This window comes from Xenopus tropicalis, chromosome 8 (assembly GCF_000004195.4).
Source record: "Xenopus tropicalis strain Nigerian chromosome 8, UCB_Xtro_10.0, whole genome shotgun sequence".
Taxonomy (NCBI): domain Eukaryota; kingdom Metazoa; phylum Chordata; class Amphibia; order Anura; family Pipidae; genus Xenopus; species Xenopus tropicalis.
The window spans coordinates 69015088-69087176 of NC_030684.2; the positions used below are offsets into that span (position 1 = coordinate 69015088).

General features: G+C 37.9%; 2 protein-coding genes across 2 annotated transcripts; both read left to right on the plus strand.

Annotated features, from left to right (window-relative positions):
• Positions 1-889: 889 nt before the first annotated feature.
• vgll1 (vestigial like family member 1) lies at positions 890-13975 on the plus strand. Its single transcript, XM_002932594.5, has 4 exons — positions 890-1049; positions 5241-5472; positions 7877-8275; positions 11910-13975. The coding sequence occupies exons 2-4, from the start codon at positions 5262-5264 to the stop codon at positions 11981-11983; spliced, it is 684 nt and encodes a 227-aa protein (XP_002932640.1). The 5' UTR covers positions 890-1049; positions 5241-5261; the 3' UTR covers positions 11984-13975.
• A 37529-nt stretch (positions 13976-51504) lies between these two features.
• tmtops (multiple tissue opsin) lies at positions 51505-66935 on the plus strand. The gene is given in 4 exon segments (NM_001317903.1): positions 51505-51862; positions 61591-61919; positions 64436-64672; positions 66711-66935. Coding segments are annotated over 4 exon segments (1149 nt in total).
• The last annotated feature ends 5154 nt before the right edge of the window (positions 66936-72089 follow it).

Sequence of the window (72089 nt, forward strand, 5' to 3'; positions counted from 1 at the left end):
CAGTAGAATATTTAGTTTGTATTACCAACCCATAACTTTTATTTAGGCATCTCTCAGGCACCAGAAATGTAGGCAGACACCGCACATATTGTCCCTTGTCTATTCTTCTATGGGGCTGTGTATCAATGATCAGAAATGAATTCCGATCTTCCTCACTCACATTGTCATTTATAGTTACTGAGAAGGGCACCTAAAGCAAAATTGCAAAAATAATGCACCAAACCTGTAATGCATAAAAAGCTTAATGTCTGCCCATGTTAACCAATCACATGTGTGTTTTAAAGCAGCTGATTGGTTGCTACAGGCTATTAGGCAAGTAACAAACAGTTTTTTACATTACCCCCAATGTGTCTCTCTGGATATTTTTGAATGTTGCACATTGTCTCAAGTTATTGTAGATATAGTACTAAATGTTTCCAAGTGTCACAATAGTATTTAAAACTTCAGAAAAATCAACATTTATTATATAATTGCCCTACATTATCATACATTGATATTTTAAAAAATGTTTAAGAGAAACAGTCAACTCAGGTTTAAATGGGGAGACATGTAGTTTTGTGAATACTATTCCCTGTCAGCGCTAGCTACACAGAATGGGATTACTGATGCCCTGTATATGCAGCACATATCTGCATAGCATTGTGGCTTACTTGACCTTTGGCAAAGCTGAACACACTGGCTCATTTTTTAATGTGCTGTATGACTTGATGTCAGTTTGTTGGGCCGCTCACAAAAGATTGCTTTAAGAAAACGTTGCTTCCCTCATTGTTTAAGGCAGCAGAAACCCAGAGGAACCCATGCTCCTTGTTCCTGGTTTTCAAGTTTGGGTGCATTTTATGCATTCTTTGTCACTGAGATGGATACGCCTTTAACAGTTGATCTCAGGGTGTAGGATCTTAGAGAAGAGCTGGCAGGTCAGGCTGAGCATTTATCTGCTGCTAGAGGAGGTGAAGGAAAGAGTAGACACTTGGCAAGCACTCCAGCACATCTCAGGATCATGCCCAGTGGGATTACATGGGAGCAAGGCAACTCTCTGCTGATCTGAAAAGGTAAAGAGATTTGTGCTGAACGGCACCAGTAATCAGACTGATCTGTGAGGCAAGGAACTTATGGCACTTGTCATATGACTAGTACATAGAATTCGATGGTATAAACAGGCATTACCTCTGTGCCACTAACTCACTGCCACGCTGCCACTGTCTCTAAGGTACAGCGATTGTATATTTACTGCTATTTTTAGCAGTGATTGTAAAGCAAATAGAAGAACGGTATTGAACCTTATATATGGGCAAGTCAATGCTATATCTATATATAAATGTGTACACATCTGTACTATAGCTATATATAAATATGGAATAGAGGTGTAATATCATTTTTACATTACCATTGTACAATGGTGAATTACCATTGTATGCACTTTAAATTATACCTCTAAACATACACTGCTTTTGGCTTGAAAGAGCATTGCCTGATGCCATAACCGGTACAGTATTTGTGAATGTAACATTCATGTTTCTAAGACAGGCACCAACCTGCAGACCTATAGTCATGGGATTTTATTGCATACACAGAGTAATAGATGTCATGAATTAATAGCATGATAGAAAACTGAATATCTAAAGCAAACAACTGTGTTTTTTCAATCCCATTACTTAAAAAAAAAAAAAAATCATAATGGCCATATAGGTGTTCATTGCACCTGCTGTTGCACAACCCCTGGATTGTAGGCTGTGTGTCTGGTGCAGGAGGAGGTCAGACAAGTAAAAGACAATTTTAAAAGACCACATTTTTTAGGGAGGTAGGAGCATATATATGTTTTTTTATGTTGAGCACCAGTGTCACTAACCAGTATGTGCAAGAGAATGAAGTGACATTCCTAAACAGTTTTATTCCTGAACAGTTTTAAATATAATTTGCAGAAAAGCTATCAAACCCAAAGGAATTTTTTTTTGTAACTCTTTCCCAAGTCTTGCATCAAACCTTGCCAGCCAGCAAACCTTGCAAGTTGGTTTTTACTTTTTTCTGCTAGGGTCTTAGAATGTGTAAATGGAAAGAATGTGTTATTGGGTCATAATGATATAGTCTACCGTTACTTTCTAAGTGATTCATCTTATCTTAACATTATACAGGCCAAAAAAAAAGCCACCAGCATTTACTGGTAACAGAAAGTAATTGAAAAAGAACCATTGCTGATTTCCTAGAATTTTACATTGTGTGGCTTTAGCAGAAAGTGTTTCACAATATCATTTGTGTGTTCATGTTTCTCACCATTAAGTGCATCAGTTTCATATAGATTTTTCAAGTGTATTAGCAGAACTGGTGGGCTTCCTTTTCCTGACAACATTTTATGCTATGTTTGTAATCCCCTTATTCTTTCTGCTGTGAAGGAGGGACCCACAGTAGTCTTGAATCATTGCAAATCAAGAAGAGATTTCCGTGTGGCGGTGTTGTTACATGAAGGCTCATGCATATCCACAAGTGCAGCTGCAGTCAGAGTGCTTTTTTCCGCATTCACTTGTGTATAAAACCACTTTAAATTTGCTTCTTGCAATTCTGTACAGTTGAGCTTGACGCTGCTCAGTCCTTATCGCCTTCTCACACTGCAGCATGTGGGAACCCTGGACCTACTGCCACCTTTATAGCAGACAGTAGCTCCAGGGTTCCCTTAGTGCCCTGTATCAATTGCCACAAAGGACCCAGATATCACTTACACGCTAACCCCCAGGAATGGCACCAGCAGACAAAACATTTGGGCACAACTGCACCCAGCTTGTGACAATGCGTACTTGTAGTTGAATTAATTTTGGCAAATTGGACCCAATTCTAGTAGGTGCAGCACAATTGTATCAAGTGCATCGCCTCATTGCAACTGTGATGACCTCAGAATTCTGAGGGGAAACGCTGCATTATTTTACTCACTTCATGTACATGTGACCTATGAAGTTTGGTATTTTGGGTTTTGGTGCCTTTTCAAATGTATAAACTAAAATTCACAGCAACTTCAGAAAGGGGTTGTAGGTCACGGGCTGGAGGGCCACATATTTAACAGAGGCATTCCTGGTATAAATGAATTTCACATTTCTTTAAGCTCAAAGCCTGAACCCCTTAATAAGAACTAAGTGCATATTTACAAAGCCCTTACAATGTGCAAAATGTAATTTTTTTATGCAGATCACCATGTTTTTTTACACATGTTTTTCCCAGAATACCAGCGTAACTTTGGGTACCAGCTGACTACTGTCAACCACAGTGTCACCACAATCAGCAAGTTAGGAAGCGATTTATAATACTTTATAACAGACAAATGAGTTTCAGAATAAAAATAGCATTGGTGCTGCTCACAAGCGCTTACAATCTAGTGACTGGCTTGCAATGCACAAAAAGGCACGCACATTATCTCCCACTTTTCATAATTAAGCAGAATTGTAATGGTGTCACTTCCAGTAAAGTACCACATACAATCGCTTAGTATCTGTTACCCTTGCAGCATATTAGTTACCTACTGGGGAAAACCTGGTGCATTTCCTATAAGAGTTACAGCTGAACAGCCTTATTAATCATTGCTGATTTTAAAAGGAAAGATTAACTTTTGATATATTACACATGGCCCTACTCCAAGCCACTTTTCATTTGTTTTCTGTACTTCCTCTTCTGTTTTCAGTTTACTATTAAATAACATTATCTAGTTATCAGAGTTATTATCCCTCCCACATAGGAACAGATTGGTTTTGGGATTAGATTTCTATTGTTATTTTTATTGAATATGTTTCTAATCACACCCTTTCTACGATTGGAACATAATAGGGGTCTATAGCGATCAGTCTTGACAGAGGCGCATTTCCATTTTAATGTAGCCCCCCCTCTCCTGCTATTCAATCCTGCCCTGTAGATATTATCCCCAATATCGATTGAGCAGACCATCACAGTGGCCCCATACACAGGCCAGGCCAATTAATGGCCAACTCAATGTGGAGCGGTTGCACTGGCAACTATGGTTGGCACAAGTATGACTAGCTTACTGTAAATCTAAACTGAAGAGCCACAGAACAAAAAACAAGCAAAACAAAAAGGGGAAGAAATATAATATCTACACTGAATGCACACTGACTCAGTATTAAGGTGAACTAGCCCTTTAAAAAAGAAAAAGGAAAAAAAATATATATAATTTTTGACATTTTGTTAAGGAGTTTCCCTAAGTTACTGAGAAATGTATTTGCTGAATTGCCCTCTAACCACTTTCTTCATTTCCTCATATTTTTTTTTTGTTTGCTACTAAAACTTTTTGCTGAGTGCAAAGGATCACAGTAAATGTGTCTTCATCTGAGAGCAGACATTATTAATATCATACTTTAAAGATCGGCTCATTTGGCAAGGCTGCCAAACAAGCAAATTTTTTCCCCAACATGCCCACCTTGAGGTGGGTAATGGCCAAATGACTGGATCACAACGACAGTAAATGCAAGCCAAACTTTAAACCTGCCTGAATGATTTAGGCCTATACATGGTCTCATAAGTTACTGACTTGGTTCGAATGGTCCTTATTGACCCACATATGGCTACCTTTACTCACTTAAAGACCCAGTTGCTAGGTATTAAGCACCTATGCCTCCTGTCTGTTGCATTTATAAAAGTACATCAGAGCAAGGCACAATGTTGTGTGTTGCAAAGCAGGTGGTAGATACAGGACTTCCACTATGCCTAGGGGCCACATGTGCTCCAGATTGCACCTTGTTAGTTGTAATTTTAGCATTAATATAGCACATTTAGACACATTTACAGAACATTTACATTGTGCTTTACAAAGATTGTTAATAATTCACAAAATGACTGACCCAGTGGTGTGGTTAACTGTAATCTTCCCCCTGAGCTATTTCCAGGCCTTTACTGGCAATTTGTGGATTCTGGTAAATGCCAGAGGGGCTGCTGTAAGATTCCATAGCCAGTTACTATTTAGTGGGCCTGTGGGGGGCTGTTTGGGCCCCTGTGTACTTGAAATGCCAGGGCCTATTTTGAATCCCAGTCCTGGCTGTATACTATGTTCAATAGTATATAAGATCCTGAGAGGAAACTAGTAGAACAAAGGAAAACAAGTTTTTCAGCATGCAGAAAAACAGGCTATTAAAGTTATGCCGGTTATTATGGGCCTACTTACCAATTCCCTTTTCATGTTGTAAAATGACATAAAAAAGAACAGTAAAAGGCTTAAACAGCACTATAACATAATTCAATCTTGTCAACAGACACTGATCACGAATTAGAAAATGGAAGACCTTCATAAAAGCTCTCTGGAATACAAAACAAAAGATACTCCGGTGAAGACAGAATTGGGCTCCCGCTGTGTAGTCTTTACTTATTATCAAGGGGACATTAATAGTGTTGTTGATGAACACTTTTCTAGAGCCCTAAGGACTATAAAGGACCCACAGGACTTAAGCACTAAAAATCGAGGGGATGACTACCTTCCAAAGAACAGTAAGTATGCGCTAAGAATGCAAAAGCCAGCTTGATTTGATTAAAGAATATTGGCAGGAAAAAGGCTTTTATGTGAAGATGGAAAGTGAGCCAAAGCAAAATAATAAATCTGTTTATGATGTTGCTGTTTCCATTATTCTGATCTGCTTTGTTTTAGAATAATTTGTTTTGCTCAGTTACACAGTATAAAATTTGATCTATCCCTGGGTTGTCCAACAGGAGATTGTAAAGCATATAAGCACTCCAAGAGATTTCCTCAGACCCCCTAATGTAGTCCTGCAGTGGATCAGGTACCTGTGGATACCTGCAAATAAGTGACTAACCTGTGGGTAGGACTTTCAGACAGTTCTGGACTGGCATTTCAAATATACAAGTGCCCAAAAGCCCCCCCCCCCCCCACCAGCCCAATAAATAGTTACTGTCTATGGCATCTTATAGTAGCCCCTCTGGCATTCACCTCACCAAAACCCACAGATTGCCAATGTGGGCCTTCTTGCAGATGCAGATTAAGGTACAGATTGTGGTTCTGCAAGTTGCGGGTCTCATATATAAGTTTTAATCTTTTTTTTTTGTCCCTGTTTTTTTTTCCACCCACATTTAATAATGTCAATGTTTGCTGAAACATCACTTTTGGTTTAATGGTTGTCAGAGGGTAGCGGATTTGGCAGCAGATCCAAGCAGATAAAAATGTTGGTTGCGGGTCCAGGTTCAGGTGTTCAGTTTAAGAGTTGCACGTCCAGGTTGGGCAAAAATTCTGACCCACTCAGGGCTCTACCATCAAGTCCAAGACCTGTTTGTCTGAATTTATTAAGGATTAACCAGCCCCAAACCTGTGAAATAGTGGATAACTTGTGGATTTTGTCATCTCTACAAAGTGATTTTATGACATAGCAGTTCCATCAGAAGGTCTTACTAGACCCCTCTGAGGGTTTTTTACAGAAATAGGAAGTCTAGAGTCTAGGAAGACTATGGAGTCTTTAAAAGAAAATGAATTCTGAAATATAAACTTTACAACAGATGATGCACTTTGTGTCACCCACGACACCCACTTTAGATACATGATACAAACAGAGTGCTGTGCATGTGCAGTGCTGTGCTTTTGACTTTCGTGGTACATGTGGTGCACATTTCTTCCATGTCTCTTTCCAAACTTGGTGTTCCTATCACCATCCTTTCCATAAATAAGCACAGAAATGATGTATTTGTGTTTTTATTTTACCCTTCCCAAAGAGAATGTCACCTAATCCAAACCCTGCTGTCCAAATTACACTAGAGACAAAATAATGATTTGTCAGCTTTAACAGAGCAGTGTTGTGACTTTTATATAAAGTGGAAGCTGTGTAGTAACATGGGCTAAACTCAAACCCCCATATGTAATTAAAGACACTAAATTTGCCCAGGAGCATTAACTCATGGCAACCAGTAAAATGTTTGCTTTTAAACAGATGATCCATAATTCTACCTGCTGATTGGTTGCTATAAGTTACTGCACCTAGGCAAACAGGGTGACTTTTATTACATAACCCCATAAACCTGGGCCTGTAACTCAGAGCAACTAATCAGCAGGTGACAGGTCCAGTGCATTTAGGATAATGAAAGCAAATCTGAAGGCTCATTTGAAAACACAGTTGCAGTCATGCATAATGGTATCCAAAGACACTCTTTGTACTTCTGTATATTTTCATGTAGGGGAACCCTTCATCAAAAGTGGAATAAATACAGAGTGAGCAGACCTTGTGAAGGGGGGCTGCTTGCACTGTAGGTAGGCCTGCAGGTGACCGGAAAGATCTGCGTTACCCACAATTTTGGCTAGGGGGTGTGGCCACAGGAAAAAAATTATGTAAAATATTAAAGTTATGCCACAGGCCCCTAAAGTTATGCCACTGACCTTGGAGTTGACAGTAAGTCCGGTACCAATAATTATGTAACCCAGACTTGGAAAAATTTTGGCAAAGTTGCTTCAGATTTATTAAAACACACATGCATGATTGTATGGGTTTTTTATACTTACAAATAAATATACCCTTAAGTATATAACAAAAAACACCATACACTCTCTGTTCTCTGTATTCTCCATAATATCCAACACATCATGAGAAACAACGTTTTGGTATGCTGTCATAATTTTGACCACAGGCACAAAAACTTCACATGAAAGAAGGATTTTCAACTCATCCCTTTAAATATGGACATATATATGTTTGTAATTAAAGGGGTGAATTAGCACCTTATTCCACTAGGGAATGGTAAGCGCAAGTTTTTTTGTGTGCAATGCAATTTACTCTACCCAAAAATGACAGTCTCAAGTCCTTTTAATTAACCATTCAGTTAAAATGCTTCATTGCACCTAAGTAACATGATCTGTGGAGAATGTTAAGCTTAAAATGAATTGTTTTCCGTGTAGTGAGTACTATGGCAACAGATGATATGAACTGGACAAAGACTTATCAAGCAACACCTCCTGTAAGGATGCCTGCATCTGTCTTAACACCAGTACCTTCTACATCAGACCACTATGCCACAGTTTTTCAAACGCATCCTCATCAGCAAGACGTTTGGTCCCTTTATCATATTGGGCCTCATAACCCCATTGCCCCTGTTTATCAGCACTCAGTGTCAGACTTCCCTATGGTCCCAGGCACTGGCCCTGATGGCAAGCCCGGCTCTCTTCTAAGTCTTCTACAGCATGAAAGATATCCAGTTCCTCTTCAGGAGTCGATGATTAAACAGGAGATTCTCACATCTACATCATCAGGGATCTCTGCTCCAGTAAACCCAAACCCAAGGATGAATCCTCAAACAGGTAAATTATGAACAATTGTGTTTTTATAATGCAATAAGTACTAAGGAGGCACCGAAACCACTATTTTGGGATTTGTCTGAACCCCAAATCCTTTGTGAAAGATTGCGCCTAATCCGAACCCTAATTTGAATATGCAAATCAGGACAAGGAAGGGTTAAATAGAACCACGCGCATGGTGAAAAGTGTTCAACTTCTCTGTTTATGGAACAGAAAGTTATGTGGTTTTAAGGATTGGGATTTAGTTCGGCCAGGATCGTGGATTCGGCAGAATCCGAATCCTGCTGAAAAGGCAGAATCTTGGCCGAATCCCCAACCAAATACTGGATTCAGTGCATCCCTAGTAAGGACAGACACAAGGACACATATAATCTCATATGTATTTAAAGTATTTCTATTCTGTTATAATTGTGTGCGGCATTAGAAAGTATTTTCCTTAAAGGAGAATGCAAGTCAAAATTTAAAAGCATACTGCCCAATAGTCCTCCTATTGTTTAGTAAAAACGCCACACTTTTGGCTCACCTAATCAAATATTTACTCAGTCACACTTACTTCACATTTCCTGAACAGACAGCCATCTCTAAAAAGGTATTCTCCCTTCCTTTCCCTCCTTGCTTCATACTGCACGTGTTTCATTGCCTCCCCCCCCTCCCCTCTGGCAGATCCGCTTCTGATTGGCTGGTGGGCATGTGTAGCTCAGAACAGGAGACAGGATCAAGTTACACACATGCTCAGAGAATAGGAAGGCTGCCGTGTGCAGTGTGCAGCACAGCAACTGTATAAGGAGAGGAATATACATATACATAATTTCTACAGATTGCTGAGGCTGCTGGGAAATATGTAAATTCAACTGCTATAAAGCTGCTGCATGCGATCATCTTACATGTTACAGAAAATCCCCTTTCTTAGTTTTTATTGCTAGTCGACCAATCACCAGTGAAAATGTTGCAACACTCCTTTTCTCTTTAGTTACAGTCACAAGTGCTTTATTAAAACTAAAAAGAGCACAAACTGACAGTTAATGCAACACACTGGGGCAAATGATTTATGCTATCACCATTCTTTCATTCAATGACCATTGGAGAAGCAGACTTTTCCTCTGGAGCCACTTCTTGGATAGCTTTGTGCCTTGGCTTTAATACTAGACTACTTGAACTAATTTCCAGCTCTTATGCTCATTTGTAATGTTTGCATGAACTGAAATATTATATAATTCATGGACTGACTACTGTGGCAGCCTGTTGGCCTGACAGCACCACCCTGTCCGACATAAAGCACTGCCCTTTTGTATTTAATATTATGTACCGTCAGCAACGCTTACTGCAGGGGCAAAGCAAATATATACACTGCTGGCTTTCATGGCTTTACTGCTGGGCACTATTTATAAACAGCAGCACATCAAAGAATTCCTACCATTCATCATAGTTTCTCCTCTCATGTAATCATGAGTATTTTGCCTTTATTAGGATTGCTCTCCAAATCGCCCAAGGAGATCATTACATGTACACAATCAAGTCTATCTGATGAAGTGCACGCGACGCCACAGAAAACATCAGTTAAACTTGATTGTGACCTGTTAAAGTACACTATTAAATGCTGATACTTTTGCTTATTACACCATCTCTTGTACCCCTTGACTGTTGTTTATGAAGGCAGATGCTATATGCTGGATTAGGCTTCTGTATCATTACAATCAGGTCATTACTGCAAGGCATCACCATTACACATATAATCCATCTGAGATTATAAACAGTTTTAGCTCTTATAAAGCTTTAGTATGAACAAATTGTTTTTAAAGCATAGTATACAAGTGTATTGCTTTTTGGTTATAATATTGGGTTTTTCTATTCACATCTGGCAGACTTGCAATCATACTGTAAAACCACAAACTCAAAATTTCTTTAAATTACATATATATATATATATATTTTTTTTTTTTGCTACAATAACCGTGGTCAAAACTCAGCTACCAAGTTGCCTAACAAGTTCTCTAACCACATTCTATCTTATCTCTATTGCCTCCAGCATGCCTTTGATAATGACCGCGGTATACTGTGGAATGTCCTTTAGTTATTCCCATTGTCTGTTCTGAGTGACATTCAGCTGCTTTGTGATACTGAACTTGCTATGTCTGGGTTTGACAACTTACCTGCTTCCAATCTGTGCATAGAAAAAAAAAATAAATTAATAAATTAATAAACAAAATTCTGGACTGGTCTACGGTGCTCATTTATCAACACAGGCCAAACTGGACCAAATTGGCACCTGGGCAGTTACCCATGGTTACTAATCAAATGTTTGCTTTCATTGTTCTTGATGCAACTGAAAACAAGATAATTATGGTTTTGTTGCTATGGGATACTGCCCAGGCACATATTTTACTTCCTACCAATACCTTGTTTTATGTACATGTAGCATCACTTTATTTTGGTTTGGCATCTTCTGAACTAATCTGTTCTTGGATGTGGTCTTTGAGGGAAGGGATGTGAAAGAAGCATGGGGCTGTATAGCAGAAATGGCATGCTTATGCATAGACTTCAATTTAACACTTACATTACATCTCCCCTATTGGACTTAGGGTAACAGACTGCTCTGCTGCAGCAATTATTCTTTATCTACCCTCAGTCAAATATAATACAAAATACAACTTAAGTATTACAGGACAGGGTCACACATACCAAGGGGGTGATTTACTAAAAAAGTGAATTTTTTTTTAACGTATAAAAAGTCATCACTGGACAAAGAAATATTTTTTGTGTTCTGTCAATCTTGACATTTTACAAAAGAATATTTTACCTTTTGCTTGTGTTTTTTTGAACCAAAAAGTATTCACCTTCTCTAATGCAGTAGACTTTTCCTGAATTCTGTAAAAATATTGATATTAAGTCAAGAGCATGTGTTTTCACACTTGAGCCATGTATGTTTATTAATATGACTTTGTATGGACAAGTGTCCCTTAAGACAGAATTTATTTTTACACATTTTTATATGTGAAACATATTCACAAATCAAAATAAATACTCAAAGTATTAGTGACAGATTTTGGGAGACATATAGGACCATGTTTATAAACCTGTGTAAAAGCAGAAGAATACTTTCCTGCCCACATAAAAGCCAGTGGAGTTTGATTCAGCAGCACAGCTATGAGTAAAAACTAGCACAAAAACCATAACAATTCTAGGACACTTGTGTGGAATATCCCCTGGAGAGGGGATACATTACTGAAAGATAATGGATGCCTAAAGGAGAAATAAAGTTATAATTACTGAGGAGTGCTAAATGTTAGGCACCCCCCCAGTGTTTATAATTGCTTACCTGATATCCTGGGCCAGTGCCCCTGTTTGCTGGAAACTACACCTGCTTGAGGTACTTCTGTAGAATCACCCCTGGGGTAACCATCTTCTAAATCTTTATTGACTCCTTGCGTCCTGGCAGAAGCAAGAAGTGTCTTCCTTAATATTTGTATTTTTGAATAAATATGCTTAATGGGATGTATTTATCAAAATGTGGACTAGAGCTTTCCGAAGGAAAGTGTGGCATTTTTAGAGACATAAATAGAGATAAATATGCCCCATTGTGTGTTTTTTTTCAGAAACTATCCATTCATTGCTTTCCTCTTATTCCACTTTCTTCTAGATCTGCATTCTCAGGACCGAAGAAAAGACTATTTTCATCCTCAAGATAGAAGGAAGGATTTATACTTTTATTAAGTGAATATTTTCAATTCAATTCTTTCTCATTCCATGGATATACTTGTAAATATTTTGTAAAGTACATTTGAAGGCCTTTTGATTAGAGATGGACTTTCTTATTGGACAAGAGTAAAATAATATGTAGTGTTGCCATTCCCATGGTGCAATTGCTTTCTTCATACTGGACACTGGAAAGCAAATGTGTAAACTGTTTGTGGGAACCTTGCCTTCTTTGCACTGGATTTAAGGAGCCCTAAAGAAGAAAATGGGTTATGTTTTTCTGTGCTCTTAGATACCTATGGCTGTGACCTTTACTTTCTTTCTTCAGAAACCATAACATTTACCTACAAGTTCTGACATGAGAGAGGCATCAGAGTGTAGAAAATGGGCTTCAATTTATTAAAATCCCAGTTTAAAGGTGTATTTAATTATTACATTGTTTGGGTGATTAGTAGTTACTTTATGTATATTTTTAAGCTTTTGTTAGTTGTCTATTAAACATATTTTAATTGCTGATAATATTAAACATGGTCCCAGTTGTGGGCCAAATGAAGTTTGTCTGATTGTTTGGCCCTAGGCCAACAATCAAAATAAATAGGAAGGGGCTGTGCTGGCCCAGACTGGCAATCTGTGGGTTCTGGCAAATGCCAGAGGGGCTGCTGTAAGATACCATAGACAGTTACTATTTAGTGGGATAGTGGGGGCTGTTTAGGCCTCTGGCTGGTAAAAATATTTTAGAAAAGTGGCAAGCCTAAATGGCAGGGCCTATTCTGAATCCCAGTCCAGACCTGGAGCTGTGTATACCTATTGACCGAGGAGTATATCCACAAACCTTATGTGGTTTGATTTTCCATGCTGCCTGATCAGCATCTTATCGAGCCATAATCACATATTTATAGGGTAGGGTATTGTTTTGGGCTCAAACTTCAGTTAGCTGCCAAAACCTGAAAAGCTGTGTGTCATTTTGGTGTGAAAATTCAGCCACTGTCTAAATATACACAATGAAAAAGAAAAGGTTCTGTTTATATTCCAAAACATATCATTTGTATACGTCACAATCTGTTTATGTTGCCCCAAGCAGCCATATTTCCACAATGTGCTACTGGAAGTCAATTCTACTATCCAGTACAATTAACCTCTGAGCCAGACTCTCCTCCTATTGCTTGGGATAAAACATGCAACACTATCCACCAGCAGTATTCTATCAATGTAGCTGAGCAACATGCATTTTAAAAAAAATGTATTTGAGAAGAAATGACACTCCGGTAATGAAGTTAAAACACTATTAATATTACTGATAAAAGTCGCCAGTTTTTAAAGCATTTTGCTTCAGAGTCATATGCAGTCAGTAGAAACTAGATGTATTTTTAATGCTAATTGCATGGTTGTTTTTCCATAGCCTTTAATCCATCTGTAAATATCCTACCTCAAGTTTGAGCATTAAAAATATTTTCTGGAGAATATTACTACTGAATTAACTGCACTTTTCATTAAGCAACACAGTATAAAAACATATTATGTATACAGGTATGGGACCTGTTATCCAGAATGCTTGGGAGTTTTCAGAATAAATAATTTAAACATTAAATAAACCCAATAGGATTGTTTTGCCTTGAATAAGGATTAATTATATCTTAGTTGGGATCAAATAAAATGTATTGTTCTGTTATTACAGAGAAAAGGGAATAGCTTTTAAAAATTAAAATTGTTTGATTAAAACTGAATTTATGGCAGCTGGCTTTTCCATAATTAATAACATTCTGGATAACAGGTTTCTGAATAACAGATCCCATACCTGTACTTGTATTCATTTTTATTTTGTTTGTAGTGGGGTAAATAAGCAATGTGGGCGTTCTATTTATTTATATACACTTATACATGTAATCAGTTTTTAAAAAATGCTAAATTTCCTTATAAATAAATCACTTACTGAAGAAAGTTTCAGTGTTACAAATTTGCTTGAATTACTGTGAATTTACATAATAAATCAGCCCAAATGTCTTCATTACACTGAATTGTGTCTTTACTTGCATTATAAAGCTGTAATTCCCATGGATATTATATAAGTGACAGAATTTAGGAAACACACCCATACAGTTTCTAAAGGGGTTGTTCATCTTTGACTTAACTTTTAGTATGATGTAGAGAGTAATATTCAGAGATAATATTATTACAATTGATCTTCTTTTTCATTATTTGATTTTTTTTTAATTATTTCACTTTTTGTTCAGCAACAATCCAGTTTGAAATTTCAGCAGGCATCTGGTTGCTAGGGTTTAAATTTCCTCAGCAATCAGGGAGTGGTTTGAAAGAGAGACTGACACAGATAAAGATGCAGCCAGCAAGTTTTTTATATTTTGTCTCACCATGTGCAGACACCATAATTTCCGAGTGTTAGCTCCTGCCTCTAGATGGTGCTAGAGTACAGAAGAAGAAGGCACATAATTCAAAAATTCTAAAAAAAAATAAAATAATGAAGACTAACTGAAAAGTTGTTTAGAATTGGTCATTCTATAACATACAAATAGTTAACTTAATGGTAAACCAACCCTTTAAAAGGTTCATTTTAGATCAAAGGGCAGCTTTATTAAAGGGCTATATGCAAATTGTATTTGTTGTCAACAAAACAATACTTACCGTATCTTGCATTTTTTTGACTCGCATCTGTGTTTTTTTTTACAAACTTAAAAAAAAACCAAACTTGAACCGGTCGAGATTCATTCAAACCAAATAGTCCATCACTCCACTGGTTGCTTCTATTTGCTTTAAGCACTAAAGCCATTGTAACACTAGCACTATTCTCAAAATCTTCTCACGTCTCCACACTTAAACAAATTTTAAGAGACAAATGATATGAATACATTCAAAAAAACTTGAGTGTTTGGACTTTACAGAAGCAATGCAGGCGTATGGGTCATGTTGGTGCCCTGATCAAATCATAAAAAACTATTTTGTCTTGTGTTTTAAAAACAGACAAAAACTACAGTTAACTTGATTTTACCCCATATCTCTAATAAACTGCTTGGCATGGTTAATATTGGCACATTCCCTTAAGAACCTGGAAGGTTCCACTAAAGGTGGCCATACAGGTTACAATTATGATCCATTGGTTGCAGGAAAGATATATTTTGTTCGAGCAAAATCTTTTAACCTGTCCGATCGACCATACATGCACCGAATATCGCATGAAACCTTGTTTCGTACGATAATATCAGTGCGTATATGGCCAACTTTATTGGTGAGGTTCAATGTCCGGTCTGCCCTGCCCACAGATAATATAGAAAGCCCCTGTTGTATCTACCTGCTAAAGTGAGACTATTGTTACAGAGCAGTATTGACTCTAACAGTGATATTGTGATGTTTACTAAATATGAGCTGATATCAGAAACAGGCTTAGTCACGAATGCACAGAAAAGAAATGAACTGTGCCAGCTTTGTTTGCTGCAGCCCCATAATATATCAAATGTAAGATATCTTTCTGCAAATACAATTATGCTAAAAAATAACTGGTTTTGTAACATATAATTTACGGCATAGTAGAGTGTACAGATGATGCTGTTATAGGTCAGGAGAGTTCACCTTCAGTGTGTTAGATATATGATCACTGGCATATCTGTAAAATAATGGAACTCAGTGCAAGGGGGTCTATAAATAATTAGAAGGTTTCCATGGCCTTTTGACATAAAATCGAAATATACAATAATTAATAGTACAGGTATAGGACCCATTATCCAGAATGCTCGGGACCAAGGGTATTCCGGATAAGGGGTCTTTCCGTAATTTGGATCTCAATACCTTAAGTCTACTAAAAAATCAATAAAACATTAATTAAACCCAATAGGATTGTTTTGCATCCAATAAGGATTAATTATATCTTAGTTGGGATCAATTACAAGGTTCTGTTTTATTTCTACATAGAAAAAGGAAATCAGTTTTAAAATTCTGAATTATTTGATTAAAATGGAGTCTATGGGAGTCGGGCATTCCGTAATTCGGAGCTTTCTGGATAACGGGTTTCCGGATAAGGGGTCCGATACCTGTACAATGCTAATATATGTAGAAGAGGCAAGGATGCTAATGGCTGTCGTTCTCTCATAATTTTAAAAGGTGTTTTTTAAAGCATGTTTTAAAAAAGTCAAGTGTCAATTTTTGTTTTCTGTATTCCACAGGTTTTTTTTGCAGCCCACTCCTGTTCTAATGCATTTGAATAGGTGCACTGCATTTTCCCACATTTTATGCCATCATTTTGGCTCATTTTCATTAAATGCACTGGTTTTAGTTTTTCCTGCATTTTTTTATATCAGTCTACAACAATTTTACAAACCTCCAGTTTATAACCTCCAAGTTTACATTTCCCCAATTTTTATGTTTTTTTTGTTTGTTGGTAGGACCTTAAGCATAGTTGCATGCACACATTTAAAAGAGTATCCCTGTTGAAACTCAGGTCCTTAAAGCATTCTCTAAACAAAAACATAAACCTAAAGTGAGAAAATGTAAAGGCTGCAAAGTAAAAAACAGCAAATCCAGAGACTGACAAGGATGGTGACAATACAATAAATCCAACAAGACAGTCCTAATCTAATTGTGGTGGTGCCAAGCTACAGGACCTCTGGTGTCCCAATTTTCATTTTCTACATGTTCATTCATCTTGCTACATGTAACAAAACAAGAAAAGTCAGAGAAGCTGAAAGAAACATGGTCAAGGGGCAAACCAGTAAATACAAAATACTTGTAGTTCTTGAGATAGAAGAAGAAGAAAAAGGCTTAGAGGGCAGAAAAAAAGCAATGAAAAAGAACAAGGATTGCATAAATTAGAACCAAGAAGACACAAAGGATAGAAGAGAGTAGAAGTAGAAAGAGAACAAAAAGGACATACAGAGCTAAAAAACGACATACAAAAAAAACCACAGGAAGAATGAAGTAATGTCTCCTTGAATGCCAAAACTGCAAAAAATGGGATTTGAGGCTTATTTGTTGTGCTAGATATTAATGAAAATATAGTTGGGTAAGTAAGAAATGTTTTAAAATATATATAATATTGCTATTATTAGGTAAGGATATCCCTCACTAAATGTAGTACCACAAAGGGGTTAACAAACTGACTGTCTGAAAAATATTGTTCTATCAACACCAAAGCATAAGGGCAAGTGTATACAGTCAATAAGAAACAGCAGACAACTAAGTATATACATAAAACGTAGCATATATTTTACTTGCATTCAAGGAATCATACAATATACAAACGGAAAACTAGATTTACTGGGTATTGCCTTAAATATAACATTATTTTACATATATGGTAATTCTGTCTGGTATTTATTTTTTTATAAAATTATTTAAAAAATTTATATTTTAATAATTGTTATAGAATTATACACACTCACAGGGGTTATAAAATAAATACGGTATTTATTGAGGACACCGTATTTATTTTATAAGCCCTGTGAGTGCGGATGTCTTTGTTGCTGCATCTAGTTCTTCACTTGTACCTGCACCCAGGCTGCTGTGACCTAACTAACGTTTCGAGCACCAACTGTGCTCTTCCTCAGGGTTTGTCCCTGAGGAAGAGCACAGTTGGTGCTCGAAACGTTGCACCTTTTTTTCTCAATAAACGTGTGATTTTTTGCAAAGTCCCTGTGTGTGCGGCTCACTGTCTGTATAATAATTTTTTTTGCCAGCACCCTGGGCGTTTGAACATCTATAGGGTGTGCTCTATTTGTTCTTGTATATATATATATATATATATATATATATATATATATATAAATTGCTCCAAAGATCATGCGCACTCCAATTTCAAATACTTGACTTTATTGTAGATAGTTACATAATTGTTACATCAACGTTTCGGTCCTGGTCTAGGACCTTGTTCACGATGTTAAACCCTAGACCAGGACCGAAACGTTGATGTAACAATTATGTAACTATCTACAATAAAGTCAAGTATTTGGAATTGGAGTGCGCATGATCTTTGGAGCTATTTATATTTGGAACAACCATTTGCAGCACCCAGAAAGATTATGTGATATGTGAGTAAAGAGGGAGTACGGACCGATTGCAAATATTATATATATATATATATATATATTATAAAAGAATTTGATTAGGTACCTTAGCTGGTATGTTGTAAAATCCAAGGGGCACATTTACTAACCCACGAATCCGAATCCGAATTGGAAAAATTCCAATTGGAAAACGAACATTTTGCGACTTTTTCGTATTTTTTGCGATTTTTTCGGCGCCTTTATGACTTTTCAGAAATTGTCGCGATTTTTTTGTTACCAATACGATTTGCGCGAAAAAACGCGAGTTTTTCGTACCCATTACGATGCGCTCGTATCTTGTAGCGACTTTTTCGTATTGAGCGCTCATAAGAGGCGGGCGAAACTTTCAGACTTAGCATGATTTTGGAAGCCTCCCATAGGACTCAATGGCACCCTGCAGCTCCAACCTGGCCCAAGAAAAGTCACCATACTGAAGCTTGAATGAATCCAAATCTTTCGTACTCGGCGCGAAGGCTACGAAAAAGTCGCGACTTTTCGCACAAGTAGTAACGCTACGAAAAAATCGCCAGATTTTGCGCAACATTCGGAATGGCAACGAAAAAGTCGCGACAATTTTCCGAAAGATCACCAAATACCGATCATTACGAAAAAAACGCAATAGGACGCATTCGGCCCGTTCGTGAGTAAGTAAATGTGCCCCCAAGTCTTAGCTTCATAGCAATTGCTGAGTTTTTGAGAAAAGGGGTTGTTGTAGTATTACTCATGGAAAATATCTCTTTGGAGGCATCTATAGAAGAGTATTTTTCCATGTCATTTCCTGAGTATTATAACAGATATAAAAAAAACCTCATGAGAAGTGAATGGCAACTATTATGCATTTGTCTGTTAAGTGCTTTTTATTGAAGACCAAGCTGTACCTTACTCTGTGTGTTGCCATATGGTCTCCAGTGCTGGGAACCATAGGACCATTATAGAACAGCACGGCGATGCTCTTGATGTCAGGAACATGACAGAAGCACTTTGTTGATGGAATGGATTCTCCTATTATCTCTGTTATAAGTGATGATGAGCTATGTATTTAGAAGCAGTGATGCCTAAAACTATACACAGAATAGGTAACCTTGAGAAAATGTAATTGGATTGCTTATAGTACAAAGGTACTTGAATGGTAGCTAGCAGGACTTATAAAGCAGTTCAAATGATGTTGTGTTGCATCCTGATTAAATGTTCAAACTGATTATCTGGCTGAAAATTAAAGAATTCTGTATATTCTACTGTGTGTGCACAGACTGATTAGTTAAGGGTCATCATCTGTTCATAAACATATTTACACACAATGTAGCAGAAAAACATTTGAAATAAACCTTACAGGCAAACAGAGGGTGACTACTTGTTATACATGATCATGGTTGTAATAATGCAGTTGTCTGTGTTTATTGACAACAATCAGTTATCTATACTGGGGGTATTAATACTCAAAGTCAGATTGGCATGCCAACAGGGACTCTCCCTGGGCTTTTCTGTAGGACAAATTTTATCAAGTCTCTACTTTACACCTTATAGCAGTGTCACCCCAAACCATTTAGTGCATATTGCCTAATGGGTCTTTGATGTCAGGTGCTGTGTCTGGGCATAGAAGGCTCGGTCTGATACGGACAATATTTCCTGTACTTCATTTATTTCATACTTCTATAAAATGAAAATTCATTCAGACATGTTCTACTCAGCCATACCTAGTCACACTCAGGGAACCTGGCCAGGCCACTCCTACTTTTGCGCCACCCGATTCAAAACTGCCCTGCAAAATCTGTGACAGGTGCAGGTGCTATAATTTTTTTGTTCAGTGTTAATGTCTGATCCCGTATGCACAAGACCCTAATACGGACTGAGATCATTTAAGACTTTACTGTTTGGTATAATAAACAAAGATCCACTGCATTTTTAGGGTTTAGTTCTCCTTGAAAGAGATGAGAAGCTTTATTTAATAATAAGCAATGTGCAAAAAAAATGCATAAAACCCATAAAGCAGCCTTGCGTGATGTGCCTCCCTCTTGTTCCCCAATGTGAAAGAAAACTCTGACTTATTTAAAAGCGTTGATTTTTTAAAAAAAAAAAGTGAAATATTTGTAACCCTTTCTTGGCACACTCCCACAGTGTAGGTTCACACTGACTTATACCTGGTGTGCTACCTGCAGCAGTCCAGCAACCTGGCCTCTTTTGAAAGATACTGGGAAACTAGTATTTTAGAGTGTAGTGCCTCCAACTTGTGGGTCCTGAGGAATACACCTTAGTGGAGTTCCACTTGGAAAATAAAAGACACAGAGATTTGCAGCAATAATTAAGCAATAATAACTTTATATAGAATGAGAATATTGCAACAGGCATTTAATGAAAATATCAATCCGGCATTGGGGACATATGGGGACAGTCTAACTAGCACAACTGTTTAAATATAACTGTCTTACAGTTTCACTCTGGATGGGATAAAGAAATGCAATATTCATTCCTATGCAATATGTCCCTTTTCAAGAGCTCTTAGTACCGCAGGTAGCGCTACCTTCCCCAAAGGACCTTTCCTTGTAATTAGTAGCTTCTCCCACATACTGAAGCAAGTACACAAAATCTGTCCTCGCATAGGGGCCATACACATGTATTCTTGCCAATATCATGTGCTTGCATACTGGAGTTCACAGGCACCTCTTCAGACACTCTCCACAGTGACACTGGTCACCTCCTAGGGATCTGGCGGATTGGCAGGGCACAGGATGGGTTCTCTCTGTACAGCTGGTGCTCCAGGCCTTACCTTCTGGTTGAGCTCAACTTATCAGTTTAGTTGGCCGCAGTAGAGCATATTTATAAGAGGTGACTAATGTCAATGTGTGCCATCACCCATTGTCCACCATGCTGTTTCTATGCCTATGTTTTCTGCAGGTGGAGAAGCAGCCTGGTGTCCCATTAGCTTTTTTCATTATGTACTCTACTTCTAACTCTAACTCTTTGTGCACTTCAGAGTGCAGGCATAATAATAGTTAAAATAAATAAAAGGCATTTCCTTCAATGTTTAATGATTTGTATACTTTGTAATGATTCATTCCTGTGCAGTTTAAAGAAGACATTGCCCTAAGAACCTAAAGGGCATTACATTACTTAAATGTATTGTGTAATTCAAAGTGTCTATAAATATATTCTTTGCTTCTTTAAGAATGAACACACAAAGGGTACATTAAATAAATGGGTATTTTAGGCTACTTCACAATGTGTCAGTGAATGGACAATGTGTCAGTGGCAATGAAAAGTGCATGATGTTTGTGTTAATGGTAACTACATTGCTTAAGAAGTGCATTAATGAATGAGAAAACCATTAAAGAAAGCACTACTAAAATGCCCTTGTTGTAGTGTCTTCCCCAGTCATGGTGAGCCTAATGGAATTATAATAGTCTTTAAAAAGAGGCACTTTACAGTATTCTTCATGAAAATATGCCTATATGTCCTTTAGACAAATTTGACCACTTTTTGTGTAAATTGGACATAAATCGTGTGTTGGACTTCAACATGCTCTTATGGTCCCTTGGGACTTGTCAATCAGGTCTTGTAAAGGAGAACTTAAATGCTTGATTGAAGAGAAGGATCTGGTAGTCCAGTTAAATGGTGTTGTGGTCTTATACTACGGTTACCACACAGGGTCAACAACTATCTTATCACAGTGCTGGCACTTCCTTTCAAGTTCAGGTATATGACAATACAGTAGCGACCCACTCTTCACCACACTACAAAACTTCTCTCCTTCATTGATTGTGCCACTAGTTTTTTTTTCTTTTTTTAATGGTTCTTGTAACACATTCCCCCTTACTTGATTATTTATATGTGGCCCTTGCATGCCTGCCTGCTTGCCTTTCCTGCACCAACATAAGGGTCTGTGCCAAGACTGTTTACAAGATAAAGCTTTGAGCCCCCAGTCCTAGAGTAGATGATTTGTGCAGGAAAGGCAAGCTGGAAGGCATAAATAATCCAGTAAGGGGGAATGAGTTGAAAGCAGTCATGCCAGAGCAGTATTGCTCTGGCATTACAAGTGTTAAACCTGGCAATATTTGGCTTTGGGTCCACAAGAGACCCTTTATTAGATATGCCAGCAGGAGGCTGTGGAAAAGGTGTCACTTACTGGCATATAGGACAATTCAGAGCCAGATAATTTGGGCAAGGAAGCTGGGGCAATTGGTTTCTTTGATCTGTTGATCAAAGAACGGGGGATGTGGATGGGGGGAACAGCTATAAGAAAAATATGGATTATAGAAAAGGATCCATATCTTCTCTTTTGTAGGATTCACATCCTCATAATTCATGTATTGGTTATACTACCTAATTATACCAAACAGGGCCAGCCTATACCCACCAGGAGGGATAGTTTCTGGGGTATTGGAATATGAGGCACCCCTCCTGTTTGGTATCATTCTGATCACCCATGTATGGATCAAGCCCATATTTTCATCATAATACTAAGTACTGGCAAGTGCTAATATTATGCGACAGAAACTGGCCTGAAAATTGCAGCTCTCTACAGGGGGTGGTAAGTGACAAGTTCCTGGGCACTCCCTCCTCATGCATATGGTAATGAGGAAAGGTCCCCGCAGGGGGTAAAAGGGCAAAAGACCCAGTAATTATAGCTCATACCTGAGGTCCCAATTCGGTTGGGGGTATGTGTCCAGGTTTTCAACTCTTGCTTCAGTTGGGCACAAAGGAATTACTTGGTAACGTACATAGGGGTTGATTCACTAAAGTGCATTAAAACAAGCGCTATTTATAGCATGCGTTAAAAATTTTATCACTTCTTATTTTTTGCGACTTAACGCACAATTCACTAAAAGGACACGCGTCCTTTGCGTTATTTAAGTTGCTTTGAGCATTTTTCTTGCGTTACTTTCTCCATGTGTGTTAATTCCCGCTGCATGCGATATATTTCGCCGCTTGCTATATTAGTGCACGATTTAACGTACGTAACTATTACGTACGGAAAACTACTTTTCTGGAAATGACCATTTCCCTGAAAACTGGAGGCTGCATCACTCTAGGGCCAACACATACTTGAATAAATCACCCTGCAAAGTCCATGTTGTGTTGCCAAAAGCTCACCAACCACAATTTTCTTTAAGTACCGCCTGCCCCAAGTAGGTGTTAATCCTTGCACTGACGAATGCGATATTTAGCAGGTTTAACGCTTCATATGTGTTTGTGAATCATGCATTAGTACTATTTCTATGCACGAATTAACACATTGCAGTAGCGCGATTTAACGCATGCAAAATTACTTTGACGAATTGGTCGTTATTTATCGCGTCAATTTGAACCCAAAAAAAATGCGATAACGCTTATCCAGCTTTAGTGAATCAACCCCATAGGGTTTCTCTGTGTTTTAATACTTTTTATTTTATGCACTGTTTGTAATTGTTATTAATAGTAATTATTGCTCTCAAAGAAAAGATCTAATCACAAAACTAATGTGTCACTATCACTTTAACTACACATCCTTAAAGCTTTTGAATTCATTATTTCTGTATCCTGTAAGCACGTGTATTTTCTGCCTCAATATTCTCTGACCAGCTCTGACATACTACAGAAACAGTATGCACTGAAAGCTACAAATTTAAGCTACTTAGTTTACAAAGTAAAATATTTTAGATGGTGTAGACCAGTGCTATCCAACTTCTGTGGTACCGAGGGCCGGAATTTTTCTGACCTACATGGTGGAGGGCCGATAATGGAAGCCAGTTTTGACCACTCCCCATTTTTAAACTGCACCCACTTCAAACCACACTCATGTTATAACAAGAGCTTTAAAGACCATACCTAACATATAATTATGCACCTTAGGGACCGTATAAAGACTATTAACAAATGCTAACAAACTCCCAGAACAAACCCCTGCCAGGTTCACCTCCCACAGACAGCATAGGGCAGGCAGAGTATGGCGCACACACGCAGCATAGGGCAGGCAGAGTCTCTGTCTGCCCTATGCTGCTTGTGTGTGCCATACTCTACCTGCCCTATGCTGCCTGTGTGTGCCATACTCTACCTGCCCTATGCTGCCTGTGTGTGCCATACTCTGCTTGCCCTATGCTGTCTGTGGGAGGTGAACCTGGCAGGGGTTTGTTCCAGAAACTCATTATCCACCCCCCATTTTAATCAAACAATTTACATTTTCAAAACTGATTTCCTTCTCTGTAATAATAAAACAGTAACTTGTACTTAATCCTAACCAAGGTAAAATTAATCCTTATTGGAGGCAAAACGATCCTAATGGGTTTAATGAGTCTTTAAATGTTTTTTTTAGTAGACTAGATATTTATACTTTTTCACATCACAGTTTACATAAAGTATTTCGGAAGTAAAATGCATAATTTGCACAATATCTTGAAGATATACAGTATAAAATGCTCCTTTTGTTAATATTAATGTTCATTCATATTAATCATTTGACAGCAAGTAATTATATATTCTGCTGTGCACAATTCTCTGTATAATTAGTATGTCTGCACTTACAGCTGTAATAAGGAAACGTCTGTATCTAAGAACTCTGGTGCTAATCTAAGATCTGGTGCTAAACAAAAATATATATTATTAATCCTGGCTTTAATACACAGAATCTAGGTTTGAGCCGCACATAATAGCACACAGCCCTTTGTATACCTACTGAAGTAATCTACACAATTAGTACATGATTTGAGTTTACTGGTATAGTAGCTGGTTTGAAGAGCATAAAAATACATTTCTATCACTTTATTTGTGAAAATAACACAGCTCTTTGTTTATTTATAGCAAAATACACAATTTTATAGGATCATAAAAGCAAAGGAACAGGAATCACATGCCACATAACACTGAAAAATGCTTCTAAAATATCCAGACCATTCCCATAATATATAAAAGAACAAACAGCTTCATATAGATTAAACATCTGCAGGGCGTTGCCTGACAAATATGAACAAATGTGTAAATTGGTGAGTTTGATGTCTGCAGCTAATTTAATCTGTTAGGTAGTAAAGCCTGTCACTCCTGAGCTTGAGTAAATGAAAAAGAAAGGTTCAGTTCTAATGAGATCTGCATCCAGACTGGTGCTCTGGCTTCCTCCCACACTGCACCTAATCTGCAGGCAGATTAATGGGCTAATAATTATTGTGTTGGTTATTGTGTATGTAAAATAGAATTAGATTGTAAGCTTTAGGGCAGTGACACGCGGGGAGATTAGTCGTCACTGCGCTGTCCCATCCAAAGTTTCCTCTGAAGACAACTTTGGGCGACTGCAGGACATTGCAGCGATGCGTTTGCCATCCCACCGGCGACAACAGTCGCTCACGACAACAGAGATTTGTTGTGGCGCGACTAATCTCCCCATGTGTCACTGCCCTTACAGAAACAAGGCTTGGTGATAAATTGTTCTGTAAAAACTGAAGAATACCTTGGCAGCATATAAATAAGATGATTAGAATAATGTGCACATATCTACAGTGGCGCATACCAATGGAAGGGGGCGTTAATAAGAGAGTGCCAGTATTTACATGTACTTATGGGGCAAATTTATCTGATGTGATGAGAAAATTCTAATACAAATGTTAGGGAGCAGATTTATTATGCAGTGTAAAAAACTGCGACAAAGTTCACCACACATTGCCAGGCTTTGCCATGTAAAAAACAAAAAATGGCATCATTCTTTTTACAAATTTTATCTTCCACCAGAATTTATGAAGAATAATGGCTTAAAATCTGGCGTTTGGAAGGCGAACGTCTTCATTTATTTTACACAGCTTTTACACCGTTTTTCTTGGCGAATTACATTTTACAGAAGTGATATTAAGATGGAAGTAATTTTTGCTTAAAATATTGTAGAAGTGGTAAAAGAAATAGAAATAGAAGCAAATTGCAATGATGCTACAATAGGTTGACACCAGCTTTACTTAAATTGATTACTGTTGATGTAGCTCAGAGAAAGATATAGTGAGATTGCTAAAACAAGTAAAATTACTTAACATATTCACTAATGTGATAGTATTAATTAGATGGAATGGACTCCAGGAAGATTAACTTTGGGAAGGTTATAGTATAGTATATGTCTATGAAGATTCTCATTCATCCAGGTCATGATATACAGTATCCGAGTGGCTTCTTCAGTTCAAATGACTGGTAGGGAATTCCCCGGTATTTAAACCCTTGATGGTAGTACAGTCACAGACATCCAATCACAATGGTCCCATTGAAATTATTCAGTTAGGTGTTGGCTGAAAGTGACAGGTGTAAGAAGGTATGATCCAGTTACAATGGTACCATGATTCTCATTGATGTAGGTGTTAATCCTTCAAAGTACATGACTGGAAGTGTGAACTGTTGTGAAACCGCCGGGGTAAGGATGTCAAAGCGGCATTGTATGTTGATGACAAACGGTGTCACAGGCCCCCTCTTCTGTTCAGGGATAGTTTTTCCAGGCTGGCATAAATGGCCTCTTTCACACCTCTTTCAAACTATCTGCCCTCTCAGTCCAAAATATGCACATTACTGTCCTCAAAAGAGTGTCCTTTTTCTTTGAGGTGTAGATAGACTGCGGAGTCTTGTCCTGAGGAGTTTGCCCGCCTATCTTGGGCCATTCTCTTACACCCTAAAGATCCTACACCAAAGCACATAAAAAGTAATGTGGTCTATGCTGTCCAGTGTAGTGAAGAGTGCTCTGACTTATACATTGGGGAGACAAAAAACCTCTCTGTTAGAGAATGGCACAACATAGGCGGGTGAACTCCTCAGGACAAGATTCAGCAGTCTATCTACACCTCAAAGAAAAAGGACACTCTGTAGTATGTATAACTTTATTTATAAAGCGCTACTTATGTACGCAGCGCTGTACAGTAGAATACATTAATATAAACAGGGGTATTAAAATAGATAAATACAAAGTATTACAATAAGCACAAATAAATACAAGATACAGTTGCAATAAATTAAGAGTCAAAGACACAAAAGGATGGAGGTCCCTGCCCTGTAGAGCTTACAATCTCTGGTCAGAGAATATTGAGGCAGAAAATACACTTGTGCTTACAGGATATATAAATAATGAATTCAAAAGCATTTTAAATATAAACTTCCATAAAGCCACAGGCAGATAAGGGTTAACATTTTAGAATATACCGGTAAATCTTAAAATAGTAGATTATCTGTTGTTATGCTTTGGGGTAGCAGATTATTACAAACCACAGGAGGCGGAGTTGTGCTGATTAATCTTGAAATGATACTGTAGAGGTACAATTCATTTGGCTGCTTGTATATACTTTTTATTATTGGATAAAACAATCCAAATGGGTTTAATGAGTGTTTAAATGTTTTTTTAGTAGACATAAGATATTTATATTTTTTCACATCACAGTTTATATAAAGTATAAAAGGAAGTAAAGTGCACAATATCTTGTAGATATACAGTATAAAATGTTCCTTTTGTTAATATTAATGTTCATTCATATTAATCATTTTACAGCAAGTAATTATATATTCTGCTGTGCCCAATTCTCTGCATAATTAGTATCTCTGCACTTACAGCTGTAATAAGGAAACGTCTGTATCTAAGAACTTGTCATCTGGTGCTAAACAAAAATATATATTATTAAAGGAGAAGGAAAGGCTAATAAAGAGATAATCTCAAGCTGCAGGCATACCTTCAGTTCTCTTAATAGTGCCCTTAAGTCTCCCCATATTTCTCCTGTTCAGATGATCAGAAACTTCATAGGAAAAAAAAAAACCACTGAACGTTCCCATAATGCCTTGCTCCTGCACCGAGACCAAGACCCGTGTACATGCTCAGTTAGTTAGACTATGAGCTGATTGGCTCAGATCCACATTCCTAAGGGGGGGGGAGTGAGTTCTTAGCATTCTTGAGGGAGGGGGAGCAGGGAAGGGGAGAGAGGAGAGAGCTGTGTGTCTCTGGCACAGGAAAACAAATAGACAACAAATCCTGTTTCTTTTGACAGAGAACGCAGTGCAGCGTTTCTGTAAGTGCTTATGGCTGTATTTACATATACCTTTCTGATAAAGCTTACTTAGTTTTTACCTTTCCTTCTCCTTTAATCCTGGCTTTAATACACAGAATCTAGGTTTGAGCCGCACATAATAGCACACAGCCCTTTGTATACCTAATGAAGTAATCTACACAATTAATACATTATTTGACTTTACTGGTATAGTAGCTGGTTTGAAGAGCATAAAAATACAGTATTATCACTTGTGATATTGTCTTTGAAAGTAACATAGCTCTTTGTTAATATATAGCAAAAGCCATAATTTTATAGGATCAGACTAGCAAAGTAACAGAAATCACATGCCACATAACACTGAAAAAATGCTTCTAAAATATCCAAACTATTCCCATAATATTTAAATAGATTAATATAGATTAAACATCTACAGGGAGTTGCAAAAATGACAAATATGAACAAATGTGTCAGAGAGTTTTATGTCTGCAGCTAATTTCATCTGTTAGGTAGTAAAGCCTGTCACTCCTGAGCTTCAGTAAATCAAAAAAAAGGTTGAGTTCTAATGAGATCTGCATCCAGACTGGTGCTCTGGCTTCCTCCCACACTGCACCTAATCTGCAGGCAGATTAACGGGCTAATAATTATTGTGTTTGTTATTGTGTATGTAAAATGGAATTAGATTGTAATGTAAGCTTTACAGGAACAAAGGTTGGTGTCAATGATTAAATGTTCTGTAAAAACTGAAGAATACCTTGGCAGCATATAAATAACATAAACAGATACATATCTACAGTGGCGCATACCAATGGAACTTACTAAGACAGTGCCAGTATTTACATGTACTCATGGGAAAAATTTATCCAATGTGATGAGAAAATTCTAATACAAATGTTAGGGAGCAGATTTTTTATGCAGTGTAAAAAACTGCGACAAAATTTGCCACACATTGCCAGGCTTTGCCACGTAAAAAACCGCATAAAAACAACATCATTTTTTTGGAGTTTTATCTTCCACCAGAACTTCGGCCCCATGTGCATATTGTTTAGAATTCTGTTTTCTCTGCCTTATGGTGCAGGGTTTAGAATTTCTGCCTTAAAGAATAAGTAAACCATAAAATTACTCTAAACAGCCTCCAGAATTACCTACCTTTGTCCCAGCATTCTCTCTGACCTGGTTCCTCAGTCAGAAGGTTTTAGTTTTTCTTTGCTCCTTGTACAGAGTGAAGCCCCGCCCCCACTTCCTGTTCAGGTCTCTCATCAAAAAAAAAAACCCTGCTAATGCACAGACTGGCTCCTGCTGCCTCCAGGCATGCGCAGAAGGGCTCTCCACTCCGACAACCTTGTCGAATTGAAGAGAGAACTGAACAGGAAGTGGGGGTGGGGCTTCACTCTGCACAAGGAAGCAAAGAAAAAGAACACCTTCTGACTGAGGGACCAGGTCAGAAAGAATGCTGGGACAAAGGTAGGCAATTCTGCAGGCTGTTTAGAGTAATTTTACCCATAGAAAAAAAAAGGTTTACTTATTCTTTAAAGCGCTTTGAAGCTTTGAAGAGCTGAGGTCCTAGGTTAATTCCAGCCAGGCCTCTATCTGCAAGGAGTCAATATATTTTTCCTCTGCTTTCATGAGCTTCTTCAAGGTATTCCTATACTCTAAAAACATACAGGCAGGTTAATGGCTCCTGATAAAACTAACCTATTGTGTGAATGTAATAAGGACCTTAGATTGTAAGCTCCACTGGGGTAGAGGGTTAATGTATTCTCTGTAAAGCTTTGTAGCGTTTGTTAGTGCTATATAAATACAATAATAATAATTATTACTAACAATAATAATAGTTTCTTTATAAAATGAAAGGTTAGAAACAACGTTTAACAATTGTCCCTTATAAAACTCAAAGTAAAGAGCAGGATTGTACTAATCTTTGTTAATAATGTTAATATAAATATATATCTTCAGCTGATGCTGAATTTCTTCTGTGTGATTACTCTGGAGCCATTCAGATCATTTGGAGTTTTTTCTAATTCACTTTATGGTATGCTGAAAAAATAAAGGTGAGCTGCAATGCAGATTACATGACATATTGAAGTGATATTAAGATGGAAGTAATTTTTGCTTAAAATATTGCCCCACTAAAGTGGTAAAATAAATAAAAATATAAATAGAAGCAAATTGCAATGCTACAATAGGTTGACAACAGCTTTACTTAAATTGATTACTGTTGATGTAGTTCAGAGGGAGATATAGTGAGATTGCTAAAACAAGTAAAATTACTTAACATATTTACCAATGTGATGTCATTAATTAGATGGAAGGGACTCCAGGAAGCTGGGGGGGGGTTAGGGGACGCGGCCGGCTGGGGCACCTGCAGGGCCCCTACCTGTCAGATATGCAGGTAGAAACAAAAGTATTCCACCCCATCTAACAATTTAGCATTAATGTTTGCCAAATCAAAGACACCTGATCAAAATTTTCAGTTCGGCCTGATCAACAAAATGACTGGATTTTGCCAGATAGGGATTGTGAGTGTATAGGATTAGGTTAGCGGCATTGGAAAAGAGCTGTAGAAAGACAGCTATGTGAAGCTTGGGCACTGTTGGAGACAGGGGTCCTGGAGGCTTCTTAGAAGGCACACTGTGTGAAGTTTGGGCACTGTAAGGAGACAAGGGCCCTGGAGGCTTTAAGGGAGATTTGCTGTGTGCAGTGTGTGTAACTCATACTCATGAAACTTATGGCAAGTTTCCTGGTTGGTTAACTCCAGTCTGCTTGTCCGAGCAAGTGAAGGTAACAACCCAGGCACCTTATCCTAAAAATGACTTGACCTGTTATTTCACAAAGTCAGCTCTTACATGCTATTCTTAAGTTTCTGTTCAAATACATAATGCTGAAAGGTCCTTGCAAGATAACCCATGATACCAGAGTATATATATAATAATATATATATATATTAAACTATGTATATATAACAGTAGATGAGCACACATTCTTCAAGCTCAAACTTTTTTTTTTAATGTCTGTCCACACTTCTCTGCCTCATAGCACTTATACAGGGGATGTTTTTACCCATTAGGACCCTAAAACACATCTTCCAGTGTCTCCATGCCAGTCTTCGGAGTATGTCACCTTTCTGTACTTAATACATACATAAGGCATAATAAACCCTCTATTTTTAGAATTATCTGAAATGTATTAAAAGAAACAAGAACTTACCTTGACTTTTAAACACAGTAGACACCTCAGCTTAAAAAGCATGCACAACATCAGAACATCAAAATAATTTTGAAATGATAACTAAGGACCTTTAAGTGCCCTCCTTGGGCTTGTATAACAAATTGTGGAAGTTAGTACCTTGACCCTATTTGGAGCAGTCATGAGAAGACCAAGGAGGAGTCTATACAGTTATATTATGATCTGCCACTGGTACAGCATTTATAAGGTTCTGTTAGACTTTAATGTAAAATGTAAAATTCCATTTATGGGTAAATACATATTGCTATTTTTAAGCAAACAGCAAATTCTTGACGACTACTGTATAATAAGAAGTAAACAGGATTGTAGCTTAATGGAATTGTTTGTAGAAAATGCCATGTACACGATATACTGATCAGCATTCTCTGTTGCTTCCTAACTTGCATGTTTGAATGCCCAAGTTAGATGGTAAGGGGCCAAAAAAATGGGGGGCCCGGAGCAAAGTAGCCATCTTACCCTTCCTCCTTCTCTTGCAACTGTAAAAGTCTGCTTTCTCTATTGTTACACCACTGCTGCCCTTCCATAAGTAAATGCTTAATAATTATTTTTCTCAAATTGTTTTTTTTCTTGGAGATTTGAGACTTTTATGGTTTTTTGTGTTGTGCTTCCAAGCTAACATTTTTTTCATGCTGTTTGTCAATAGTGCATTGTAGACATCTGACTCACTCTGGAATCAGCCAATTAAACAATGTGAATCTGTCCATAGAACTCACAGGTATGCCATAAAATATATAAATAACTGTAAAAAAGGACATGAAACTATTTTATTAAACACCAGCAACAGTTTAACAAATGCTACCCTTTAATGAAGATCATCCAGTGATGACTGATCAGGTGTGGACTGAGAATGTACTCATATGAAATGTATAAGAATGTTTAATAAAGTTGGATATATTGTAATTTATTTTAGCATTAAGACTATTTCTGCTGTAAACTAGAAAAAATATCTGATATTTCACATAGTACGTGTGTAGAACCCCTACTGTTCCAAACAAATTTTTATTTAAGCTTCTTGTTTCCTGTGCATAGTTGCTTTGAAGACTAAATTAGGGAACCTTTTATTATTTTCTCCTAATTGAAGTGTGCCTATGTTGCTTCTATTCTTGTATTGTATTTATATGTTCCCATAGTACAGTGATCCCCAACCAGTGGCTCATAAGCAACATGTTACACCCCCTTGGATGTTGCTCCCAGTGGCCTCAAAGTAGGTGCCCATTTTTACATTTCTGGCTTGGAGGCAAGTTTTGAAGGCAAAGAAACAGAGTTTTACTCCAAGCAGAGTCTCCTGCAATCCATCAGTCCACCAGTCCACATGGGGCTACCAATAGCCAATTACAGTCCTTATTTGGCACCCCAAAGAACTGTTTTTATGCTTGTGTGGCTCCCAAACACTTTTTACATCTGAGTGTGGCTCAGATGTAAAAAAGGTTGGTGATTCCTGACACAGTATTTTAAAAGATAACAGCAAGCATCTGACAATAACAATCTGGCATTGTTCTTGTATTATTTTATCTCTTTTTCATGTAGCATCCTACCAAGGTACATGTCCCACTGGAGGTTACCACACAGGGAAATCAAGCACTTTTAAGAAATGTGCTATTTAGAATAAGAGAAAAGTAATTGAGTTGATTGAGTTGTCAAGGGATAAACACTTAAGCAAGGCAAATTACAAACTTACAAACATTAAAATAATGATCCTCAGAGGAAGCTTTGGAACACAAGGGACATACAAGAGCCTCAGCTTTTAATTAAAACATTATGACACTTAGATATGAAAAGATTATTTCGCTATTCTTCCATTTATAATGGGGGATTTGCCCTAGGTAATGTGATGTAAGAATATTATCCCAAAGGCTTTTGGACTTTTTACTTTCAATGTCTAATGGATTTCCTAGGTAAACTGCTCACTTTCTTCTCTCTCTCTTTCTCACTTTATTGGTGCTATGGCTATTTATGTATCCAGATCATGACTTCCATCTCAAAAACTAGAGAAAAATGCTTTTGTCTGTAAAGAAATACTGATATTCCATAGCTCGTGGAATGCAAACTAAATAGACAAAGGTTCCTTATAAAAGGCAATGAATACTGTATATATCTGCCATAGAGCCCACCAGTACAGCAATCCTGACCCATCCTGGTGTCACTTAGCAGCTTCAAAATTCCCCCAGAATTGTTTATACTGCAGGGGTATACTTTTACTGACATAGATCTGTAATATACTCATCGGATTTTGGTTAGCGGCACCCAGAGCCCTCCCCTTTTGCCACCTTCTTCATCTTTTTATATTTTAGAGTTTATACAGGGAAATACATACATGGAAGTATAGGGCCAAATGATACAAGTATATTGAAAATGTGACTTGTTACTAAAGGCTTACTTAATTGACTTAGTGATGAGCTGAAAAATTGGGGACAAATTTAGCGAAATGGTGAAAATGACGCATTGTGTGTTTTTTTTTATGCACGCATTTTTTTTAAACTACCTCACAAATGTATAGATAAATCCAAACTGAACAACATCAGTAATCACTCGAAAACAGTGCCTGAAAACATAATCTATACATACAAAGAAATTAAATCTCTATTCATCTTTTAGATCGCCTCTGTATAGAACAACATGACATCTACCTAAAGAGCAGATTCTCCACTTCAACAGCACTTACATAATAAGAAAAATCTCTTGGCATGGAGTATTCTTCTCTATTACACATATGGGAATTCTAAGAGACAAATTAAAGAATTTTAATAAATTTAATTTAAATTTTTAATATTTTAATAAATACATTTATATACACATTTCTCCAGTTATCCTCTTAATACTGCACAAAAGATTGCACTCCTTGCCATCAATTAGGTGAATAATTTTAAAGAAATGTAGATGAAATACACAAACAGCTTTTTATGCAGTAGCCTGTGGTTTATTATATTATATATATATTTATGTAGAAATTACATTTTTGTACTTTGGTAAAGACAATTATGTATTTCTGTTCAAGTTTTTGCATCCTGACAAAATAAATTTCTAATGAGAAAACGTTTGTTTAATATTATTAGAGTATTAGACATTAGCTAGAAGAAAAAGTAATAATTACTAGATGCATGCAATATGTCTATATTGTTACAGTGCAACTGATATTTTGTTTGTTTTCCATTTCAAACAAAAGCAGTAAGGACTAGCCTATATGGTTAAACTCAGATGTAAATTAGTTAATAGGAAGGATAATGAAAACAAACACCAGCAATTGAGAGGGGACAGACACCTAATTTAGGGCCTTGAAATATTCCAAAAGAATTGCTGTAAAGCAGCAACCAAGAAGGTTTAGCATGGAAATAGTTTGGCTTATCTTATTAGCTTTACTCAAACCATCTAAAAGGTGGGACCATGCTGCAATAATAGGAATGAATTCCTAATAGGCAGTGAAATGTGTAGTTTTGTCATGTCCTTCAGTTTACCTTGTTACCCCTACTACCCTCCTCTACTTTGCATTTACATAGAACATGAATAAAGCTCACTTTAAGAAGGGAACAATAAGATTATATTGCACATTCTATGCTGTATTTTCTATTTATTTTCTGGACTGTCCCTAGGGTGTCTTATACAGGACAGCATGCAGTCACACCCTCTTCCTTTCAGAGTATACCTCCAGTTTTAATAATAAAATATTATTTTTTTAACAGGCTGAAATGCCCCTGCCCATGACGATATATTTTAACCATTTTAATCCTAAGTGACTCTAAAGGGCAGATTTATCAAACTGTGAGTTTAGGGCTTAATACATAAAAACTCACCCATGTTCTATTACTTCCTATGGAATTTGTAGCATATTTAACAATGGGTTCACAACTTGATAAACACAGTTATAAAAATCCCCTAGGGATGAATAGAACATAGGTGAGTTTTTATGTATTAAGCTCTAAACTCACATTAGGATAAATCTGCCCCTAAATGTCTCACATATTTAAGGCAAAGATTAAGGTCTTGCTGGTGCTGGATAAAAACGATACATTTAAATCAAGCTACCAAAATGCTTTCCTGACACTATAACATACAATTTGTAAGTGCATACCAAATGGGTAACGTTTTTAGTCCTGTATCCAATTAAGGTGGGGAGAGTCAGCACTTATATATATATAAGCAATTACTTTATCTGGTGAGCTAAGCAACATTTGCAAATAATTCATTTCTGGAATCTAGTGTATATGCCTGTTGACCACATGCTTATACATTTTCTTTTATTTAGACTACAAAAACAATTTGAATGTTTAAAACCCTGTGTGAACTGATCAACCTGCCATATTTAGTTAGACAGTGGGGCTACTTCTGACCCTGCTGTTGCCTGAGAAGGCAAATGAGGTGTCATTCTCCCTTGCTGCCCCAGTGAAACACTCATTCCAAGGTGGGGTGGGATAGCTAATGCAAGAACGCTAGTGCAGTGTCTCCAATAAAATAGGTAATTTCCAGCTTAAAAAATGAAAATTAGTCTCCTAAAGTTGTCAGGGTGATACAAAATGCATTATGAGGCAAGATTCTAAGTACAAAAGCTTGTTGAGTCAGAGTCAGAAGGCAAATCCAGAGAAACACTGTCTGTAGCAACAGATGTGTACCAACTATAAACTACTCTTCCCTCTACCTTTATTCACTTCTTAACTCTACAGGATTGGGAGCTACTTTCTGTCATGTAGAAGAAGGTTTATAGAAATATTGACTATAGCAATGGTTGGTAAGCACCTCAATAGGGAGCAAGGTATGGCTTAGCGCTTAGTCCCAGGCTAGTATTTCCTCCATGCTACAAGTGTGACAGGCTTATAGAGAGACCCTGATAATGTTCATCACGACTTGCCGTCATAACTGCAGATAAAATCCACTGAAGCAAGAAGGCTGTCAGAGCAGTACCACATATTTACTTCTTTATTATAGAGTGTGACGTTATCAGTGTTTCCTAAAACTTATTCCCTTTGTTCTTGACTAGTGATGAGCGAATCTGTCCAGTTTCGCTTCGCCAAAAAATTAGCAAATCTTTCAAAAGATTTGTGAAACGGCGGACAATTCGCGAAACTGCAAAAATGTCGAGCGTCAAAAAAAATTGTCGCCCGCAGCTATTCTTTTGTCGCCCGCGGCTATTCTTTCATCGCGCAGCTATCATTTTGTCGCCCGCGGCTATTGTTTTGGCGCACGGATATTATTTTGTCGCCCACAGCTATTATTTTGTCGCGCCGCGAATCACTGCCTGGAGAAACATTTCGCCCATAACTATTCTTGACAAAATTACTTTTAATGACCAATGCATACTAATGCCCTAGGATATTCATTGAATCCCTCAATTAACTGCTCCCTTTGCTTTGCAACTCTCCCTGCAAACAAGTCAATAAAGATAGAGGAGGCTTTAAGTGGCATCTTCAGCCAAAAACTACTTTTGCATAATGAAGAACATGTCTTTCGAAGCAGCTTGACCTTTGAAAAGACAGATCTGGGAAAGGATAAATATATCTTTCAAACTATGATTGACAGAGCTTTGGAAATACAGATATTTATAGAAATTAATGCTTTTGATGAACTTAAATAGAGTCCCTGTAATATTTGAAGCTTAACGTTAGAATATTTTAAGATTCCCCTTCAGTAAGTAAATTTAGGCCCTTTAGGTGATTTACATTCTAGTCGGTTCTAGGGTTGATTCACTAAAGTGCGATAACGCTTATCGCATACTTTTTTGCGTTAAAATTGACGCAAAAAACGTGCAATTCGTGAAAGTATTATCGCATGTGTTAAGTTGCATATCGCGCGCGTTAAATAGTGCGCAACCGAACGAGTTAATTGTAATGCATTGCGTTAATTAGCGTGCAGAAATAATACGAACGCATGATTCACAAACACTTAGGCGCGCTAAATATCGCATTAGTCTGTGCGAAAATTAACACCTACGTGGGGCAGGCAGTAATTATAGAAAAGTACAGTTCATGAGCTTTTGGCAACACAATATGGACTTTGCAGTGGGATTTATTCAAGTCTGTGTTGGTCCTAAAGTGATGTAGCCTCCAGTTTGCAGGGAAATGGTCATTTTCAGAAAAGTAGTTTTCAGAAAGTAATGGCATGTATGGCTAATATGGCGTGCGTTTTTTCACACACGGTGACAATTTCTGTGCGCTGCGTCAAATACCGCACAAAAATAGTCTTCGCGACTATAATAACACAAACAGCATTGCGTCTAAATTAACGCAAGTATCCTTTTAGTGATTCGTGCGTTAAGACATGAAAAATTAGACACAATAAAAAATGTTAACGTATGCTATAAATAGCGCTCGTTTTAACGCACTTTAGTGAATCAGCTCTTATTTTACTTAATGCTAGAAAAAGACTTGCTGCTGGAGGAAATAAATGTATGGAAAATTCACAATAACTAGAACAGAAATAAAAGAAAACTGAAAAAGAAATTTGTTGGGGAAAAAAAGTGTTGGGCGCATAAAATAGATGCAGTCGCTTCAAATTGGGCGCGGTCACATTAAAAAAGACAAGAAAGATGCACGACAAACATGTTTTGTGGATTTTTTCCGTGGACAGATTCGCTTTTTACTATTTGAGACAGTATGTGGATTCAGAAATTATCACAAGAGCAAAAATCCAGTTTTTAAATTCAATACTGTTACTTTTATTTAAAAATTAAGTTGTATTGTACTTCAGCAACTCCTCAAATCACAGCTTACTTTGGTGAACAGATATTAAAAAATAAATACAAAGTCATCTATTTGTATTGCTATATAGATCACAGATCAAGTGATTAGGCACTTGGCATTTGAACAAATAGCTCTATATAAAGCATGCTCACAATCTCTGTGCCATTGCTTGGGGATATAATGTACAGAAAGAATGCAGCCAATGCACAGCTGATGGTAATCCTCACATGAACAGAGAAACATAATAACAAGTTGAATGTTTGAACTTTGTTTCATAAGGAAGTGAATTTCACACCTGTAAACCACAATCTATTTACCTCTACAATCAGCCCAACCCATTTTTTTTTAGACCCATGTGTTTAGCCACAAAAATCCTCTATTCCCCAAATATCAGTCCACCAGCTTATCCCTTCAGTCCCACAACCTATCAGCATTACCCCCAGTCCTTCCCTTACAAATCTAGATTCAGGCTCTAACCCCCATATGTAGTAAAAGGCACTAAGTTGGCCCAGGAGCAGTAACCCATAGCAACCAATGAGATGTTTGCTTTTAAACAGGTGAGCAGTAAACGCTTCCTACTGATTGGTTGCTATGGGTTACTGCTCCTTGGCAAACTTAGTGTCTCTTATGCCTAGCAACATAGACAAAGAGCTTAGTACAAAAGTAACAAGCCAACATGAACATGCCTTGAAAACTAAAACTAAAAACTGTTTATATACAACTTAAATTATCAAGGTTATGATCTGCCCTTTGTATTTTTTTCACGCCCACTCTGTTGCCAGGAGTGTTATGTTGATTCTAAATCTATAGATAACATCTCAAATATAAAACATGCAAGCATTCCGTTTGCCTAAAATTCAAAGTATTTTAGTTACATTTTTAAGAAGATTTAAAGCCTAAAAATTAAATGCAGCTATAAATTACATTTTTTATATACTGAACTTATTTTATCAACCCAGAGGTTCATTAATTTTATAGCATCAATGACACTTGCCTTCAAAATTGTCTATGGCAGCCTTCCATATTCTAACACTTTTAGGACATTTTTTAGGCTGAGGGGACACCGGGCATATGGCCTGCTTCTCTTTTGCCTGTATTTTGAGGGCAGGAGGAAAGAAACCGATTCCCTCCTCTCAGCTCCTGAGTGCAACTCCACTAACAGGCACAGCGTCGACCTGAGTGCAGCTCCACAGAGCAAAGATTGGGCTAAAGAACTGAAAAGCATGCATTCTCAGGCCAATCTCTGCTATAGGTAGCTGCATCTGATGCCGTGCCTGTCAGTGAAGTTGCACACAGGAGCTGAGAGGAGCGGATCTGCTTTTCTCCTGCTGCCTAAAAGAATTTGTGCTTAGAACTTTCATCTATAGCCTTCTGGGTTATTTCACCCATACTAACAAACAGGGACACTTAATGGAATAGAAAACAAAAGAAGACAAGTGAAATAATACTTAATGGCACAATTCCTTCAAGTAAGGGAATGTGCAAAACAGCTGCCTTTAATCATACTACAGGGATGGGATCCTTTATCCAGAAACCTGTTATCCATAAAGCTCTAAACTGTGTCTAAACCATGTCTAAACTATATTAATATCATATTGGTTCTTACAGGATACAGGTGAGAATCTGATGTAACTCATCTAGCCAACTAAGTTTTGGGTATATATTTTTTAAGGCAGTGGTTAAATAATATTAGATGCAATAGGCTGTGCCTATCTGAGTACCTTTCTTGTAAACAGTTACATCAAGGATGAATACACCCTCCTTTTCATACACCAAAGTTAACTGAAGTGTAGATACCACTGAATGTAAAGAAATTCTGTCATGATTTTAATGGTGTTTTTATTTCTAAATTACATTATATATTGTAAATAATTAATTCTTCCAATTAAAATTTTAATATTAGTCCAAGGAATGTATTTTTTAGCTGTAATAATGGTGTGTAAGAAGCAATCACAAGTCATCGTGCCTGAATCTGTGCTTTTAGAAGGAGCCAGCACTTCACAATGAAAGTGCTTTCAGACAAACATTTGTTATCTGAAGAAGTCATGTCATGATTTTTTTTCCTGTTTCTCCTGTTTGGGTGTTATTTTCATATTTACCACTAGGTAGTGCATGGGAGCATTTTTAGCAAACAATTTTTGTATTGATCTATACAATGCAGAAACTGTTTCCAGCCTTCAGGTAACCTGCTTTTAGAAGAATAATGGTGATCTTCTGGGGAACCTTATACAGTATTCAGTGCTGTTCAACTGTTGGCCGGCAGGCCGTGTGGTCCCCACCTGTCTGGCTGCTTTGATGGTTTACCTTTGTGTAAGGTTTAAATGGTATCAGTACTGAGATTAACTGGCCCCCTGCATGGCACACACCTCAGATTTAGACTGTAATCCCCCTGTATTGTTTAAAAATGTAATCCCCTGTGTTGTTCACACCTTTTAATCCCTAAATTGTTCACCCTCTGCATTGTTCACCTCAGGCTCAGACTGTAAGCCCCATATTGTTCACCTGTTCACACCTCAAACAGACTGCAGAAGCAGTAGAAACCAACAAATAAACCCTGCACACTATAAAACGAACATACACGGAGGTGGTACTTCAATTAAAAAGTTTTTTTAATATATAGTTATTGTGCAGACTGTAGGAGCAGTGCCAGCATTATGTCACTGTATGCTGCCTGTGTGTGCAGGGTAGGGCAGACAGAGTATGGCACACAGGCTGGGTAGGACAGACAGAGTATGGCACATACAGGCAGCATAGGGCAGGCAGAGTATGGCACACACAGGCAGCTTAGGGCAGGCAGAGTATGGCACACACAGGCAGCTTAGGGCAGGCAGAGTATGGCACACACAGGCAGGGTAGGGCAGGCAGAGTATGGCACACACAGGCAGGGTAGGGCAAGCAGAGTATGGAACACACAGGCAGCATAGGGCAGGCAGTGTATGGCAGCACAGGCAGGGTAAGGAAGGCAGAGTATGGCAGGTTTTTGCTGTACTACCACCATTAATATAGGTATGGTCATGTGATAACACAGGTGTGGTTTTAAGTGGGTGTGGTTTTAAAAAAGGGTAGGGGTCAAAACTGGCTTCCATTATGGGTCCTCCACCATATAGGCCGGAAAAATTTGGGCCCGCGGTACCACAGAAGTTGGACAGCACTGCTGTATTTAATGTTTATGGGTATAATGTTCTCACTGCCTCACAGAATACAGGTATGTATTCAATTTATTTCAGATTGCTGACTGGAAAACTCATAGCATTATAGTTTAAAATTGCTAGAAAATGCGAATGAATACATTTTTCTGTGATTAACCCCCCATGTATTATGTTTTACATATGTCAATCTAAATTTTAGTCAAGGGGAAGAAAAGGCATATAAAGCACACAAAAAAGCGGGCATGCTAAAATAAAGATGGAAAAGGGAATTATACCATATGCTAAAAATCTCGATCTATAAAGAAAACGAAGACAAAACATTAGCAAAATGGACAAACATGTCTCCACAGACAACAACAAATGACATACTCAAACTCCATAACCACTCAATGCAACTCCTTACCTCTAGCAAATATCAAGAAATGGCACTTCAAATCCTACATAAATCTTATCTGACCCCGCTTAAACGACACAAAATGGGCAACCTACCCACCTCCAACTGTTTACGTTGCAACATCCCAGAAGCAGATTTAGAACACTGTCTCTGGACATGCCCTAAAATACAAAATTTTTGGAAACAAGTTGGCAACTACTGGGCTAGTTTAACAAACAAAACATTATACCCTACGTTTGAATGGGCACTTTTCAGCAAATTAAAACAAACAACCCCACTCACAAAATCTGAAAAAATGCTTGCAGAATATCTCGCTGTTGCCGCACGCAAAACAATATTGCACCTTTGGTTGACCCCAGAACAACCTACAATAGAAGTGGTTAAACAAAAATTACATTACATATTCTATATGGATTGGTTGGAAACAATGACACATAGAGAACAAAACACTACTAAATTCTTTACACATTGGGAAAACTATATCATATCCCTTCCAGAACATACAAAATATTTAACAATATATTCCCTACAGAATACAACATGGTATGAAACAGAACTCATAAGAAACAACCCATTATTTCTAGAAACCCAGAATTACATACAAACATCATCAAATGACGAAAGATCACAACGAATGGAGCCCCCCAGGAGTCACAGAACTGCCAGGATACTGTCAATGAGAGTGAACACCTCCTAGGTAATAAATAAACAGACTGAGCTCGAAGGTTGGTCATCAAGTTTATGTTTTATTTGACTATTAAACATTGTCCTGCTAAATGAAACACGTATGGAAGGCAAAGAAACAAGAATGATACAAAAAAAAAAAACGGATTACAATTAACAAAAATGTTGATAATTATATATATAAAATGTTAAAAATACAGTAAATAAGAAAAACATGTGATGTATAAAACTTCTATATGTTAAAAACTCAATAAAAACATTTTCAAAAAAAAAAAAGATGGAAAAGGGGATTGTAGTGAGAAATGAAAGGAATCCAAAATTATTTTTTAATTATGTGAATAGTAAAAAAAAATAAAGCAAGAAGGCGGGACCCTTATTATCAGAGGGTGGTCAGTTGGTTGATGAGTGCAAGGAAAAAGCAGAGTTTTTGAATGCATTATTTTTTGTCTGTCTACACAACTGAAGAACCAGCTAATCCAGGCTTCATTTTTAATAGACCCAGTTCTAGACAGGTATGGGATCCATTAATAATGCAGGGGTCATTGAGGATAAAATTCAAAAGAGACTTTAACATGTAAAGGTAAAGAAAGGTCCGGGACTGGATGGTATTCATCCCAAAGTACCAATTGAGCTTAGCTCTGTGATTAACAAACCTATTATTTAAAGGCATACTGTCATGATTTTTATGGTATACTTTTTATTTCTAAATGACACTGTTTACATAGAAAATAATTCAATGTTATCCTTGAATCAACAAATGTATTTTGTATTATCGGTGTGTAGGCAGCCACCTTGGTGCATTGTGCCTGAGTCTGAGCTTTCAGAAAGAGCCAGCGCTACACATTAGAACTGCTTTCAGGTAACCTTTTGTTTCTCCTACTCCCATGTAACTGGAAGTCCCAAGCCGGACTTGTATTGCTTACTACTGAGTGCTATTCTGATATCTACTGGGAACTGCTATCTTGCTACCTTCTCATTGTTCTGCCGATCAGCTGCTGGGAGGGGGGTGATATCACTCCAACTTGTAGCTCAGCAGAGGACAGGTCCCATGGCTGTGGCACCCTGGGAAATGATTTCACCCTATGTGAAATCTCAAAATTAAATCTGTGTTTTTGAAAAATGGATTTCAATGCACGATTCTGCTGGAGAAGCTCTATTAACCGATGCATTTTGAAAAAAACATGTTTTCCAGTGACATGGTGCCACAATTTTAAATTCCCATTCTTAGCCTGAACACTATAGACCTGTTGGTTTGACATTAGTGGTAGGAAAGCTTTTGGAAGGCTGATGGGCATATTTTTTATTGTGGGTAAGCAAACAACACCGCTGTTGTTGCCCATAGCAACCAATCAGTGGTTTCATTTCAACGGTCAACTGCAAGCTAGAAGACATGAGCAAAGATCTGATTGCTATCTGGTTGCTATGGGCAACATCACTGGTGATGTTGGCTTACAAACTATAATACATATGCCCTAAAAGTTGGTTTTAGGTGCACTACCCCAATAACAACATAAAGATAGACTGATATTGGAGATAAAAGAGCTGCTAAATGCATAAATGATGGATACAATACAGTACTCTATGGTATACAGCATATTAACATATATATATATATATATATATATATATATTAACATATTTTAAATAATAAAAAAACATCAATTTACATTAGGTAGTTAATAGAGCATAGAGAATCCCCTTTTTTGTACATTAATTGGAAAACTATAAAACTTTTAGGAGCAGGGAGATTGAGTTTTAACACCCTGGAGTAAATGATGTTTGTGCACTGATGCACAATGCATTTATATTATGATGGTTCCATTATTTAAAATATTAAAATGACATTCTGTGAAGTGCTATCAAAGAAAGCTATATAAGGTATATTGCTAAACTGTCATGAGTGACATGTTGAAATGCCATCATTACAAACCTTTCAACTATAAGATCAATAAAGCTCTGTGGGGAAGGTGCTGAACATCTGCCATTGAACATTAACAAGTTTTTCCAGGTAATGTCCCTGGGCTGTCTGAAATACATCTCAATGCAGAAACATATCAGCCATGAAGGTAGCGATAAGATTATTACAATTTCATCTGAGAATTGATTCCCAGACATTCAAACTCCAAACAGTTTCTTAGGAATTGGCCTGCCTGGAATGCCAAATCAATATGCCTGTTTGATCAATTCAGAAAATATTGATCAGTTTTAATATTTATCAGATAAAATTGCAGATAAAACTGGTTTGGGATGCTGAACCCCATAAAAGGCTACGGGCAAGGACTAAGCGTTTTTAAAAGTTTTTTGCCTATAATTTGATGATGTTGATAAACTGAATGTCTTGTTCTGTATAGATTTAATTCAATGAAAGCTATTATTTTCTATATAAATCTATTTTGTAAATAAATCCAGAATTCATTATATGTAATAATGTTTAGTACATGATGTTCATAAGAAATATGAAACCTTTTGTGCCAAGGCACTCATATAAAATTTGCTTCATTTGTTGAAGTAGCCATTCCATTTGGATGTATGCATTCTAGTGCAACAATGAGTCCTTGGACCATAGGATATATTCTTACATAGAGAAACCATGTATTTCAACAACTGCAGGACCATAGGTTGGAGAGCTGCTTAAATAAAAACTGTTCCTGCACTAAAGATGGCCCTGCTACATGCTTTTGTATTGAGAATAAAAGACAGGCCAGATGTAAAGTTGAATCCCACCAAGGTAATGGGCACTAGCTACCATGTTTCGCCGCCGTCATAATGCTTGCTCTTTGGCACACCATTGCTACGAACCTCCCAACCCGCCAGGCAGGGTTAGGGTACACTAAGAACTCTCTGACCCCTGCACAGGGTGGAGGATAATAGTTCTAATGCACCCCCGTAATACACTTAATTCCTATACCACAATGGAGTGAGAAAAGATTTAGAAAAGATGCCACCAAGGGGGCGTGGGGGGATGCCTAAGCAGTTAGACACACTCATAGAGAGCTACGCACTCTCAGGCATAAAAAAGCGGCTTAAAGAAGTGGAAATCCGGAAAGTAGCAGCATATAAATTGGTGATCATCCAACTAGAGAAAAGAGATATGGAAAGCAAGGAAAAAAGGAAACCCAGCGAGAGCAGCGGACAATAGGTTGCGGCAAAACAAAGATGGCGCCGCATCAGCCCTTGACCTCCCGCACTCAAGAGAAACTTCCCCTTAGGCTACCCCGCTAAACATGGACACACAAGACCCGGCAGATTCACAGATGTCCAATGCCCCTCTTACCGAAGGCAAGATGAAAAATCTCCTGCACGCAATGAAAGGCGCCATGATAGGAGAACTGAAACAAATGATGGCGGAGTTTCAGCGCAAACTGCTACAAATATGTGAGCGCACTAATCACATTGAAATAAACTGGGGGAATTTGCTAAATCTCATAACGATTTAATAGACGCAAACAAAGCACTAGAGGAAGAAGTGGCCACCCTTAAAGCTAAAATGGCAGATCTTGAAGATATATCACGCCGTAATAATTTGCGACTAAGGGGTATCCAAGAAGAGGTACTACCAGACCAGCTATACACATACTTCCAAACACTTATGAAAACATGTCTACCTAACTTATCAGAACAAGACTTAATATTGGATAGAATTCACAGGATCCCCAAACCTAAAAGCATTCTGGCTTCATTACCAAGGGATGTTATAGTGAGAATACATTTCTTCCATACCAAAGAGGCTCTTATGCAATTCTCCAAAGTTAACCCTCAACTCCCAGATCCTTACAAAGGCATCTTAATTTTCTCTGACTTATCTGCAGAAAAGATGGCACCAATAGGAATAAGAGAAGTTAAACTGTGATCCCCACTAAATGAGAGGCGGTCCATAGAGCCCCCTTTCATTATTTCCATTATTTTCTGGACATCTTACCAATGAACAAATAGTATAAGGCTAGAAAGTGGTTATATGGTTATATGTAATATAATGGAGTGTAGCTGTACTTTGTGGAAGACTATTACAAGCTTTATGTAGAGAATGATACCCTTTATAGTGGGTGATTTCAAAAATGTTTTGGCGGACTGTGAAGATAAAATAGTATCTGTGTGTCTATCCCTTTGCTAACAAAAGCTTACATTTCCCTTCATTCTTGGCTTTCTCAGAAACATAACTTGCTTCACCAAGGTCACTGCTGATTTATTTTGATTTAGTTAGACCTGGATGGGTTGCATGTAGTACTTTTATGAAACAGCTGAATACAATGTGCATATGATGTGTATAATAAACATGGCCCTGTATGCTTGTCTCAAAGCACAAATATTGCTGATAATAGTAACAGACATGGGTTGTGACTCACTGACTACATATGGGGGGAGCATGGGGAGCCCATGGGAAGATGATGCAAAGTGATTGCCAGGGTTTTATCGCCTCCAGTCTCGCAGAAAATCAGCAACAACACCAATACATCATTTGCCGTATCCCTTAGGTACAGCACAGCATCTCTAATAGAGTACTGAAATATACAGAGGAGGAAGATAACGGGCAATGAATTAAAAGTGAGTAAATTATATAGGCAAGCAGGGAGAAATGCTGGTGGAAATAGTGGGTATATTAGTTTTGGAGAGCTAATCTCTATACAGGTGTGTATATATATTATATACTGTTTATGTGATGCATAGCCCAGCATAGCCCAGCATAGCCAGCATAGCCCAGTATAGCCCAGTATAGCCCAGTGTAGCCCAGCGTAGCCCAGCATGGCCTAGTATAGCCCAGCAAAGCCCAGTATAGCCCAGCATAGCCCAGTATAGCCCAGCATGGCCCAGTATAGCCCAGCATAGCCAGCATAGCCCAGCATAGCCCATTATAACCAGTATACCCAGCATAGCCAGCATAGCCCAGTATAGCCAGTATAGCCCAGCATGACCCAGCATAGCCACTCCTTGGAGACAAATTGGAGACGACTTCAGATGCTTTTTTCACCTTTCTCTGAATCAGCTAAAAGCTTTTCGTGTTTCACCTAAAAGGTTGAACTTGAAGGATGTCTGCATCTTTTTTTTTTAATTTCACCTCTCTGTACCTAAGCCTGCTGCCATTCTCACAGTAATAACACCAGGGTTCCCAAACTTTGTAGAGTTGGCACCAGGTAAATGCAGTTGAAGGTTAGAAAAATTGGGTGGAGCCACCAACAGCCAATCAGATTTTACGTATTGACTTTCAATAGGGAAATTCAACCTACTGACATTCTCACGGTATTAACACCAAAATCCCCAAACTCTTCACAGTTGGTCACTAGGGGATTGCAGTTTTAGGTTTGAAAAAGTGGGTGGGGCCACAAACAGCCAATCAGATTCCCCCTATTGAATTTTATTGGTTTCATGCCAAGGTTCCCAAACTTTGTCACTTTGTGACTACATCTCAAGTTCATAAAAGTGGGCAGACCCAACAACAGAATTAGATTTCACTTATGGACTTTCATTGGTTTAAATTCAAACTGCTGCCATTCTTTAAATATTAATACTAAGGTCCCCAAACTTTGCAGAGTTAGGCACAAGGTAACTGCGGTTCAAGGTTAGAAAAAGTGGGTGGAGCCACCAACAGATTTTACCTGTTGACTTTCAATGGGGAAATTCAACCTGCTCCCTTTCTCACAGTATTAACAGCAGGGTCCCCAAACTCTTCACAGGGGGCTAAAATTTTTGGTTTGAAAAAGTGGGTGGAGCCACTTTTTCTATTAAATTTTTTTGATTGAAATTTAAAATGCTGCCTCTTATACTATTTACGCCAGGGTCCCTAAACTTTGCAGAGTTTGTCACTGGGTGACAATAATTCAAGTTTTGGATAAAGTGGTTGGAGCCACAGACAGCCAATCAGATTTCTTTAATTGATTTAAATTGGGAAATTTAAAGTGCTGCCATTCTTGCACGTTTAAAGCCAGTGTCCCCAAAATTTTCACAGGTGGCCACTGGGGGATTAAAGTTAAAAACTTTGCAGTCAGTCACTGATTGTCTGACCAATCACATTTCTTTAATTGATTTCAGTGGGGAAATTTTAACTTCTGACATTCTTACATGTTTAATGTCAGTGTCCCCAAACTTTTTTTTTTTGTTTGTCACTGGGGTACTAAGGCTAAAGGTTAGGAAAAGTGGGTGGAGCCACAAAGAGCCAATCGGTTTCTACCCATTAAATTTAATTGGTTTATATTTAAACTGATGTATTTGTGGTTCAATGTTAGGGAAAGTGGGTGGAGCCACCAACAGCCAATCACATTTCACCTATTTACTTTCAATGGTGAAATGTAAAATGCTGTCAGTCCCACAATTTTTACGCCTGAGTCCCCAAACTTTGCAGAGTTGGTCACTTGGGGACTGCAGTTCAAAAATAGGAAAAGTGGGTTGGGCCACTAACAGCCAATCAGATTTCATCCATTGAATTTCATTGGTTTAAATTGAAAATGCTGTTATTCTCAAACTATTTATGCCAGGGTGCCCACTGTTTGCCACTGGGTGACTTCAACTCAAGGTTAGAAAAAGTGGGCACACCTACCAACCACCAATCACAATTTACCTATTGACTTTTATTTGTTTAAATTTAAACTGCTGTCGTTCTTTAACTATTAATCCTAGAGTCCCTAAACTTTGCAGAGTTAGTCACTGGGTAACTGCAGTTCCAGGTTAGAAAAAGTGGGCAGAGCCACCAACCAATCAGATGTCACTCATTGACTTTCAGTAGGGGAATTGAAATTGCTGCCATTAAGACACTATTAAAACCAGGGTCCCCAAACTTTGCACAGGGGTTTTTATTATATACTGTAACTGTAGACCAAGGTTAGAAAAACTGAGTGGAGCCAGATCAGATTTTATTCAGTGACACCACGTTTTTCAAACCAACATGAAGTTTGTTCTCAACCTTCCCTTTCTAGTTATTTATGTGATTTTATTTTTCTTTTATTTATCTCCCTCTAGCTTGGCATTTAACTGGTTTCTATATTCAACTGTGCAGGGGGTGTTAAAGTAATGAAAAACACATGTATAAAAAGCTGCAGGCAATATGAATAGTATCTTCCAGATGTAGAAATATAGTTAATCTATTGTGCATATGGCATTAAGTGCAAGCTTTCAGGTCACAATGTGTTCATCCATTGTGCATGGCTCAATGCAACAGTGGGACAATTAATGTAGGGTGGGAACAACAATCCACACATTACCACATTGTTTACTTTATACTTGCACCCATTGCTGCAGAAACGTCATCTATAAGGGTTGGAGAGAGCAGATGTCTAACATAATGGCCAGAACACTACTTCCTGCTTTCAGCTCTCTAACCTGTTAGTTAGTCAGTGACTTTAGGGGGGGGGCCACATGGGATATAACTGTTCAGTTAGTTTGTGAGCACGCAGGTCAGATTCAAATGCAAACTGAACAGTTATGTCCCATACGGCCCCCCCTCAAATCTCTGATTGGTTACTGACTGCTAACAGCTTAGAGAGCTGTAAAGGAGGAAGTAGAGTTCTGGCCATTATGTGAGACATCTGTCCACTTCAGCCCATATAGTTGACATTTTTGGCTAACTAACTATATTGAAAAATTTCGCCCAGTGTGTTTTTATACCCAGTTTAATTTTTACACTGAACTGTTCCTTTAAGCAGAGAAGTGAAAAGGGTAAAAAAAAACAGAGTATGCAAAAATGTCGAACTGTGGAAGAGGTATAAACATGGGCTATTTAGAAATCAACTGGATAACTGTACTAGTGGCAGGCCTGAACTGGGATTCAAAACAGGCCCTGGTAATGTAAGTACAGAGGGGCTTAAACAGCCTCCAAATCAGCACAATAAACAGTCACTGTCTATGGCATCTTACAGCAGCCCCCCTGGCATTTGCCAGAATCCACATAATGCAAGTCTGGGCCTGGGTAAGAGGACAGGAATATATATATATATATATATATATATATATATTAGGAACAGGAGAGATTGAGTGTGCATGGAATTTGAGTGATATGGAATAAAATGTTACTTTGGAACCTCTAGAAGCTACTCACTTATCCAGAAACCTGTTATCCAGAAAGCTCTATCCCTAGAGCCTATTTTAAGCAAATAATTAATTTTTTTAAAAATATCCTTTTTCTCTGTAATAATAAAACAGAACTTTGTGCTTGATCCTAACTTAGCTGCATGAATCCATATTAGTAGCCAATTAATCCTATTGGGTTTATTTAATGTTTAAAATGACTTTTAGTAACCTTTAGGTATGCTGACCATATTATGAAAGGTCCTTTATCCGAAAAATTCCAGGTGCCGAGTATTCCGGATAAAAGATCCTATACTTGTATATTAATTTGGGGAAAAGATTGTATTTGAATTGTGGAAATGGGAAGACAGTATATGTTGTTGGGGGGGGTGTAAATGATTTATGAGTAAGATGGCTACATGGCATGTGCATAGATTGAGAGGGAGATGGTATATTACCTGAGAGGCCAGAGTGATAAATAAAGGGAGAAATGGTTTGTGAAGAAGGGGAGAATTTAAAATGCTGAAATTTTATAAGAATTAAAATATCTTTGGCATTTGTCAGGAAATTGAGGAGACAAAGATTGGTATGGAGGGGATATAATATACAATTTGCAGAGAAGGTGAACATTTACATTTGTACAGTCTGGAACAGTGATCCCAAATCAGTGGCTCTGCAAAATGTTGCTCACCAATAGTGATGTCAACAAAAAATGTTGACGCAGATTAAGCAGATTTTCCTTGTCATTGTAACACTCGGAGTAAGTTTAGGCACTGGGCATGCAGGAAAGTGATAGATCAGAGAATGACATAGAGCAGCTGTACAGAGGTAAAGAGAGCTGTAGAGTAGAGCCCCGGAGACAGCCTGTGTGTCCCTACATCTATTAGCCTTCTTCCTCAGCTGCTGCCTTTTGTTAACTCCCTTGCAGCAGCATTAACCTCTCAGTTCCACAGCTGACTATCTGTTCGCTTCAGTCTGTACACATTTAATTGCTTTATGTCATTTTTCTTTTCTGTAAAATGTATGATCTCATAAAACAAAGCAAAGAAAATCATTGATTAAAGCAAATGTGAGAAGAGTATATTCCATATACAAAAGCAAAGCTTTGATATAGTGATGACATTGCATTTGTCCTGGTCAGGGATTTGGTTACAAGTACAGATACAGGCAACAAATACAAATTCCCCAGTCCTACAGGATCATCTCCCACCCTCTCCAGCGTCATGCAAGGCTGCAGGCAAATCCCAGTGAAGTAGGTGGGAGCTTAAGTATCCTCTGTTTATTCTAGCATCCCCCAGCACACAATATAAGATGACAGACTGTGCTATGGAAGGCAATACTGCCTGGCTGTATGGGATCTTCTGCAGCCAATGGGCAGGAAGAAGAGACAGAAAATAGATGCAATGTTGCTTGCACTTAACTTGCAGAATGAAAGTTTCCTGCTCAATCTCAGCCACGGGGAGACTAGAGACTCTCTCCCTCCTGCCACTGGGCTGAGTAGGACAGCGCACAGTGTTGTGGCAGTCTGCCTGGGCTGTATTCTGGTGCTTGGATCTCTGTACAACTCTTTCGTACTTCTCATATTCGTGAAGTTTACAGCAATCAGGACCCCAATAAACATGATCCTGCTGAATATCAGTGTCAGTGACCTATTGGTCTGCATATTTGGGACTCCATTCAGCTTTGTTTCCAGTGTATCAGGGGGCTGGCTGCTGGGACAGCAAGGGTGCAAGTGGTATGGATTCTGCAATTCCCTCTTTGGTAAGTATCCCTGGCAGATGGTAAAGCATTTACTGTTTCAGCAGCACTTTAACTGTATTAATACTCTGCCTGACCTAACTAACCCACAGGGCATTGCTGTAACATGTTATAATTCAATTTATTCTTCATATGGACCATAGGTCATAACTTAACTTTCCCATTATTAACATGCAAAATATTAGAAACATGTGAAAAGTACAGGTATAGAATCTGATATCCCAAACATCCCAAACATTCTGCATAAGAGATCTCATAGCTGTACAGATTTGCTCTCTATGTACAGGTTTGCATTCTTATAATCAAAGCTTATTTCAGAATGCATAATATTTTTCCTACATAGCATGTAAACTATGTGCCTTTCGGATCAGTAATATAGCAAGAAACAAGTTGAACCTAAATAACAGGATTTCTTTTCAACATTAGATTCTTTGTACAATGTCTATGTGAATAATACACTACATTACGGCACAGAATGTTGTATGGCAGGGTCAGCTATAGCTTACATTGAAGGATGGCATCAGCATTAAAGCAGAAAAACTTGTGTGACTCCAAATATTATGGATGCTTATTTAATTACATAAACTGTAAGTGTAAAAGGCAGTTGCACATTAGTCATGCATAAGGTCATGCATACTTTTCATTTGCATGTTAATATAATTACACTATGAAAGGCTATACATAATCTAATGTAACGTTTGCTTAAATTACATGTAGGCTTTATCTGTTAACTTCATCTATTGTGCAAACTTTTTAACAACTGTGTACTGATAGTGGTGGGGTCATACAAGTAATAAATAGTGACTATATGCTTACAGAATTGTTTAGTGTACTCCAAACACTTGTTGTGTGCTAAAGAGGAAACATTAGGGCACGATTTTGTACAACACATTCTTGGAATATTGGAAGAAATAGAATAATACTATGATTTTGTTGGAAGTGGCCAGATTGGAGGTGGTTGCGGATGTAGCTGCACATGTATACAAATGATGGAATTAATAAAATTCTGACCTGAGGGGCCAAAGTACAAACGTGTCTAACACCTCTAAAAACTGCAGTAAAATAAGTGATCAACACAGGTGTTTTATTTAACTTTTACAAAAATTAGTTAATTATAAAGATGAAGTACATGCTATAATTGGTATCTGACATTAACTAACTGCATGTCATTATGGTGATAATGAGGCAATCATATTTAAAACCTGACTCATTCAAAATGGTGATATGAAATAAAGTCTCAAAAATGCCCCGATCATTATCACTGTAATGACATGGTGTTAGTTGATATCTCTGGGTGACTGTGTGAGGTTTGAATTTGATTTTTCCATGAATCTAGTTAAACAGCAGGAGCCCAGCAGGAAGCTGAATGCAGCAGGTGATTCCTGACATAAGCAACCACTTTCCCTGCCTTCCCCGCTGCCTGCTTTATCTGCATTGCTAGCCCAACACAAAGTTACTAGTTGACTAGAAAACAGAGGTTTATCTAATAAATGCAAGTTGCCTGGCTAGACTGGTTGGAAACTCATACTGATCATATTCACTGAATATACTCATTGCAACCCTACTAGTGTCATAGCTGCTTGCTGAAAGGTTGGTTAAGCAGACTAAGTAGGAACTGGACCATATAAAGGCTTATACTTTATTTAGGCACAGGCAGGTTAGACAAGGCAGGCAAGGTAGAGGCATGAAACAGGCAGGGCAGGCAAGGCAGGTACGGGAAACAGGCAGAGTAGGCACAAATGGCAAAGCTGGCAAAAATCCAAAAGCAAAGTACCAATGGCTTAAGCAAGGCAGGCAGGGTTTAGGGTTAGTGATGATTGCAATTTTTTTTGGTTTTGCTGTAAAATTCTGCAATTATTTGCCGTTGCTGAACTTTTTCACAAAACAGCTGCAAAAATATGCCATTAAATTTTTTGCCACAAAAAAGCACTCATGAAAAAAATCCCCACTGACTCCAATGTAATTTGTGCAGAAAAAAAGTGGTAAAAAATACTGATTAACTCAGCGCATTTTGCACAAAAAAATGCCCAGTGACCGGTGTATCTTACGAGTTTACATTTTTCCACAGTTCCAGGACAGATTTGCTGATCACTATTGTTACAGACCAAGGTCAAATACCAACATGCATACTTAGGAACAGGCTGGAGGACCTACCTCATTGGTGTCAGAGGGGGCTATAATTCTGCTTTTGCAGTGATTTCACCCGATGCTACTTGGTCATTACACCCATAATGAGAGCACCAGAGGTGTAACCTCACAACTAGCTGGACATACTTTGTGGAGTTGCTCTCATGCAGGGCAAGTAAGTAAATATCACTTCAACCCAAAAATAGAAACAACTTGGAGTGGAGGACAGTAAATCTCTAGGACAGCTTTTTGTTGCTGGAATTGATGCTCAGACACAGACTTAGAAATTATCTTCCATTGCACTGCCTCTACCATACAAAGAGAGTCCTGGGTCACAGGCAGAATTAGCCCTATGACCAGGACTGCAAGCTGATAGAGAAAGAATAGTACATTTAAAATAAATGCAGTGAGAATTTTGCCCTAGTTAAAGGGTAAACATTACTGTTCTAAAATTTCACTAACCTGTAGCAGATGTTTAAAAAAACTGTTTTACAAGCAGCTTTTATTAGTTTTTTTTCTTGCAGTTGTTTATATATTTATTTGTGGTCCTCAACCTAGCAATTTCCCTGGTTGCCACCAACACACTCATGCTGCATGTCACTGTTAGATTTTACCTGGTATAAGTGGCAGATTTCAGCACGGGCAAGCATTTTGAAATGGTCTCCTGACAAACAGCTTTCTGTCAGTTCAATTACATATTTGATTCAAAGACAAACCCCATACTTTTCTTCTCTGTGTTGTATAATTTACACACTGGACTACACAGGTGCAGTCCTTTTGTAAGAAGACTTGTTTATATGAATCTCAATCTAAATTCAGAAAACAGATAGTCAATGGGATGGGATATCAATGTAAGTGGCTCCATTTATAGCTAATGCATTTAACATGAGCTCAAGGACAGCAGTATTAATAATGGGTATGTTGACTCTCCAAGGAGCTTAATTAACACCCTAGAAAGGGTTAACAGTCATGCATGCCAACATAAATTACCCTCCGTTTGTACAAAGCAAAGATGAACTTTTTCACATAATTACATTTCATTAGATTGGGCTTAATATAATATGTCAACCTGAATTGCAATATTCATTAGACTTTTAATTACTTAACATGTAATATCTTCCATGAAGCAGTTCAATTAAAAATGTTAGTAATGTCAGATACACTTTTATATCATCCTATATACAATGTATTTTCTTACAACCAATGTGTTTTGCACATTCATACACATTTATACACTGTAGGAAGCATGGTGACCAAGTAGTTAATAGTGGTCACAACATTGTGGCTGGGTTGTGGCTGCGGCACCGAGGGCTCACTTACAGTATACACATTTTGAATATCTCTGCCAGTTAAGCACCACAACTCAGCTGAAGCTGCTGTCTATTCAGGGTGCTATGTACACCCATCTGGGTTATTGCCCTGAACATTCACCTTTATTGCACGTCTTTCAATTGTCAATTTAATTGACAATGAATGTATTAAAGATTCATGCAGACTGTGCAATGATTTTGATTACATCTATTATTATTGTGTGCGTCCTGTATTTTATAAGCTTTTAATACACAAGATCCATGAATACCCTGTATTCACTATATCTAACACTACATGAGCTTAAAGGGGTTGTTCACCTTTGAGTTAACTTATAGTATAATGTAATATTATAAGACAGTTTGAAACTTCTCTTTATTTGTTATTATTTATATTGTTTTAATTTTTTCACTTTTTGTTTAGCAACTCACCAGTTTGGAATTTCAGCACTTGTCTGGTTGCTAGGGTTCAAATCTTAGCAACCAGGGAGCGGTTTGAATGAGAGACTTGTATATTGTAGTAGAGGACCTGAATAGAAAAATAAGTAATATAATGCAACAATAATAATAAAACTGTAGCTGCACAGAGCAGTAGTTTTTTGGCTGCTGCGGTCAGTGACCCCCATTCGAACGTTGGAAAAAGTCAGAAGAAGGCGGCACATAATTAGTAACAAATATATACAGAAGACTTCTTGAAAAGTTGCTTACAATTGGCCTTTCTATAACAAACTAAAAGTTAATGTAAATGGTGACTCACCCCTGTAACATGTCCTTGGTATGCTTTCCTGGCTAAACATATCCAAACACTTGCTTTTTCCCAGACCAGGAGGTCTATCCTAAACCATAAAGCAACCTCCTGAGCAGGGAGAATTGGTCAACATACCAATGTTTTGGGTCCCTACATTGAATTTGCTGTGGGGCCAAGTAACATCTAGTTACACCACTGCTTCTGACACCCTTGCTCCTCTTAACGTCACAGTAGATATTCATACATGCAATGTTCTTCTGATATCCGCCAAATCCAGCTTTGCCTGTCAGACTGCCAGATAATGAAGTAGCATTTATCTCTTCAGAGATTGTGTTTATACTGCTCCAATAGCCCAATAGTGGCAACCTCTGCACCTCTCCAGCAATATTAAGCACTTTAAAGGCTGCTAACCCATAAAAAAATGATGTTGTTTACAGAGAGAGTTTGGAACCTGACAGTAAATATTTACAGTTAAAGACATTTAGAAGGGATATAGAGATACTTTTGGCCATACTGTATACCATATGTGATAAGTAGGGCAAAGGACAAATTTAGATACATAGGAGGAGAGATATAATTACTGTGGGTTGCCAATATATTAGGCACCCCCCCCCCCCCCAGAGAGTATAATCGCTTATCTGAGACCCCGGGCCGGTGCTCCTGTTATTTGAAAACTGCAATGGCCTAGGGAGCACTTCTTCGGTGCTTATATAATAAAAAAAGCCAGCGGAAGAGCTCGGGGGAGGGGGTTAAGGGTGTAGAAGGTGAGCACATGCAGGAAGTGATGTCACTTCTGGCGGAAGTTACGTCACGCGTAGAGGAAGTGGAGTCACGTGCAGTGTGCTGTTGATGTCACTTGTGCAAACCCAAGTCTGCATGTGCAGTAGAGTAAAAAAGATGAAATTTGAAGTTAAAAAACCTGCTTTTCACTCTATGCTCATCCTGCCATGGGCCGCAGAGAAAATCAAAGAAGTGCAAGCAGATTGTGACCAGGTGCTGTTACAGCATTATCCCAGGCCTGTGAGATTTTTAGCAAACCGGAGCACCAGCCTGGGGTCTCAGCTACGTGATAATAATCACGTAAAATAGAGGGTTTCTTACCATTAACTGGCACCCACACTGATTATACCTTTGCTTCTCCTTTAATATGCAATTTATTCTTATCTTTATTCTTGTTTATCCAGTGTGCATAATACATTTCATATTGAGTTTTGAAGTCATATATCAGTGTTAAAAGGATATTCCCCGGATGTTATGAGTAGTGAAAAAGTAATTGCAACAGCTTGTATTCATGGAATTGGTGGTGATGGGGAGCTCTAACATATTAGTTGCACAGTGGGAAGATTTGATTGACAGCATTATACTACCCATGATGCATTATCAGTGCGCTGCATTCCATAATTTAGAAGGTTTACAAAGATTTTGGAGGCCTCTTTGCTGTGACTTGTACACTTGAACACAGCCTGGATTAGTATAATACATGACAATAATCTCTGCTTGCCATCTTTATTTGTGCTATGCAAAGGAATCTTCAATGTAAAATCTCTGTGTCAAAGTATTTTAAAACCTTTTTATACGTTATCCCTATCCTAGGAAAACTTTTCCTTTGAAATTGAAGCCATGATTTCATTGTTTTTATCCTTTATTTATAAAGAAGCAAAAAACAAGCAGTGCATTACAGAGGTTGTAGCCCTTCCATGCCTGCCCTAGTGGAGCTTACAGGCTAAGGTATTTTGATTTATTGCAGAATGTTTGTGTACCTCCTCCCTTAAAATAGTCTTCATTGCCTGCTCTATATGTTTGAACAAATATATAGTATAATGGAGACTGACAGGTTCACTGTAATCATTTTTTCACCATTTCAATGCAATATTATACCTTAAGTAAAAGTCCATACATATTTTTGAATAAATAACCTGCCCATTCTTCACATCATGGAAATCTCTTTTTCTCCTTCTCTCCTGTACATTTTTTCTAGATAGCAACATAGTTTTATATCATGCAAGAGTTAATTGCCTTAAACATCCAGTAACGCTCAAAAATGAAAAAAAACCTAAATGCCTTTAGGGAGATTGCACAAAGGATGTTTTCTTCACAGAAGATTTTTAGCTAATGGAGAAGCATCCAACACTACCAGTTTTGCCTTCAATTCTCATGAAAGAGAAATGTGCGACAGAACAGAAACTAAAAATATAACTATTATTGAAACTAAAATATTAATAGTTCCTATGGGTTACTCAAGTGGTTGTCTTCAGGCTGAAATGTGTCAATGCACATTTCAGCTTGGAAATCATTACTTGAATAGGATCCAATCATATTTCAGTTAAACAGGTGACTACTCCAGGTAGGTCTGTCTGCTAATTGGTTGCTAGAACTGGTGCCAACTCCCATGAGAGTCTTCAAAAAAAATATTTGTATGCAACAATGCCTTTATTTATGTCATAAACTCTTGATGCATTCCACCAATCCAGCTCTGAAGACAACTCCATATGACGTGTTCATATTAACTTTGCCTGGGTGTCACTATTATTGTTGTGGGTATGTTTATGAGATACAAGGTTTACCCAGGTATGCCTGGAGGGTGGGATGCCAGAGGTTTACCATTGCAGATTGATACTTGTTGATTGGTTTCATTTTGATTGTCAGTTATGTGGAATGTTTCAGTGGAGACATATTAAGATATAGATTTGTAAATTAAGGCATCATTTTACATACATACAAAGGTATGAACTAAGTAAGCTTTATCAGAAAGGTCTATAGAAATACAGCTATAAACACTTACAGTAATGCTGCACTGAGTCCTCACGTGGCTACAGTCTGCACTGTTCTCTTCTCTCTCCCCTCTCCTGCTCCCTCCACCACAAGAATGAGAACTCCCAAGAACTCCCTCCCCCCTCCCTTAGGAATGTGTGATCTGAGCTATAATGGCTAGACTGCTGGCAGGAAGCTACTTAAAATGGCAGGTGCTATCTTAAGCAAACAGAGAAAGCTTCTAAAGCTGTTTACTCAAGTACGGTAAGGGCTCTGGCACACGGGGAGATTAGTCGCCCGCGACAAAACTCCCTGTTCGCGGGAGACTAATCTCCCTGAGTTGCCATCACCTGCCATCCCACCGGCGAAAATGTAAGTCGCCGGTGGGATGGCACACGCAGCCCGCGACTAATCTCCCCATGTGCCAGAGCCCTAATGCTTTCTGCAGAATAAATATATTGTTCTAGGTGGCACTAATGTGGCAAAATCTATTGGCAGTAAAATGCCAAAATGACTTTCCTTGGAGGCCATGTTGCTCTTTTGTTTTTAAACTGACAATTTTTATTGGTTTTGTTAGTCATGGTGCATTACAATATGTAATGTATGAAGTGCTTCTAATTTTAAACATCTGTATAGGTGGAGTTTTCTAGTTTACCCAATAGTGTTAACAATAAAGGTAAAGTATTAAAAATTGCATACAGTTTAGTGATTATCCTCCAGGCATAACAGTTTTGCCCTTAAATGTTACTTGGATAATTCAATCTGGTGACATTGAACCTTGTGTATGTACTTACATTGTGAGCACCTCTAAGATAGGGACTGATGTCAACAACAATGATGATAATGATGATGATGTGCAATATTATGCTGGCACTCTATAAAAGTAAAAGCATTCAAAATAGGGAGCCCTCCCCAACACTCACCAAAGATAATCAAATAGAGATGACCAGAGACTCTTTTATTATACTTATTTATTTTTTATTATTTATTTATACTTGGCCTTTAAATATACAGTATATGATATATGAAGTATCCCTATTAAAATCTGCATGATGCCTGTCTATATGTGTTAGAATAAACACGTTCATTTGCCACTGCATCTGAAGTCTCTATGAGTTATGTGGCACTGCTTTGTGAGTTTTTCTTAAGCTCTATAGGACATTTGTTTCTCTGTTCTACATGAAGAGGCCTATTTATCATACTGTGTAAAACAATTCATCAAGCTGTGTTATTTTTTCTGCTGCCTGAACACCAGATTTGACGCTGTTATTTTACACCACTTCAGACCTTGAGTAATGCAATAAAGTCAATGGAAATAAATTCAAGCAGTAAGCAAATTTCAGTGGGAAAAAACATGAAAAAAAATGCAATGGATGAATGCCGAAATCCCGTTTCATTTTGCCGAAAAATTTGCGAATCTTTCAAAACATACGCAATAGGTTTGTTTCCCGACAATACCTTTGATGAGAGACAATTCTTTTTGGAGCAAGACAATTCTTTTTGACACGAAATACAATTCTTTTGATGAGAGACAATTCTTTTCGACATGAGAGACATTTCTTTTCAACGTGAGAGACAATTCTTTTAATGAGAGAGACAATTCTTTTGACGCAGCCAACAATTTTTGGATGCGCACCGTATTTTTCCACGGCTAATCCATGCCTGCCAATTTTTTTTGGCCCATCGCTAATAATGTAACATTCTTTCCCAAAATGTCTAAGTATGCTTGCACAACATGATACAAAAGATACACACCTTGTATCTGAGGAATAAGGAGATCAGGTGTGCTGAACATGGGCGTGCACTTGCATCCCTTACAATTGCACATGGTTCCACTGTAAGGAAGCCCTGTACTTACCACTTGGTTAAGACAAGTATTAGGCACAGGACTACTTTGTGCCGGAAAACACAGCACTTTGACCCTCATGTAAAAAACAAAAAAGGGCCTAGCACATTTCAAGAGGAACACTATGCATTCAGTTAAATATATCTCTAGCTGATAGCCTACTGCTGCATGAAGAGTGCGAAAATTGATCATGCTCTTTGTTATTTTAAAAGTGGTTCTGTCATGGGAAAATATGTATCAGTTCAAAAGGTATCAGTTAATAGTGCTGCTTAAGCAGAATTCTGCACTGAAATCTGTTTTTTTAAAAAGCAAACATATATTTGTATATTTCATTTTGAAATTTGACATGGGGCTGCTTCATTTCCCAGGGTGCCACAGTCATGTGACTTGTGCTCAAATAAACTTGAGTCACATTTTACTGCTGCACTGCAAATTGGAGTGATATCACCCCCTCCCTTTCCACCCAGCACCCATCAGCAAACAATGGGAAGGTAGCAAGATAGCAGCTCCCTGACACCTGTTATGCTAAAAATGCTCCCATGCCCCACCTAATGGTAGATATGATAACAGCACCCAATGTTAAAAATCCAAGTCCTGCTCGGCCAATTCATGACACCTTCAATTACACTGAGTAGGAGGAACAATAGGTTATCTGTAAGTGGTTCTATTGGGCAGTGATGGCTCCTTCAGAAAGCTCTGGATGGCCTATAAAGAGTAATTTAAAAATGAAAAAGTACACCATAAAATCATGACAGAATCCCTTTAACAAAAATATGTAAAAGCTTAAACATAACACCATGATTGCATGACATTACTGACAGTTCTGCAACAGCTAGACCCCCCCCCCCTGAATTAAAATAAACTCCTGATCTCCACAAATGCTATGTATGTATAGATGATCTGTATATATGCATTTGATTGATATTCTTTCTTGTACATTATATATTTTTAGGATTGGTATCCATGATTTCTCTTTCCATGTTGTCCTATGAGCGCTACCTTACAGTACTGAAATGCACAAAAGCTGATATGACAGACTACAAGAAGTCTTGGCTTTGTATAATTGTGTCGTGGCTCTACTCCCTGTGTTGGACCCTGCCACCTCTCATTGGCTGGAGCAGTTATGGCCTAGAAAGCTCAGGCACCACCTGTTCAGTGGTATGGCATTCAAAATCATCAAACAACATATCCTACATAGTGTGCCTTTTCCTCTTTTGTTTGGTTCTGCCCCTGTTCATCATGATATTTTGCTATGGACACATCGTCAGAGTAATACGAGGGGTAAGTTAACCTTGGGTTTCTATTGACCATACATGATCATATCAGTTATCTCAGTCCTGTACACCTTCAATGGTTAACAAAGGTTACACTCTGTCTGCTGTTTCGTTTGATGAAAAATCGATTCTGCTCTCTTCCTAGATAGTAAGAGGCAGATTTATCAAAGTGTGAAATTAGAGCTCACACTAAAATTCTGCTGCTCTCTCTTTATTCCTATGGGATATTTAGAGGCATATTTATCAAGTGGTGAATGAAAATCCCACAGGAATAAACACAGGGTGGTGGAATTTTACTGTGGTGAGCTAATTTCATACTTTGATAAATCTGCCCTCAAGTGTTTTATCAGTGATTTGTAATGAAGGCATTTGTGCTTCAATTTGGGAAATAGTACATATTACTTAAAAGCATTAACACATCTGCAGAGTTTTGTGGGTTTTTTCAGTTGTAATTTACTTCAGGGATAAATATGCAAGAACATTTGCAGTTAAACTTGTGGTGCCGATTACATTTCCTACAAACAACTGGCTGCTCCCGAAGATGTCCCAGGGATAAATAAAAGATTCTTACAAGTAGTGTGTAATGCCGACACTAAGGGGCTGATTTACTAACCCACGAATTCGAATCCGAATTGGAAAAATTCCGATTGGAAATCGAACATTTTGCGACTTTTTCGTATTTTTTGCGATTTTTTCGGTGCCTTTACGACTTTTCGGAAATTATCGCGACTTTTTCGTTACCAATACGATTTGCGTGAAAAAACGCGAGTTTTTCGTAGCCATTCCGAAAGTTGCGATTTTTTCGTAGCGTTAAAACTTGCACAAAAAGTTGCGATTTTTTCGTAGTGTTAAAACTTGCGCAAAACGTTGCGCCTTTTAAGTTTTAACGCTACGAAAAAAGCACAACTTTTCGCGCAAGTTTTAACGCTACGAAAAAATCGCAACTTTCGGAATGGCTACGAAAAACTCGCGTTTTTCCGCAAAAATCGTATTGGTAACGAAAAAGTCGCGATAATTTTCCGAAAAAATCACAAAATACCGATCATTACGAAAAAAACGCAATCGGACGCATTCGGCCCGTTCGTGAGTAAGTAAATGGGCCCCCTAAAGCTCACTTCTGTGGGCAGGTAGGCAGAACATCAGCACCACTGCCTGGTAGTGATGAGCGAATCTGTCCCATTTCGCTTCGCCATAAAATTTGCGAGTCGTGAAATGGCGAAAAATTTGCAAAACGCATTTGTCGCACAAATTTTTTAGTCACCCACGTATATTTTTGTTGTCAGCGTCTTTTTTTTTGGTTGCCTGCACTTTTTTTTGTCACCTGCGGGTTATTTTTATGCGACCGCGCCCTTTTTTGACACAACCACGCCCTTTCTAGCACCCAATTTGACGCCCGACAATTTTTTTTGTGCACGCCGAATTTTTCCGCAGCTAATTTACACAGAAGTTTCGTGAAACAATTCGCCAATGCCAAATGCGGAAATTCACTGCGAATCCATGCCTGGCAAAAAATTCGCTCATCACTACTGCCTAGTTTAAATGAGAATAAAAGACTTTGGGGCAGGTACATTAAATCCTGGGGGGTTCCTAAAGAATTTAAATGTTACCACACTTTTTAAAACTTTCATGAGTGTTAACAAAGTTTAATGAAATGGCATGTCAAGACATTTTAGGTTCTTAAAACCGTGCCAGCTTGTCAGAAGTGGTCTTCTATTATTTATTTTTATCCTTTATTCATCCACATAAATCTCTGCCCCTCAATGAACCTGTAGATATGTTTTTAGACTGTGGTAAGAAAACGGAGTGCCAAGAGAAACACACACACACATAGTGCCCTGGTTGGAACTGAAACTGGGACCCCACCTTTGCAAAGCATAAATATAAATTTGGTAGGTCTCTGATAAACATTGAGCATTACATTAATTGTAACACAATTCATGTCTATTGGTAAGTTCTGCACTGCAAGTACTTGACCTGCAAGACCAACAAATAAAAAAATGTGTGGGGAGTGAGGTGCTAAGAACTGCAGATATCAAGGTAATTTCCTGTGAACCGGTTATAAGTATGGGCAAATCCATTATATACTTGGATTTGTGAGACAAAAGTAAATCTCATCATTTATTTTTCAGTCACTAAACAAAGCACGAGGTGTGTAATTATTAACATACGAAGCTTTCTATATGGAGCATATATGATTCATTGTTTGATTCTTTATTGTTATGTTTGAATACCATAAACAGAGATTACAGGGTCTCTTAAGTGACATATGGGTAGTTATCGCCCACTAGACCCCTAGCTGTTTTTTACGTAGTCAAGGACTGCTGAGCATAAACACCCACATGGTCACAGTCAGGGGTCTTTACTGTCATATCCTCTTAACTTCAGTATTTATTTAGCTCTTCATTTCACTTAACTCTTACAGCAAGAAATCAGTAGAAAGAATATATTCTATATTTATTCCTTGAAATGTATTTAAGTGATCATGCCTGCCTTGAGTTCTAATGCTTCTTTTTCCACTTTTAGCAGGTCTGTAGGATCAACATGACAACAGCTCAGAAGAGGGAGCACCGCTTACTTTTTATGGTAGTTTGCATGGTCACCTGCTATCTGCTGTGCTGGATGCCATACGGTTTAGTCTCTTTGATGACAGCATTTGGAAAACCTGGAATGATCACACCAACAGTTAGCATTATACCCTCCATTTTGGCCAAGAGCAGCACATTTATTAACCCATTAATTTACATCTTCATGAACAAACAGGTAAGGCTTACATTATATATTTTACATTGTATATTTTAATGTAAGGCTTACATTAAAAATAAACAGATTCAGAATTCACTGGAATTCACCAGACACATGTATACCAAACAAGGATAAAATTACTTAAGGCAAATTTGGAAGCATGAACAAGTATTTATGGCCTGCTGGTTGAAAGTAAAGGTCTTATAGGTTGCATTTGTTGTTACATTATTCCCTTAGGCAGATGGGTGATAATTATTTTGCTATTCCAGATAAATCAAGACTAGCTTGTAGCTCAGTTAGGGAGAAATGTAGGTTGAACATTTGTTCACTGTCAATTACTGGAGCTAATACACCGATATTTTCTGATATCTATAACTCGTTGAGGTAAGGGGGGCCCAGACCAAAGCACAGACCTCAAAGAGGGGCTTGGGCAAAAAGCCTGACAAATACACGTGGAGGCACATTTATCAGCATTCTGATACTCATTGCTTTAGAGGATTTTTTAAACAACTCCACTAAACCATTTCAACTAAAATTAGTCGACTAGAATTAGTAGTCATTATTTAGTCATCATTTATTAGAAGATCCGAATTGAAAAAACACAAATAAATTAAAATGTGGAACAGGACGAAAAGAACATGAAAACCACAAATTTTCTGTGGTTTGTTCCCATTAATTAATGGACTGACAATGGACAAACCCTGAAAACCTCTAAAACCACAAATTAAAGAACGATTGTTACAAGTTGCCTAGGACAGCTCCCATTGAATTCTATATGACCTCAACAACTTTTAGATGGTGAAATTTGGTGGGGTTTTTTTACACAAAAAAAATCATGTTTTAGTGCAAAAAAACACAAACTGGAAAAAAATATATGGTTAATAAACTGCCAACTCGTGCCATGAAGTTGAATAAAAACTTCTTTTTTTGTATCAGTTGATACATCCAGTGTCTGTCAGAGAGACAGACACTTTGCATTGAATTTACTGTACATAAAACTGTTTAATGTGTTACCAAAATCCATGAGCAGCTGTAGTTCTTCGTTTAGGGTGACCAGATCATTTGAAAATTTAGAGCCAAATCTAGAAAATCAATCAGCAACAGGTCACCAGTAAATGCTACCTGCTGATTGGTTGCTATGAGTCACTGCTCCTGGGCAAACTTAGTGCCATTTATTACATAACCCCTTTCATAGAGGTGAAAGATCTGTGAGTCCAATAATGTTGTTTGCCTGAGAGAGTATGTGCCAGTGGGAAAGAGGGGTATTTATATAATCTCTGCCACTTCTACATTCCCTTATTCAACTTTCCCTAGGAAATATGGGTATTCATTATTTGTGTAACTACCAACTAACAAAAATGTTACAGGGCTGGAGTTAGAGATTTGAGGGATGGGGTAGGGGGGGCTGGAATTGCAGTAAAACCACATGAAGGGAAAATATGTAATACAGTTTATGGGTATCCATCTTGTAATTTGCAATCCTCCGGCTGTAGTCTGGACTATTGACCTATTCCGTTCCGTTTAAAGTCTTCCACTGTTAGAGGAAGCCCTAGATTGGACAACCCTCATGCACATATTTAAAACATAATTTCATGTTTTTTACCCTTTTACCAATGTTTGCCCCCCCAAGGGGCACCTACTGATGCACTGATACCAAATTCAAATGCCCTCTTTACAATAAAACCAGCTCTTCATTTTGTAAAATAGTATGGATATCTGTACACATTTAATTAGGTGGTGTGATCAGAGATACCAGTGCATGAATATAATAATAAAACACCTAAAATACCTATCGCATTTCATTATGTATGGCTCTGGATAAGAACTTATTAATGCTGGAGAGATGCAGCCAGCGTAAAGCTATGTTTAGCATTCCTCTTGCCCACGCTTTTGCTGCATTTTAATAAGGTAATGCATCAAGATCATGTGTTCTGGTACAGAGAATTTATAAAATGAAAGAGCACTCTGGGTATATATTTAAAATAGAAAAGGGACATATCTGAAAGAATGTCATGTTGATCTTTGTGCTGAATTGTATTTTTTCCTCTCTCTCCAGTTTTACAGGTGCTTTATAGCATTAATAAAATGTGAATCGGGCCCTCACCACAATGAGAATATTTCTACTTCCCGACAAAGCAGAGAGATGCGGTTGGAAACGAGGTGCAAGGTTCAAAGCAGCATCTTTTATACTCACAAAGCGAGGAGGACAAAGGACACAACATCTTCACCAGAAATGCAAAGAAAATTGACTCTTACAGTACATTACAGGGATGATAGATGAGTTTTAATGTCAGACTTCCTGCTAGTTAATCACAGTACTGATGTGTAAATTAAAGGAAAGACATCATGAATTTGAAATATAAGGGTAAAATAGGCACTTGGAACTCATTAAAGAAACCATTCATTTGTGATAATAGCAGTAATAACCAAGAACAGAAACAGTGTCCTATATATCCTACAATGCTATAATTCCGTGAGGTCTATTCAAAATATTTTTTTCTCTAAGAGTAGAAAAAACATTGGTTTTGTACTTGTACTTCTCAGCCTGACAGAAGATGGCTATTATTGTTTGTCACGCTTAACATAAATTCAGAGTAAACTACAAAATCAATTGCTAATCTCTCCTCTCCTACGCATGTGCAACCTCTCGGGTTCTGAATTCTAATATATAGATTTTAAGAATGCTTCGGCTTGAGTGATCTGTAGCTATCACATTTGCTTGGCATCAGTGCATCTGTCTTTATGTATGGTAGACAAGCAGTCGAAAAACTCTCAATTATGGGTAAAGTTCTGCTAACAGGAGTTTGGCTCGCAGAGACTCGAGCATTCACTGGTTTCAGGCTCTTATTAGATGAAAGTACATCGCTGTAAGATTCTATAAGAGTTCATACATGCAGCTTCTCTTAATAGAGCCTCAAATCCACAAATTGCCAGTCCGAGCCAGTGAGTGCAGATACTGCTGATGTTTCTTCTAAATCTGTTAGAGATTAGAGCTGTACCCAGGCAAACTACAGGAGGTAAACATGAGTGCCTACACATATTTTGTTCTTTCCTATAAATGAATATATATACTTATCATAAACACATATACTAACTTTAAGGCTGGATATTTTGTCAGGCCAGGAAAAAATAGATTAAGAAAATGTTACCTATTTGTTATCACCAAGGCAGAGCACCGTACAGCTTCACTGCCTTGAGGAGAGAGAAACCTTTACTGTATGTTGCCTAACATGAAAATGTGAAATCTGAAATGTAAAGAGGTGGCCTTGTGTTCTGTGTTCATTATGAAAAGAAAACAGATTTCTTACTTCTTGTCTATTTGCGATGCATATTTAAAGGAATTACAGGCACTGGAAATGTCAGCCGGTGTGCCCGCTTATGGACTGCCCTTAAAACCGAATGCAAAGGAGCTGAGACTAATGGATTTGAGAGTAGTTTGTGAACACATTCTCCTTTCTTCCAATCAGGATATGAAATCAGATGGTGGTGAGATTTATAACTGTAATGCACCTTCCAGACCAGAACACATTCAAATTTATTGTAGTGTTTGGCTCCAAAGTCTATGAAAACCCCTTTTGAGAAAGGCCTCGGGTCCTGAGAATGGGACCATATACCAATAAGCCCTGTAACGTGAATAAAGTGGTTTTCTGTCTTGTTTTATTTTATATTGAAAGTGTTGCCAAACTATCCCTTTTACGATGGACACTTATGATGTAACAAATTTCTTTTCTTATAAAAGTTTATTAACCCTTTAAACATGCATTTTACAAGGCACTGTCTTTGAAATGAGAAATAACAAAGGTACTGTACTTTTTATATCTAACTACCCTTAGCATACTGAGCTTTCAAAGAATTCTAGTTCTGTCACCAGCCTAATGGCCCAAGAGTTTATATTAAAATCAGCCATTGGTCCATTTACAAGTTGCATTCCGTCTTCATTTTAACTGTGTACTGAACTTGCTCTCTTTTTTACATTCAGTTGTATGGGTGGTTGCCTGAAAGTTTACTGTCCACAGTTGGGACACAGGTACCAGATCTTGAAGCAATAAAGTACATTATTATTCCCGCCCAAAATATATATTTGTGTGTGGGCCCCAAACAAACCACAGACAGAGACAAAACTGAATGCACCCAATTTAAAGTTGATTTTTACAAAGACACTGTATTTAGCACTCCTGAGATGATCAACATCTGTCTTTTTAAGATGATTATCTAAAAATAACAATTCCTGCAAACTTAAAGCCTTAGTTACAAAATCTGCTGCCAGATAAGAGAGTGAGAGTGTGCAAACAGGAAATGCTACACACGAGTCAGTGCAAAAGATCTAATTCTATAGACCTACTTTGCAGCTAAGAGAACTGTGTAAACAATATTTAAGCTCTTTGCAGAAACATAGAAAAGCTTTAAAATCTGCAGACATAGGCATAGTGGTTTATTGCGACAGTAGTCAGTAATTTACCTCATAATAGTGCTACAGTTAATGAAAAAGATGTCTTTGCATGTTCACGTGTTTCCAAAAATGTAAAAATGCAATTTGAAACCTTTCTAGGAATATGAAGCATCACTATGCATTCCCCTACAGCACGGCAGTGCAAATGCAACTTCAGCAAAAAAAAAATACATTACATCAAAACATGATAGGAACATTGTGTACTGGAATTTAGGCAGTCCTCTCCAAATTAAGCTTAGTAACATTCTAATCTACCCAAGTAATTCCATAAGCTAGACTGTTTAGATTAATGATCACCTGTTAATATTTTGGATGGTACCTTCTACTTCCAACCCAACTGGAGTTCTGGCTTTATCTGAATCCTGCTATGCTAGGATGCAAGGTTCGTTTGATACCTCATCCTCTGAATCTGTAGTCTCACTCCCAGTGTCAAGAGGGAGACCACTAACTGCTACTCCAATCTACTCCAATCACAACCACCACATGTATTATAAACCAAAATTAAAAAAAAAATGATTGGTGAACTTTGTATAAAATATTTGCGAAAAAAAAGCTTTAGTTCCTAGTTGTTGCTCTGTGCTGCAACCAAATACAATTGTAGAAATCCAAAAAATAGGAAAAAAGCTTCAGTAGGTTTACTGCATAACACTACTACTATTGTGGATTTCTACAAATGTAGTATAAACCAGTTTGAGCCCTCTGAGTATTCTTTTTTTTAGTTAGGAATCTGCAGGCTCTCTAATCAGATCTGGCTGGAATACAAAAACCCTCAGTTGAGTCTATTGTAAATGCTTCTGTCTTGGTCACTCTCTCTTCAATTCCATTATATGTTGTACATAAGGAGACTCTTGTCCTTTAGTCAACCAGCAACTTGCCCTGTTTTGAGCTTGACCATTGGCAACCAGAACTCTCACCCCTTGATGTAGATTTCAGAGAACTCTGTGTACACAAAGATTCTTGCCTTGTTGGTCAACCACCAAATTGCCCCCATTATGCTTGACATTTAGAACCAGACCTCCTATTACAAGGCTTGCAGAGAGCCCTTTGAACTGTACCACAGACCCTCCCCAACTGATGTTGATCACCAATTTGTGGTACCCACAGGTTTATAATCAGGTCACCTGGGTTAGAGTTGAAATTTTGGCAACCATTGCAGGTTTTGGTTGGGTGCGGGTCAGACTGGGGAAGTACACACTTCTTCTGCTCCCCAACATTCCCTGTATTGGAACCTAAGGTGCGCAGAGAAATAGCATACAGAGCATAAAGATGGCAACATTTTACGGTTAGGGTTGGTGTGTACTACAATGAAAGCAGATCAGTATATGTAGTGGCACCGTGAACAATGTTGCAAGCCCTTACCATCTTGATGGTTCTCTCACTAAATAAAAAGATGCAGCAACGTGTTACTCTGGACTGCACAGGACTTCACATCACCTTGCTAGGTTTGGCTTAAACACATATTTCATTTAGAATCCCTGCTTTTGTATATGTATTTACCTTTCTGTTACGTTTCATATAACACACATAGGGGCTCCTTCACAAAGATAAAATTCATATATACAGCTGAAAAACAAGAAAGAACCCCCCCATAAATTTTATATATGGCAAAAACATTTTTTAGGGATGCATTTTGGAAACTATTATGTTTTTTGGTCATGTTTTATGTAAATACCATAGGACACTTTCACGTACTTTGGAGTGGTGTGCAAATTGCAAAGTTTTCCCCCCAAAATTCAGTGTTTTTTTTACTAGACTTCCAGCATCATTGTGAATGCAAATAGGTGATTTCTTTGATGCAATTATGTGTGTGCTTTGTTGCAAATTGGGCACAGTCTGCTTGGTGTCATTTCTGTTGTTCGGTGTACACCCTATACCTTCAGTTGACTGACGTGTATCGCAGAAGTGCTTAACTCTATACCTTCCTTCCTCCCTGCTGCCGATCTCTGGTGTGGGAAGTAAATAAGGGGGTCAGTGACCCCCTTCTACAGGGGGATGGTGCATCCTCAAGGATCCAGTGGAAAATTTAACAACTTCAATAACATAATGGAAGTAATTTTTAGAATTGATTTAATGGGTAAAATTCTTCTGCAAAGTACTTTTGTAGGACATCCCTCTTTAAATTGCATACAAGCATAGAATGAAAAGAAATTGTTTTTGTATCATACAATTGTCAACTTCACAGCAATTCTATTTTCTTTCTACTTCTGGTGAACAAAGTTTAAATCACTGGGATCCCTTATACTCAGCCATCACCCAGTATTACCCCCAAACACTAATACAGGAACCAGGTGTTAGAATTGAAGTTCAAGATAATTAAAAAATATTTTTTTCTAGATGAGTTTGAAATAATTGGCAGTAAACAGACACAGCTAACTAATTACTCTTCAGGTTAATTCCTGGGTTGATTTAATTACAAGAGATTGCATATATAGAAAAGCTATAAGCTAATTGGCAAACACATAAATAAACTGCTGAATCTTGCATTTGGTTTAATGAGTCACAGCACGGAAACCGTTCTTCATTCTCACTTCCATCCCCAATTGATCAGTGGTCAGGGAAGGATGCTAACTACTCACTGTAATATAACTAGGTCATGCATCTGCAGGAAACCCAACAATCATTTGAGTCATTTTAGTTCTGTGACAAATATCTCTAAGCAAATGAGTTGCAGAGTATACCAAAGGGACACAATAGTACATAGCAAATGTCATACATTCAGAATTTCAGTGCAGAATGGCGTTCATCCTCCAGAGTGGCGTTCATCCAGCCTGATATTCTACTAAGCATAGTTCCACATAATTACGTTATTCTGTATTCTGCTGGACAAGGACACAGGGTGGTGATTTATCCATTAAACTGGATAACGTACATTTGTAGACATTTGAGCTGAATATTCATTAAATCATTCTGAACCACTTGCTCTGCAGCCTTGTGGCTTGATATGGGGACCTTCAAATAATGTTCTAACTTATAGAGCAGGTATAA

Coding starts and splice junctions, on each gene's coding strand:
- vgll1 (XM_002932594.5), top strand. CDS start 5,262: ATGGAAGACCTTCATAAAAGCTCTCTGGAATACAAAACAAAAGATACT. Junction 5,473..7,876: donor TGACTACCTTCCAAAGAACA/GTAAGTATGCGC, acceptor TTTTCCGTGTAG/TGAGTACTATGGCAACAGAT. Junction 8,276..11,909: donor AAGGATGAATCCTCAAACAG/GTAAATTATGAA, acceptor ACTTTCTTCTAG/ATCTGCATTCTCAGGACCGA.